The sequence below is a fragment of the Pyrus communis genome, chromosome 17, assembly GCF_041283825.1.
Source record: "Pyrus communis isolate YQ-2024b chromosome 17, ASM4128382v1, whole genome shotgun sequence".
NCBI lineage: Eukaryota > Viridiplantae > Streptophyta > Magnoliopsida > Rosales > Rosaceae > Pyrus > Pyrus communis.
Genome location: NC_142581.1, coordinates 27,925,173 through 27,990,000, shown reverse-complemented (window position 1 = coordinate 27,990,000; position 64,828 = coordinate 27,925,173). Strand labels below are relative to the sequence as shown.

The 64,828-nt window shown below is 39.8% G+C and overlaps 3 protein-coding genes, 2 long non-coding RNA genes and 1 pseudogene across 6 annotated transcripts in view; 1 reads left to right on the top strand and 5 right to left on the bottom strand.

The window, feature by feature from the left end:
• Nucleotides 1–977, bottom strand: part of LOC148689762 (uncharacterized) — a 1,477-nt gene extending 500 nt beyond the window's left edge. Inside the window, exons 1-2 of the long non-coding RNA XR_015958828.1 lie at nucleotides 654–977; nucleotides 479–552 (exon numbers count right to left, since the gene is read on the bottom strand). This is a non-coding gene — a long non-coding RNA (uncharacterized LOC148689762). The remainder of the gene's footprint in view (nucleotides 1–478; nucleotides 553–653) is intronic.
• Nucleotides 978–983: 6 nt separating this feature from the next.
• On the bottom strand, nucleotides 984–1,452 carry LOC148689761 (uncharacterized). The gene is made up of 3 exons (XR_015958827.1): nucleotides 1,307–1,452; nucleotides 1,134–1,211; nucleotides 984–1,023 (listed from the first exon to the last, which is right to left on the bottom strand). It is a non-coding gene; the product is annotated as an uncharacterized LOC148689761 (long non-coding RNA).
• An 8,957-nt stretch (nucleotides 1,453–10,409) lies between these two features.
• LOC137707810 (DEAD-box ATP-dependent RNA helicase 24) lies at nucleotides 10,410–15,391 on the bottom strand. Of its 2 annotated transcripts, XR_015958480.1 has the most exons (6): nucleotides 14,366–15,391; nucleotides 12,960–14,188; nucleotides 11,792–11,831; nucleotides 11,279–11,678; nucleotides 11,040–11,188; nucleotides 10,410–10,694 (listed from the first exon to the last, which is right to left on the bottom strand). XR_015958480.1 is itself a non-coding variant. In XM_088689253.1 (5 exons), exons 1-5 carry the CDS (start codon nucleotides 14,979–14,981, stop codon nucleotides 11,137–11,139), a joined length of 2,337 nt encoding a protein of 778 aa, XP_088545379.1. In that variant the 5' UTR covers nucleotides 14,982–15,344; the 3' UTR covers nucleotides 10,878–11,136. The 2 variants fall into 2 exon arrangements, 1 of the variants encoding a protein (XP_088545379.1); XM_088689253.1 differs by lacking the exon at nucleotides 10,410–10,694 and having other exon boundaries at nucleotides 10,878–11,188; nucleotides 14,366–15,344.
• Nucleotides 15,392–32,325: 16,934 nt separating this feature from the next.
• Nucleotides 32,326–37,883, top strand: LOC137707507 (uncharacterized). Its single transcript, XM_068446389.2, has 8 exons — nucleotides 32,326–32,748; nucleotides 33,249–33,656; nucleotides 34,375–34,746; nucleotides 35,268–35,480; nucleotides 35,967–36,344; nucleotides 36,526–36,769; nucleotides 36,853–37,000; nucleotides 37,228–37,883. Exons 1-8 carry the CDS (start codon nucleotides 32,733–32,735, stop codon nucleotides 37,603–37,605), a joined length of 2,157 nt encoding a protein of 718 aa, XP_068302490.2. The 5' UTR covers nucleotides 32,326–32,732; the 3' UTR covers nucleotides 37,606–37,883.
• Nucleotides 37,884–44,255: 6,372 nt separating this feature from the next.
• LOC137707679 (2-methylpropanoate--CoA ligase CCL4 pseudogene) lies at nucleotides 44,256–46,378 on the bottom strand (annotated as a pseudogene).
• Nucleotides 46,379–60,321: 13,943 nt separating this feature from the next.
• Nucleotides 60,322–62,284, bottom strand: LOC137707510 (2-methylpropanoate--CoA ligase CCL4-like). Its single transcript, XM_068446392.2, has one exon. The coding sequence runs from the start codon at nucleotides 62,105–62,107 to the stop codon at nucleotides 60,449–60,451; it is 1,659 nt and encodes a 552-aa protein (XP_068302493.2). The 5' UTR covers nucleotides 62,108–62,284; the 3' UTR covers nucleotides 60,322–60,448.
• Nucleotides 62,285–64,828: the final 2,544 nt, after the last annotated feature.

Genomic DNA, 64,828 nt, shown 5'->3' with positions numbered 1-64,828 from the left:
CCTAATGTGGTCTGTACGACAAGACTGGGTGTAATATATACGCTCTAGTGCTACGATCACGTGAAGACTGTGCGAATAATCGCGGGTCACCTACGAGTCGGAACCACCTAATGTAGTCTGTCCGACAAGGCTTGCACCTAACTTGGATCCAAGGCGAGCGTGTGGTGCTGGTGAACATCACGTGAAGGACTGTGCCCTGGCCCTGGGCGGGAGCACTAACACCGGGGGTGCAGATTATGAGCTCTCTAAACATCTCAAGCTACTACTGAATATAAACATGAATACCACTTACCTGGCACTTACCTGGGCCTCCTCAGCACCATGCAACAGTATGCATAATTATGGTAATGCACATATTAAAATATGATGTATATATGACAGGATATATAATTCATATTTCTTTTAAAATACGTTTTCTGGGAAATACGTCAAGCATACGTATATATATATATATACTGAAAAATAACTGCCCACTCACATATCACATCGACGTCTCGTAGGTCCCTGAGCCTCCCCTAGGTTGGTTACATTCTTCTTCTGTATAATTTTCACCTATACAAACAGTAACCAACTTGATGTTATTTAATGCACATACACCAAACATTCGTCCATAACTTTCTCATACGTTGATCAATTTGGGTGTATGAATATACCACGGTGATCTACACGACGTCACGAACGCGTGACAATTTTCAGAACTCAATTTGGAGCTGTCACGCGCCCCCACGCGCCCTGTTCACGCGCTGCCCACGCGCGCGTCTTCTTCCTCGCGTCGCCGGACTGGTTTCGCCGGAGATGGTGTTTTGCCGGAATTTCTGGGTAAATTTCAAAGTGTCATAACTTCTTCATTTCTTAACCATTTTCGACGTACTATATATCAAAATGAAGGTATTGACGAGACGAACACATCCATACCTGCCTCAACCCCTAACTCGCCGTGGATTCGCCGGAAAAAGCCCCGAAAGCTCCGGCCAACTTTGAACTTGTCATTCTCCTTGTTCTTACGTCCATTTTTCACATAATCTATACCAAAATGAAGCCCTAATCATAATCTACCACGTTGGACTAGTTTTAGGGCCTAAAAACAACGGAATCAAACTTTTCCAAAAATACGAAAATTCGGCCAAACTTACAGTTCGTGATCCCGATGTCCAAATCCTTCAAACGAAGCACTCCGAGCTTCCTTAGGACCTCACCAAGCTTCCTACAAGCTTCAAAATCCCAAAAAACATCAAGCTTTGCGTGTGCATGAACAGTGCACACGCACAGTGAAATTGAAATCCATGTTTTCCGAAGTGAAACTCACCTGAAATTGGTACCATCGTGTTCGTGTGGTCCTCAGGAGTACGATGGTGGTCTTAGATCCTTCGTTGGTATAGTTTTAGGGTGGTTTGTGGGTGGTCCGTGTGAGTTCGAAGGAGAGAGAGAGAACTTACAGAGAGAATGAGAGATTTGTGAGGGAGGAGAGAGAGACAAGATGCAGAAATGGGGGAGAGATTTGAGGGATGTGGGGTTCCTACCCAATCCCCAAATCATCAAGTTACAACATATTTTACGCCCCTTAGTCCCGTTTAAGGGCATTTTCATAACTTCACGTCCTCGGAATTAAAATTCCGGGACGGGTTGTGACAACCTTCCCTCCTTATAGAATTTCGTCCCCGAAATTCCAACAACCAACTTAATCATCTAAACTCAAACAATAGCTTCGGATAAATCTCTCTCACCCGATTCTCCTTCTCCCACGTAATTTCTTCCACTGAATGCTTTCTTCACAAATTCTTTACCAATTACACTGTCTTAATTCTCAATACATTCTTTTTCCAATCCAAAGTCGTCCTTGGTTCCTCAACCAGTCTAATCCGGATTAATTCTCAATAGTTGCACCAGAACTCCATGTGACGAATCTGCCACCTAGTGACAACGCATCGAAATATAATACACTATGCACCTTAGCCAATTCTGAAGACATCACCACTTGTATGCAACTTCATCGATTCCTTTAGTGGTCAAAAACGGTCTGATGTGTTTAAGACTTATTTTGTCTCCTTTCCAAATCTCACTATTTCTTTTCGTGATGAAATTTCTAAAAATGTTGAATCATGAAACACATCATGCTCTTACAATAACTCTGGAAGTAATTCAAGCAACTTCACTTACTCTTCGATGATCACATAAAGTCCGATGTACTTAGGACTTAATTTGCTTTCCTTTCCCAGCCGAATCATACTTTTCTAAAGCGAAAACTTCAAAATTATAAGATCATCTACGTTAAACACTCGATTAGTGACATGTTCAACTATTAATCTCTTTTGCCATTCCTGACTACTCTCAGGTTAAACTTAATCACCTGAATACTTTGAGAAGACTCATCTATAGTTTCAGGGCCTATCAAAACTCTTTCGTGATCGAATCTTCTCTATCCAGAAGTATTTCTTCCACAAATCAACAAAAATCGACACATTTCATGGTCCTTATGGCGTTACTTTGGAAACTGTGCAACTAACATACTTAAGAAACTCAGCAGTTCCGTAACCCAAATCTCTTCTCCATAAAACATATAAGTACTGTTGCACTGTGGTTGTTACTCAACACTGGAGTAAATGTACTAACTTGGTACATTGATCAACTATCACTTCAAGTTCAATCATAACCATCCTATTCTCGAACTCTGCAATCTTTCTTTTTCCCTTCTTTCTTTGCCTTGGTTAATTCTTAATTTTCTTTGTTAACCATTTGAGTCTTGAGTACGACCTTACTAAAAAGGCTTAACTTGAAAATTAGCAATTACAACTTCTTCTCAAACTTCCATTCTCAACTTTACTTCAGTTGATTTCCAATCCACAAGAAGACAATCTTGGCAAACGTGCCATACATTAATTCTTACCACCGTCTTTTCACCAAGTGCATCAGTTAGAACAATTTTACGATCACCCTGGTCGTACAATCATGTTCATTAAACAATTCAATCCACCTTCGCTGCCTTATATCAAAATCCTTCCAAGTAATGGATATTGGAGACTTTTTGGATTCGTAAAAATCTTGCATCCTTACCACAAATAATGTCTTCATAACTTCACAGCAAGAATGGTAATCATGACTTCTAAATCACCAGTAGGGTAATTCATTTCATGAGGTTCCTTTTGTCGTGAAACGTATGTAATCACCCTAACATTTGCATCAACATGCATCCAATACCATTCAAGAAACATTACTAAAAATTTATGATTACCACTATTCTCTGGGAATACTAAATTACGTGCATGAGTGAGGAAATGCTTCAGTTGTTGAATCCTTTGCTCACAATTTCCTTCCCACTCATACATAACCTCTTTTCTCAACAATCTCGTCAATGACAAAGCAATGACTGAAAAATCTTTCACGAACCGTCCATGATAGCTTGTTAAGCTAGGATAACTCCGAATCCCAATCACGATTCGTGGTTGTTCTAAATTCTCAATTTCTGCTACCTTTTATGAATTCACTTGAATACCTGAAGCAGATATAATATATCTCAAAAATGCTACTTGATTCATCCAACATTGGCATTTGCTAAACTTAGCATATAATCGACATTCCCTCGATCTTTGCAATACCGATTTAAGATGTTTAGCATACTTTGCTCTAGTCTTAACAATCTTTTCAATAGCAACAACAACAAATCGGTCTAGATATCATTGGAATACTTCATTCAACAAATTCATAAAGTAGTAGATGCATTCGTCACTCCGAATGGCATCACCAAAACTTGAAATGACCTTAACGAGTCCTGAAAGTTATCATAAGGGCATCCTCACCGATAATCTTCAACTAATAATATCCAGACCTCAAGTCAATCTTAGAAAATATACAACCACCTAGAAGCTGATCAAACAACCATCAATGTGAGGTAACGGATAACGGTTTTCAATTGTTACTCGATTCAACTGCTTATAATCAAAGCACAGCCTTAACGTCCATTTTCTTTCTCACCAATAAACTGGGGTTCCCCCAACATAATGTACTAGGTTGAATAAAAACCTTTATCAACCAATTTCCAATTCTCTTAGTTCAAAAGGCAACATTCTATAATATATGGTTTGTACCTGGAGACAAATCCATAGTGAACTCTACATCTTTAACTGGCGGCAATCCAGGTAAATTCTCAGGGAGAATGTCAGGTAAATGTTTGACTACTCCCACTTCTTCCACATTACTAGAAGTGACATCATTTAGTACCACATGAGATAAGTATCCTTGGCAGCCTTTTGATAATAATCTCTTTGCTCTCACAGCATAAATAACGGCCTGCCTCACTCCACTTTGCATACTTACAAAAGTAATCTCTAGTCATCCAAACCGATGGAAAATAACATATAACCAAGTCAACATTCAGCTATAAACATAGCTCATACTCTTTCATTCTAATCAACTCAGCCCTCGGCTGCATATATAACTCATAATTAACTCATTGTATCATGTATATCTTGCACACATTCAGTACCACCTCGCGTGGTCTGCAACTCATCACTGTATATAACATAATATGCTCTACTATTACTGAGCACTCTAAATAAGTACGATACTAACATAGGATAACCTATCGGTTTACTTGCTTAACGAATCCGCGAATAAGTTATTAATATTACGGTCTGCAGCCCGCAATACTGATAAATCATCGTTGTCTCGATAAGTAAGCAACAACTCTCGAGGGTGTAATATTACTATTTTGCCACTCATTGGAAAATACATACACACGTCTCAATTGCGTTTAAATACTACTTTCTAGGCAATAACATTAATAACGTAAAATTTCTACATTATTAACAAATAGACTCTAGCTAAGTCATTAAGAATAATTATCGTACCCCTAATCAAATCCAAATAATTCTGAGTATCTTGCAGTGATGTGTGGTTAACACATCCCTGGGCTTGTTGTTGTCTCCCACAACCTCTATTAGTGTAAATACTTCTTTCATGTACACCACGGCCTAACTGACCATAATTAATAGATCCAGGAACTTGCTGGATCGGCGCCAGTTGTGGCAAAGAAGACTGCTAGGGATTCTGTTGGTTTTGGACATAATTTGCAGTTCTATGTCCCATCTATCCACTTGTAAAGCGTCCAATGCTTTCTTGTCTACATTCTCAAAGGTGTCCATTATTGTACCTACAGCCCAAAGGTACATTTCCTTTACCAAAATCACCTTGTCTCTGAGATCTGGGATTACCAATACATCTATCACTTCGCCTCTGGTCAATGGCATTAAAACCTCAGTTGGAAGAATTAGCTTCACTTCTTTTGAAGTTCCGAATCTTTCTATATTCTTGATATGACGAATCATTAACTTTATCGTCCTCTTTTGATTCTCATTCTTTTATCATTCTTCTTTACTCTCGCTGAACATGATCTCAGAGTCCTTAAGGCTCAACAACATCTTGTATACTCCTGGTAAGAATTACAATGGATAGTGGTCACCCAAAATACCACTGCCTTATGCCACCCAGCCTAAAACAATATAACACTTCAATCAAAATAGCAGCAATATTCGAATGGGACGAGGCAAGTCTGAGAACTTTCTATAATACTCATTGATCGTCAGCTTTCCTTGTCTCACATTTGCAAATTCTTGCTTTCTACCATCATAAGATGCCAAAGGAAATAATTCTTTTCTTTAAACAAATCCTTAAACAATTCTCAATCGGCTGTTTCCTTTGGTGACAACGAATTATACTCCTGTTTCCACCAGGATACAAGTTCATAACTCAAACCAGGTAGTCGTCTCAACCCTTCTGTCAAAAGGAAGATTCCTTTGACTTGCATAATCTAAAACATCTTTTCCAATTGGTTAATCCATCACTTTGCTCCCTCAGGTTCATCATTTTTCCATAAGGTGATCCAAATTCAACTCATAATCCATCTTAAAATGTCCCCTTAGATAATATACTGAATCACCAAAATAATAGTTTCCCCTAACAGCTAAATCAGGGAGACTAAGTTCCTCTAACTACGTGGTTTGCTACGAGGCGGTGTAGTTCTGACAGAATTCACTAGAACTTCTCAAGATGTCCAAGATTGAAACTTAGGCTCTGATACCAACTTGACACACCCCGTCCCGAAGGAGGGCATGCTGGCCGTCACGTGAGAGTGACGTAACCATTTACACAGTACGGAAGCTTTAAAGATATACAACTTCTAAAATGAAACACCCGAAGGTGAGTCCTTATTTGGTCCATTCTGTCAGAACACCGTTGAATTTCCTCGTAGTCACCACACCTTTGCAATTCTTGAACCTGGAGGGGCGCAAAACAAAATTGAGTGGGTCAGCAAAACGAACGTATTTAAAACCTTCTTTTCTCTTTTGCATATACTAACCCCTCGCCGTAAAACAAGTATAGTTTCCCAGAAAATAACATATATACGTATGTACAAATATGCCAAACATGCTCCAAAATATGTCATTCATGCTTGAGAATATGCCATTCATGCTTGAGAATATGCAACATTAGAATCTCATAATAAATGTAAATGCTCAAGCATAATTCACATCAATAACATATAATCTGGCAGCCGGGAGTCACCTAACGTGACATGTACCGCTGCATATAGAGCTCCAATCTCAACTCAACATCTGAATCTGCACACGAGTCGGAACCACCTAATGTGGTCTGTACGACAAGACTGGGTGTAATATATACGCTCTAGTGCTACGATCACGTGAAGACTGTGCGAATAATCGCGGGTCACCTACGAGTCGGAACCACCTAATGTAGTCTGTCCGACAAGGCTTGCACCTAACTTGGATCCAAGGCGAGCGTGTGGTGCTGGTGAACATCACGTGAAGGACTGTGCCCTGGCCCTGGGCGGGAGCACTAACACCGGGGGTGCAGATTATGAGCTCTCTAAACATCTCAAGCTACTACTGAATATAAACATGAATACCACTTACCTGGCACTTACCTGGGCCTCCTCAGCACCATGCAACAGTATGCATAATTATGGTAATGCACATATTAAAATATGATGCATATATGACAGGATATATAATTCATATTTCTTTTAAAATACGTTTTCTGGGAAATACGTCAAGCATACGTATATATATATATACTGAAAAATAACTGCCCACTCACATATCACATCGACGTCTCGTAGGTCCCTGAGCCTCCCCTAGGTTAGTTACATTCTTCTTCTGTATAATTTTCACCTATACAAACAGTAACCAACTTGATGTTATTTAATGCACATACACCAAACATTCGTCCATAACTTTCTCATACGTTGCTCAATTTGGGTGTATGAATATACCACGGTGATCTACACGACGTCACGAACGCGTGACAATTTTCAGAACTCAATTTGGAGCTGTCACGCGCCCCCACGCGCCCTGTTCACGCGCTGCCCACGCGCGCGTCTTCTTCCTCGCGTCGCCGGACTGGTTTCGCCGGAGATGGTGTTTTGCCGGAATTTCTGGGTAAATTTCAAAGTGTCATAACTTCTTCATTTCTTAACCATTTTCGACGTACTATATATCAAAATGAAGGTATTGACGAGACGAACACATCCATACCTGCCTCAACCCCTAACTCGCCGTGGATTCGCCGGAAAAAGCCCCGAAAGCTCCGGCCAACTTTGAACTTGTCATTCTCCTTGTTCTTACGTCCATTTTTCACATAATCTATACCAAAATGAAGCCCTAATCATAATCTACCACGTTGGACTAGTTTTAGGGCCTAAAAACAACGGAATCAAACTTTTCCAAAAATACGAAAATTCGGCCAAACTTACAGTTCGTGATTCCGATGTCCAAATCCTTCAAACGAAGCACTCCGAGCTTCCTTAGGACCTCACCAAGCTTCCTACAAGCTTCAAAATCCCAAAAAACATCAAGCTTTGCGTGTGCATGAACAGTGCACACGCACAGTGAAATTGAAATCCATGTTTTCCGAAGTGAAACTCACCTGAAATTGGTACCATCGTGTTCGTGTGGTCCTCAGGAGTACGATGGTGGTCTTAGATCCTTCGTTGGTATAGTTTTAGGGTGGTTTGTGGGTGGTCCGTGTGAGTTCGAAGGAGAGAGAGAGAACTTACAGAGAGAATGAGAGATTTGTGAGGGAGGAGAGAGAGACAAGATGCAGAAATGGGGGAGAGATTTGAGGGATGTGGGGTTCCTACCCAATCCCCAAATCATCAAGTTACAACATATTTTACGCCCCTTAGTCCCGTTTAAGGGCATTTTCATAACTTCACGTCCTCGGAATTAAAATTTCGGGACGGGTTGTGACATCACCCATCCTCCTTAGTGTAGATAATATCGTTTGTTTAAAAAAAATCATTTGATAAGTATAATCACATTATTATCCACGTGCGAAAGACTTTTTTTTATAACCGGCATTACATGTCTCTTAAGATGTTTTGAACGTGTTTAAAATAAAGAAAATAATATTTAATAAACAGTTGATTGAATCACATTATTGCTAGTCCATTGTAAAGTTAAGCCCACCCCCCATTAATGTGGATAATATCGTTTTTAAAAATAAAAAAAACAATCATTTGATAACTAATTTAATCACATTATTATTATTATTATTATCCGTGTGTGAATAACCTTTTTTATAACTGGCATTACACGGCTCTTGAGATGTTTTGAACGTGTTTAAAAATAGAGAAATTAAATCACATTATTGCTAGCCTATTGTGAAATATTAATTAAAAAAACATAAAAAAGATTAATTATTTAAAAAAATACTGTTAAAATGTCGAAAATGCCCCTGCCTTATTTGATGAATTATTTTGGGATGCTTTTGAAGTTTTTTGTCTTGGGGGCATTTTTGTCCAAATATTTTTGTTGAGGCTTGGTGACACCAAAATCACTATTCACCTTGTCCATTCTCTTTATATATAGAGAGGATATAATTATAAAGTGATGAAACATTCAAAATACCATAAATTGCCCTTGAAAACTTCAAAATTTACAATTAAATTAAGTAAATTATATTTTACACCCTCAAGTTTAAGTGTAATTGTAATCTCATACAACATTTTTAAAGCATTTTAATCTTATACATAAACTTGTATTTTGTAGCAATTTCATACCTCCGTTAGTCAAACCGTTAATTTGACTTTTTTTTTTTTTTTTGTCAAATGTTAATTTGACTTTCGGGTCTAGGGTATTTTTTGGGGCAAGTGGCTTGACATGGAGTCAAATTACAAAGAAGGTTGGTCTAGAGGACTAGTTCCGCATGACACGGTGGTTGTATGGAATGGGTGGTGGTGATGGAGAAAGAAGGTGGAGATGCGGGTGGTGTGCTCGGGTGGGAGAAGAGGGGGTGGGCCCCTTTTTACTTTGTTTATTATTTAGTTTTGTATTTAAATTGTTTTTATAATTAATTATTTGTATATGACACATCGTTAAAATATGTGGTTAATGTATTTGTCATATCATCATTTAACAGTAGATTGACGGTTCGATTAACCGATATATGAAATTACAATAAAATACAAATTTGTGTATAAAATTAAAATATTTTAAAGATGTTTGAGGTTACAATTGCATTCAAATTTCACGGTGCAAATTGTAATTTACCCATGAAGTTAAATTGGTAGGTGTTTTATGATTGACAAATATATAAACAAAATGACTTAATTTTCTAATTTTTTTTTAAATTGTAAAATTCTAATTTAACATACAAGACCAATTATCGCACACATAAGTTTTGGCAAGCGGCTAGTAAAACAAGAAAAATAAAGTACAGTAAATGATAGGGAGTCAAACCTTACCGTTTATGATTTGGAAGATTCTTAGTAGCCACCAAGACACTCCTCCACACTTTCTTTATTGACGAAGTTGTTTCCCAGATGGATTAAGTCAAAGGGACGGTGAGGATAATATAGAATATGAGAAGAGTTTGACAGTTAGGGGAGAGTTTGACGATCAGCTCCCATGATGAAATTGAAAAAAGAGAAATGCCAGGGAAAATCTATAGCAAATTCAGTCCATTCAATCAGTGATATCATTTTTTGTACATAATGTTTGACACGCGTTTTTGCAATACTTACTTGGTTATGTATTCAAACGATCTGAAACCTTTATCGTTTATTCTTTTCTTAAAGACTATGTTTACCAAAAGATCATCTAAATCTGATCAATTTTTCATTAAAAATGAATATCTTAATGGTTTTGATTTATATAATTTTTACAAAGATGATTTATGAATGATATTCTAAAATACACTCAGTGAGTCCACGAAAGCGTGTGTTCAAAGGTCGGTTAAAAAAAAAAATGGTGCGGCAATATCTAGCCTTTATTAAACAATGACTCGCACCAAGATTGACCAATCTCCAAACTATCTTCTTTATTTCGTTTTTTTATTTTTATTATTTTTTTATTTTTTATCAATCTCCAAACTATCTAATCTTTCGACAATCCACGTTCAGAAAACAAGCATCCGCATTATTGTCAAGTGCAATGATTCAGAGAATACAAATCTGTAAAACATCCAACAAGGACTACAACCTTCAAAGCTAGTCTATAAAGAGGCCAATGCTCACAGCTCAGTGGTAAGGAAATACCAAAGAAAATGTCATACGGGAACGCATAATCTACATCATTACGCGAAGTAACGAGATTAACTCTAACAGGGGATGCATATTTTATGGCAACATGAATTTACAAAACAGAGAAAAGTAATATGGACTCAGATTCTTCCCACTCGATCTGCAACAGCATGAAAAAGAAAAGAAGGTATGAATAATCTTGCAGAGTTTAATTTTGAAACCAAATGCGATAAACAAAAGAACCACAGGTTTGCTATGAATCACTACACAAGATATAAACGAACGAGACATGTTGGTCAAGATATTTTAGATCATCCACTATTTGCGCAGCAAGTCAATCAAGTTTAGAAAATTATCTTCTATTTTTTGAAACTTAAAAAACATAGCGACAAAGAAAGTGACCAAATTTAATGATCTCGCGGTTGAAGCCAATTTCAACGTATGGAACGAAAGGTACAAGCATACATAATTAGGAACCCAACTAAAGATAAATAAGTAAACTTACCAAGATCAACAATGCTACAGGCATATCAGGACTTGATCTATAACAAAAACAAAACTTGTCATTCATGATGTCAGAGTGGTGTAGTTCAACTGTACAATTAACAGTCCCAACCGGAGCGCCTCCGCCTTTCTCTAGGTTTCTCTCTAGAACTGCAATAGACACAACAAATGAAACCCATCAGCACCAACAAATACATAAAAGGACATTAAAAATTCCAAATGGGCACCAGTTTTATCAACCTTTCAGAGGGTTTCTGACTTGAATTTTCTCCATTGTTCTGAGCACCATTTTTATTTATCACTGATGTAGGAGGAGCAGGAGTAATTGTACTGGTTGTCTGAGTTCTATATACATCCCCACCGATTGAACCACCGGATACAAATCCTCGTAATGCCGGTCTGTTGGGCACACTAGAGCTGTTACCTGAACCTTGACTTGGAGAGTTAGATGAAGCGGCAACAAATTTAGTCTTGAACTGAGACATCATTCCTGTCCTCTGAGGAGTTACTGCAGCAGATCGACTAGGAACAGTATTCGATGAAGAACTATTGGACTCCGTATAATATCCAATACCCAGACCAAAATCCACCCCACGCACACCTCGACCACCGCCACCCCTCCCCCTACCTTTCTTTCCACCTGCAGAATCCATATAATATCATCATTTGAAAATCTAGAAAAAGGCTAATTTAAAATGTAATTGCAAAAGAATCTTACGAAAATTGAAATTTTAATATGATATAAGTTTATACCTCCTTTTCTTGAATCGCATTTTGACCTGAATCTCCCATCCTGATAATAAACAAGGTAGATCCCATTAAAATAGAGCGTGTAAGATCTGAAATCTAACATCTCATGCTAACATCTAAAGCTATCAAACAAGAACCATAGTATTAAAAAGTAATGAAAGTTCCACAGACGAGATAGTTGCACCCTAAATAATTATTAAGATGCACATCCATGTAGGAGATGGAGATCAATTGAAGAGGAAGTATTGTAGAGTATTTATGATGGATATGAAACAAAGCTAGAAGTAGCAAGCAAGCATTAAAAATCACAAGACAGCAAAATGATGCATGAGTGGCTCTTGTAGTGTAAAACTTCTAAACTAATGCATGTGCAACCATCTATCATGATAACCTGTGCATTTATGTCTATGAAATACAATGGCGCAAGGGAAAATAAGTGACAGTTTACTAAGGGTCCATGTGGTAATGAAGATTTAGTACTAAAAATGCGATTTTTCTCTTGGTTCTTAAATGTAAATTGGTTGGCCTCAACCGACGTATTGGTAGCCCAGAATGCGAGCAAGTACTTTATAATACATAAAAAGCTAATAAGTCCCCAAACTGAGGAGCATCTTCAATTCATCTCTATGCTTCAATCCACAACCCAACAAGCCAATATACACCCCCAACAACCCCTTTTCTACGCAGAGCATGGTATGAAGTAAAGATGGGACTACTAAAGACTGTCTAATTACTCTCTCTCTAAACTAAGCACTTTTCCTGAAACTGACTATCATGACATTATGAAGTCAACGATCTCAAGATCCCTGTAACTCCAAGGACATACTGAAGCTTTCCAAAATAAGGCCTTGAAGACCAAATGGTCATCAAATCCATCTCTCTCGAAAGCGCACTCTAAATCAGAAGCAACCTATGCACTTATATAGTAGAGTGAACGTAACACAGTTTATTTGTGAGACAAACACCTGTAGGTGTAATTGTCCAGATTGCACTAAAAGAGCACATTTACCAGAGAACATATTAGTAACTTGTATTTGCATTAAATGCATTATAGGATTACAAACCTATGGTTACAACCACCGTCTCTAAAACAAAAAGGCATTAATTGCATGCATGCACAAACTTGCTATATAAATCACACAAAAAGTTGTCAAAAGTACTGCAAAATTACCTTCATCGCAAGGTCCATGAGCTCCGTGGAAACAATCTGACCTGCAGCAACCAAGCTATTAACCAACTCACCAGCAAAACGTGCCTCTTTCTGTGTAATAAGAGTGTATGCAGTGCCATCCTTATCACCAGCACGGCCTGTTCTACCAATTCGATGGACGTGCATGTCCATGTCTTTTGCAATATCAAAGTTCACAACTGACTTAATTGATTTGATGTCAAGACCACGAGCAGCAACGTCAGTTGCAACAAGAACATGGTAAATGCCAGATTTAAATTTTTGCAAAATATCCATCCGAGATGCCTGGTCCTTGTCACCATGCAGAGCTGTGACTTTAAAACCTTTCTGTGCAAGCTGTGACTCGATCTCATCCACTGCAGCTTTTTTTGAAGCAAATACCAAAACATCACCCTCATCAATCATTCCAGGTAACTTCTCAAGAAGCCAGGGCAGCTTCTCATCGTCAGAAGGAATTACATGAACAACCTGAGTGATATCCTCATTGGCCATTCCCACCTCACCCACTGTAACTCTTATTGGATCTGAGAGAATCTCCCTAGCCAATTTTTCAACTTTACGGGGCATTGTTGCAGAAAAGAGCAATGTCAGTCGGTCTGGCCGAATCTGACCAACAATAGACCTAATTTGAGGCTCAAACCCAAGGTCAAACATCCGATCAGCCTCATCAAGTACTAGGTAAGTTGCTCTAAGCATTGTCAGTGCCTTCATTTTAAGCATGTCGATCAATCTTCCAGGAGTAGCAACAACTATTTCACATCCTGCCTTAAGTTCTTTGAACTGATCAAGCTTAGACATTCCACCGTATACAGCACAGACACGTATCCCATGTGACTTTGCAAATTTTTTGGACTCTATGTATATTTGGTGTGCCAGCTCTCTAGTAGGAGCGCATATCACTCCAATGGGACCTTCTTCTTTTTGAAGTTCTGGCTGATCCATAATGTGGACAATCATTGGAAGGACAAAAGCGGCAGTCTTTCCAGAACCAGTTTTCGCAATACCAATTATATCTCTCCCGGAAAGAACTATGGGTAGAGCTGCGCATTGTATTGGTGTCGGCTTTTGGTAGTCTTGTTTTTTTATGGCAGCCATGAGTTGTGAAGAAAATCCACAATCTTCAAATGACTTAACTGGCCTGGGTACATCAAAACCCGACGCACGGATGGCCAAGCTCTTCTTGTACTCAAAAACATCTTCCTCACTCATCCCTAAACAAGGAAAATAAAACATCAATTAACTCTAGTCTTCCAATTCAAATTTCCCCTTGAGAGCTTCTGCCAGTCTATATTCCCTCCCAATCAAATTTAAATACTTTGCTACGCATTTCAATTAAATTCAACAAAAAAAAAAAAAAAATTGAATGGAAACAAAATTCTCGAATTTACCTGAAATCGACTCTTTCTCCTCATAAAAATCCTTATTAAACGGCTCGTAGTCGATTGAACTATGATCGAGAGCTGGAATCGGCTCGATCTTCCTCTTGTCCAGAACAATGGGATTATCATCTGAATCGTACTCCAACAACCCGGCATCAACGGCCTTGGCGGCCGCATATACCTCCTCATCGGAGTCATATCCGGCGTGTAAAGCATCCGATGCCAGCGTGAGCACCACGTCCTTCTTAGCCCTCAGAAAACTCTCCATATGATCCTCCTCCTCATCGTCCTTGTACTTCTCGGCCTTCGCTTTCGGCTTCGGCGGCGGAGCTGACCTCACCTCCTCGTGAATCCCCTCCATGAAAGCATCCAGAGGATCGACTTCCTCATCACCACCGCCACCGTTTCCGTGGTTGTTGTCGTCACTTCCGGGGTCCTTGGAACCATCGTTGTCGTCGTAATCGATGTTGTCGAGGTCGGCGTCATCGTAGTTGTCGTGGCTGTTTCCGCCGCGCGACGTTGGAGGGACGTAGAGCCGCTGAGGGGCTTGCTGGGGCCGCTCAAAGTCGAAAGAGGATTGCTTGTTCATGCCAAAGCCTTCGAATCCGAATTTTCTCTTCGACATTTTTGAAAATTGGTCAGCTTCTGTATCAGTGACAAAACCCCTAAATTGGATTTGGGAGAGAGAAAGAGATTGAAATTGATAAACCCTAACGTCTAGGGTTTGAAATTGATTGGGGGTTTGAGCTGTGAAGAGATAGAAAGAGGGAAAGAGGGTAAGAGAGCGGGTGTAACGAGAAGTAGTGAAGCGGAGGGAGGGAACGGCCGCGGATTATCTGTAAGATTTGGGAGAACCGGACCCGGCTGGCTAGTTCGGGTTCGAGTGCTGATTGGATCTCTTTTCTCTTTCGGTTCCTTTACATCGTTGGGCTTTCTTGGCCCGGCCCAATTTGTAGCAATCGGAAAATTGTAAACTTCGAATACCATCAATTTTTTTTTTTTTTTGCCATATCCTTTTTAATCCTGGTGTCCGACATGATAAGAGGTACTCATTCCTCTTTATATAAGTCCTAAGTGAGCCCCAAAAGTATATGGGCTCAAGTATTCCACCACTCTAACTTTTAATGCACAAAAAACGCATAGACACGACTTGCTAACTACTATATCATTGTTCAACCAACACGTGGGGATGAAGCGACATCTGTTTAGGCCTAATTGTATGATTTTTTGGACTAATATGTTTTTTACTCTAAAAATTACAAAACCTACGTGGCGCGCAGGCCGAGTAACTAATAAGTTAACTACGTCCTTCAGTTGAATGCGGGGCGTGCCAACTCGTCGGCCGAGCTTGGCCGAGGAGTAAAATTTGTTGATGTCGCGTTGAGCGCGTTGTTGACTTCTCTATCTTGCGATTACGACCGAGGAAGGAACACTTTCGGTCTCTGGGTTCTACAGCCTGAAGACAAGGTTGCTAATTATGCGGAGTTCACAAATTGTCGGAGCCCGATTCAGTCACTGTGATTATATTCGTAAGAGTATAAGCACGTCGAATCGAGACCAAACTATATGGGCACAGGTACTCAAACGTGATGTATGTCTTGATAGTAAATTTAGTTCGGGCGTCGGAATGCCGAACCCTGAAACTTACTTGCGAGTATCCAATCATAAAATAACTCGACGTCCAGTACGCCGAGCAATGCAATTCGTAACACCTAACTATGCCGAGAAGGCTAGCAAGGTGACCTCTGCCAACAAAGGTTTGAAAACCCTTCTCGGCCGAGACTTAGATAGATAACCGGTCGACCTCGACGCAGTGCTGTTTATCCAAACTGAAGGTGCTTCTCGGTCGGCTGATTCTGTGGCAGCAGTGCTGTTTATCCAAACTGAAGATGCTCGCCGGGTGCTTCCACAGTGCTGTTTATCCAAACTGAAGGTGTGTCGGCAGGAAAAGAAAAGGAAAAATCTCAAGGTGTTTGAGAGGTTTTGCGCAGGGCAATTGTATGTTGATTCTGAAGCCCTTTTTTGTTGCATGATTTCTTGTATTTATAGTAACCCATTCCTTGAAACCAATTCTGATTTAGATTGGGAGTCCTTGTCCCATTTCGACTCTAACTCGAACAAACCTACTCCCACTGGGATTCTGAATTTTCCTTCTTTTCGAGACTCCATTCCTTGCCGGTCGAAAATCCTGGTCGCACTAGGACTTCCTCGACTTTTTCTATTCATCCGGGCTACTTAGGATAGGATTTGGCCGACCCTGCCATCTGGCCCGGGATTTATTATTCGGCCCATAGTATTTGTCATCATCTTGGGGCGAGCACATCCTGCCGCTCGGCCCAATAATAGTATTTTGGGCCCAAACATTGCCCCCTCGCTTCTGAGGTCGCCGACTGTTAACTCTTGGTCGGGCCTCGGCCTTGAAGAAGCGAAAACGTTATTGCTTTTTTGGACTTTACTTCCTTAATGACCATTATTCCTGCATATTTATGAGACATGATTGCACTTTCCTCGTTGCCCCCAACGTATGGCCACGTGTCGATTCTCCGCCGTTCTTAAAAACTTTCAATCATGGCCCTCGAAACCGTGCACTAATTGAAACATCTTATCCTCATTAATGCCTTAAAACTGACGCCGCACACAATCGTGCGTCCTGGATTTTCGACTCCTCAATTCCATCTTCGCAGGTTCCCAAAATATCCGAAATGATTGGAACCTTTCTCGGTTAAATTTCCCCCGAAGTTGAACTAGTGCTTTTCGAATTCCAGACGTTTGGTCTTCACTCTGAAAAGCCTATAAATACCCACACTTCTGTCATTCGCATCTTACGCTTTCAGAAATTCCGAAATCTCAATTTTATCTTTCCTGTTCGTTCAACCAAAAATTTCCAGTTCCTCATTCTGCAATATCTTCCTCTTCCAAACCATCTCCTCTACTCTATACCAATGGCCTCCTTTATTTCGAAGTTTTCTGATGAGGTCAACAGGTGCAAAGATTTCATCGATCGGAGCATAATCAAAACACTACGCTTTGAGAATGACATGGCCACTACTCATCAGATCCTGGGCCCCCTCTTCAGAGATGTAGTGCCATCGTGCATCACCACTCTTCTCAAGGAGCAGTGCCTAACACCCCTGCTTCAAGGGTTTGACTGGTCGAAATGGTGTTTGGCTAGGCCTCAAGGAGCTTGGTCCTCGACCACCACAGCCTGGGCCGCCTGGGTGGACCGAATGAGATCATTCTTCGGGGAGGAGTGGAAAGCCCTTGGTATCTATGATGCCATCCTGCTCTCGACCATGGAGATTACCATGGATAAGGAGCTGCTTATGACGGCCTTGACTCTATGGTGTTCGGCCACCAACACCATGGTCCTTCCATTCGGCCCTCTCGGCCCTACAATCCTTGACATCACGGCCATTCTTGGAACACCACCATCCGGCCTCCCAATCGATGCCGCTCTCTCTGGATGCCCCTCCCTTCTTGACCTGAAGGCGCTTTTCGACGAGCGGGCCGTCGAAACGCTCAGCCGAGGCGATCAGGAGCCCTCGAGAGAAGAAGTTCATAAGCTTCACAAGAACTTCTTCAATTATAATACTCTCATCCTCCACTTTGTCGGTCGAGGCGAGGAGAGTCTCAGGAAGGGAGAACATGAAGCCTTCCTCTTCTACTGGTACAACAAATTTATTTGTTGTACCAGGTCGAACAAATGCTTGGTCGAGAATATGCCAGTGGCCCAGGCCCTGGCTAGTGGTCACTCTCTAGCGCTCAGCTAGGCCATTCTTGCCAACCTCTTTCGTTGCTTGGCCGAGACGACCATCAACAAGATTGACCCACACCAGAACGGGCCCCTCTGGGTCTTCCAACTCTGGCTGCAGGTCTATTTCTCCACTCTTCGGCCTGAGGTCCCTGCCTTCCAGCGCTCGGCCGCCCTTGGCCCCCAACTGGCCTCTCGACCGGCTCCTCCTCATCGGGCTAACGAGATCCTCAAGCACTTTTTTGGCCTCGACGTCCTTTCGGACAACGAGTTTCTGGTGTGCCGGCGCCAGGAGTACCCTGCCTCGATTAGGCTCCCGACGGTAGCTTGGACCGAGGCCGAGGATGCGGGCCTCCGTTAGTCTTGGGGGTCATTCGTACTGGCTCGCGACCTTCCCCTTGGTTGCGATGCCCGCCGAGCCAGTTGGGAGGTCTACCATCCCCACTTTATCGCCCGGCAACTTGGCTTGGCAAACGGGTCGTGTCTGTCGTGTTCGTGTCGTTTTCGTGTAACACCTGTTATCTTAACGGGTCGTGTCGTGTCACACCCGTTATCTTAACGGGTCCTTAACAGGTCGTGTCACTTTACCCAACGGGTAAAGTGACCCGACCCGTTATGACCCGTTATGACCCGTTAAGAAAAAAATATATTTTTTTAAAATTTGCACATACCACACATTGCGACATAAATATTACTTGAAAACATTAAAACATTTCTCGTTCAAGTACTATATCTACACTCGAAAATGAAAGCCTAATAAAAATAATAATACATACACTACTAATCTATTACAAATATTAAATGTGCAAGGATAAAGAGTTTTTGTTTTTAAGATTGACTAACACTTAGAGTTTATTTATACTTTTATTAAGTATAACATAAGATTTTGTGGTATCCACTTGTGTAAATATTTTAAATTGAAGATCGAATTCATTCAATGTATTCATATAGGGTCAAGGAGTGTAGTTATAAAAAATCATCAAAATCGGAGTTAAAATAACCGTTAAATCGTGATTTTTCGTTTATAACCGTTGAAAAGCTTTGTCCCGTTACTTGATCTCTGAATGTTTTTTTTTTTTTGTGATTTTTTGCTGATGTGATCTCCAAGCATATACAAACAATTTTGACGGTTTGGATCGTTGAAATTAGTTTTGGAGAATTCGTAAAACGATAGATTGACTAACACTTAGAGTTTATTTATACTTTTATTAAGTATAACATAAGATTTTGTGGTATCCACTTGTGTAAATATTTTAAATTGAAGATCGAATTCATTCATTGTATTCATATAGGGTCAAGGAGTGTAGTTATAAAAAATCATCAAAATCGGAGTTAAAATAACCGTTAAATCGTGATTTTTCGTTTATAACCGTTGAAAAGCTTTGTCCCGTTACTTGATCTCTGAATGTTTTTTTTTTGTGATTTTTTGCTGATGTGATCTCCAAGCATATACAAACAATTTTGACGGTTTGGATCGTTGAAATTAGTTTTGGAGAATTCGTAAAACGATAGATTGACTAACACTTAGAGTTTATTTATACTTTTATTAAGTATAACATAAGATTTTGTGGTATCCACTTGTGTAAATATTTTAAATTGAATATCGAATTCATTCCTTGTATTCATATAGGGTCAAAGAGTGTAGTTATAAAAAATCATCAAAATCGGAGTTAAAATAACCGTTAAATCGTGATTTTTCATTTATAACCGTTGAAAAGCTTTGTCCCGTTTACTTGATCTCTGAATGTTTTTTTTTTGTGATTTTTTGCTGATGTGATCTCCAAGCATATACAAACAATTTTGACGGTTTGGATCGTTGAAATTAGTTTTGGAGAATTCGTAAAACGATAGATTGACTAACACTTAGAGTTTATTTATACTTAGATTCACCACTTCTATTAATTTTCATTTTTCCCTCTCTTTTTTGTTTCCTTTTCAACTTTTTCTTATCATTTTCACTTTTCCCTCCAACATCTTTCCCTAATTGAATTCCCTCACTTTTTTGTTTTATTTTCAACTTTTCTTAACATTTTCATTTTCCCTACATTTTTTTTTCAAAAAAGGCGGCAAGTTGGCAAATGGCAATGGCAAGAAATTGATTATTGAAATTTGAGAATGGAAACAAATCACATCTGAGTCCTGACGAATCAAATTTCAATGGATGCAAAATCATGCAAATATGCAATGCATGATCATGCATATTAAATTATTAATTAATAATTATTATAGTTTTTATAAAATTTAATGTATATATATATATATATATATATAATTAGTATAGATAGACTTAATATTTTGGGGGTATAATTATTATAGTATATATAATTATTATAATTATTATAAATTTTATAGTTAATTTAATATATATATATTTATTATAATTTTTAGGGGTATAAAATTGTAAAATTAATGTATATAATTATTACAGTATTTTTTTAGGGTTATAAAATTATAAAAATAATATTCTGCTTATCGTGTATCGTGTTTACCCACGTGTATACCCGACCCAACCCGTTATCTTAACAGGTGCTTATCGGGTTACCCGATAAGACCCGATTCGTTATCGTGTCGACCCAAACACCTGTTAATTTCGTGTCGTGTCGTGTCGGGTTATCGGGTCGTGTCAGAAATTGCCAGGTCTAGCTACCTCCAAGGTTGTCCCGTACCCCTGCTCGTCTCCCGTTCCCTCCTGAGCTGGGGGCGTCTTTCTGGTTCTTCCGAGAGGGAGTGCCGGACGACGGAGCAAGAGTTCCAGGCTCGGTGCAAGAAGTTCCGTCTTCGGTCAACCGTTCCGGAATCCTTGGGCACCGACACTTTTGGAGACTGGTGGGATGAGTACACCGGCGACTTCTTCGGCGCTTCGACCGAGGACGTGGTGAGCAAAGTTTTCGACGATCGGCCCAGACCAGTGCCCTCGACCCAACCTACGGAGTCGGCCCAAGGTATATTGTCGACTAATTACTTTGCTATTTCAGAAAAAAGGAAAACTCACTTATCCTTGTTACTAATTACTTTGCTATTTCAGGGGGTCGCGGGTCGAGGAAGGTTGAAGTGGTCGCCGCGGTGGCGAGGGTGAAGAAGCTGGTGCCCATAAAGAGGACCATCGCCACCGAGCAGACGGTCCCTGCCAAACGCCCTCACTGAGAGGCCGAGCCGGGGGTTGATGCTCCTCGCCCTTCTAAACGCGTCAAGAAATTGGCGAAGAAGGGGGACCGGGAGATTCATGTCGTCCCTAGCGACACTACAGGGATGCCTGCTCCTGCTGGCTCTCCTTCTATGCCGGCTGCCCCGGCTTCTCTAAATCCGACTCCTCCAGCCGTTTCCCTTCCTGAGGCCACGGTCGATCCCATCGTTGCACCAGCTCCAGCTTCGGAGCCGGTCGTGGCGCCTGCAGTGGGGAAGTCGGCTGAACCTGTCGAAGCACCCTCGACTCCAACAGTCATTCTGGAGGTATAATTCTACTTCCACTCGTCTCTTTGGGTTTCTAGTCGTAATGCAACATTTTGTTCTTTTTGTTCAGGATGTCGAGAGCGAGAGCGACGAAGTCCCGCTGGAACGTCGTCGTCAACCAGTCAACTCTCCTCCCGTCCATCCTTCTCCGGTCGTCGAGGCGACCGTTCGACCGTGTCCTGCGGCGGATCGCGGCAAGAGACCTATGGCCGATCCTGAGGCCACGGCCGAAACGCCGATCCACCCGCAGGATGAAGACCCTCACATTCTTCCGCAGGAAGTCTCTTCGGCCTTTGTAAGTCTTATTTCTTTTGTGTTGATTTTTTCGTGACACATGTTTTTAAAAGACTATTAAATGTCAGGTGCCCGAACGTTCATTTCACCGGCAATTTTATGCGCCGAGGAGCGTTGTCTATATTTCTTGGCCACCGTCGTGGCCATCAAATGTAGATGACCTCCATCGGCCACGTGAATTGCGAAGCGGTCTAAGGTACTGGGCTCGGCCATTAAGTTCCCTGGGTTCGAGCAATGACCCAGAGGGCATGGCCAAAGTCTCCTCTCGGCAGGTCTAAAACAATCCCTTTTCTTTTATGCACTATATCACGATGTCTTACTTTCATTCACAAAACTTTCCTTTTATGTGCAGCCATCGTGGGAAGTGGAGCTTGATGCTCTTCTTTAGAGCACGATCGGTGAAGCCGGCTCTTCTGCCGCTCCTGCCGAACCAGCGGGAGCCATGCCCGAGGCCGAAGTCTTCGTGAAACTGCACGAAGTCCTGTCTCTTACTGCCTCCCAAGCTCTCCAATGTAAGGGCCTTAACTCCGTTGGAGAGTGTCTTAATAACCTTGCCAGCGGTGGTCACCTGAGCTGGAGGGTATCTCCTTCCTCACCGACCTCCTGGAGCGGACTCGGCAACACTTTCTCATCTTCGAGCGAGCCTTACAAGCCGAGGACGACTTGAAGGTGGCCAAGGTCGCACATAAGGTTGGCTGAGTAGAGATGGAGGCGATCAAAGCGAAGAAAGCAAAGCTGACCGAGTTTGATCGCCAGATTTCTGACCTACAGTGTCAAATTTCTGACCTTCAACGGCAAAGGTCGGCTGCTGCTTCCGAGCTTGAGAAGGACTTTGAGGCCAACAAGGCTCGGCTGATGGCTTTAGCTGCCGGCGCACGGCGTATCCAGCAGCTGCAGTGCAACAAAAAGACGCGGTAGGCTGAGATAATTTTGAGCGAAGCGAAGTAGCTGGAGCTAAAAGCTGCCCTCGAGACTTTCCTCCCCTCGACCCCTTAGGAAATTTGTATTTTTGTATCTGTTCTTTGTATTTATTTTTGCTATAAATACAATGGTTCTTTTGTTATGATCGGTCTTAATGGTTCTTATTCACACATTGGTCTTTTATTCTTGCATTTCCCATGTAATTGGATAGTACTTCTTTAAAAACTTTCCATTAATCGGCAATTTGTGAACTGAACCTGCCCAATCTCTGAGATGATATGCCCCCTTACCGAGGACTTTGTGAACGATGAATGGCCCTTCCCAATTCGGCGACCATTTACCAAATCGGGGGTCTTTAATCCCGACAGGCAACACAGTTTGCCACACCAATTCTCCTTCGCCGAACGTTTTTTGTCTTACACGCTGGTTATACGCTCGCTCGGCAATTTTCTTTTGTGCTATTAGTAAGTTACCCGCGTCGATCCGACTTTCTTCTAAGTCTTCTAATTCCTGTCGCATCGCTTGACTATATTCAACACTGAACAAATTACTCTGCTCGATCACTCGTAACGAGCTTATACTCAACTCGACCGGTAACATAGCGTCGTGTCCATAAGTTAACGCGTAAGGAGTGGTTCCAGTGGCCGACCGAGGTGAAGTTCGGTATGCCCACAATGCTTCATTTAACTTCAAATGCCACAACCCCGGTTTCTCTTTTACCATTTTTTCAAGGATGCCGATCAACACTTTATTGCTTGCCTCGGACTGCCCGTTTGCCTGTGGGTAGTATGGTGTAGATTGCTCGAGTCGGATATTCAAACTTGTCGCATATTCCTTAAACCTATCGGCCGTGAATATAGTACCATTATCAGTTATGATCGTTTCTGGCACGCCGAATCTGGTCATAATATTCTCCTCTACGAACTTGCATACCTCTTTGGCCGTTAATTCGGCGTATGATCTTGCCTCGACCCACTTAGTGAAATAGTCAGTTGCTACCATTATCCACGCGTGTTTCGCTGCCCCCGATGATGGCGTGATTTTGCCAATTAAGTCCATTGCCCAACCCCTGAACGGCCATGGTTTAGTGACCGAGTGTAGTAATTCGGCCTGGGCTCTCTGCACGGGTCCATGAATTTGGCATGGTACACATCTCCGTACATATTCAATGCAATCCTTTAATATATTGGGCTAAAAATAACCGTGTCGTCGGAGCAACCAGCGCATCTTTCGTCCGGACTGGTGTGCCCCACAAATTCCTTCATGTACCTCGACCATTACTTGGGCGGCCTCGTGTGGGCCGAGGCACAATAGTAGTAACCCGTCCTCGCCCTTGCGGTATAATTCATTTTGGTACGACACGTAATTCGGGGCGAGGACCTTCGTTCTTCGGTCGTGTTTCCCATTGGGGTTATCGAGGTACCATAACATCGTCTTTCTCCAATCATCTGGTTCTACCTTGACGGCACATACTTCTACGAGGTCTCCGCGTTCCAGTAGGGATGGGAGCGACATTACCCTTGTGCGTATTACGTGTGCGCGCTGGAGAGTTTGCCGATTGATCAAGGCTGGGTACGAGAGCAGACTTGTGGCTGCAATTCGGCCTAGCTTGCCCCCCATGAGTTGTGCTCCGGAGGCGATCTGGGCGAGTTCGTCGACGTCTGTGTTGTGGATACGTGAAATGTGTTCAAATGTGATCCATTCGAACGACTCGACCAGGTAGGTGGCAACCATGTGATAGGGCGCTAAAGTACAACTCATGCAACGAAACAGGTCGTTTAGTTGGTTAATCACAACTTCGGAATCACCGAGGACGAGAACGCGGGAGGCCCGTAAATCGTGTAAAATGTGGAGGCCGAAAATGAGGGCTTCATATTCGGCCTGATTATTGGTGCAGCTGAAATCCAACTTGAGAGAAAAATACCATCGGCAGTGGTCAGGCGATTGAATTGCAATTCCAACACCCGCCGAGGTCGAAGTACTGGAACCATCAAAATGCATAGTCCAATGGCTATCGCGTGTGGTGACTAAACCGATGTCGACGTCGCCTCCATCAGAACCATAAGGGGAAGGGTGTTGGGCCAAGAAATCGGCGAGAGCTTGCCCCTTGACGGCCTTTTGGGGTACATACTGAAGGCTGAACTCGGATAAAACGAGCGTCCATTTCCCGATTCGGCCTTCGACAATGGGCCGAGTGAGCATGTACTGAATTACGTCCGTTTGGGCGATGACCTGCGTTACTGATGGGAGCATGTAATGCCGAAGCTTGGAGGCGGCAAAAAACAAAGCTAAGCAAAGTTTTTCGACAGGGGAGTAATTGAGCTCTGGTGAATTCAGATTTCGGCTAAGATAAAAGATCGCTTGTTCACGCCCTCCATTGTTGTCTTGTGCGAGGAGACAACCAATGGATTCAGTGGCTGCCGAAATATATAATTTAAGGGGTTTGTTGCGACAAGGTGGAACTAGCACGAGTGGGGTGGAAAGGGCCACCTTGATTTGCGTAAATGCAGTTTGATGCTCTACGCGCCATTCAAATTTGTCGGTATCCTTAAGTTTCAGGAGCATAGAGAATGCCTTCATCTTACCCGCCGAATTGGCGATGAAACGACGGAGGAAATTTATCTGCCCGAGTAACGACTGGAGCTGTTTCTTTGTCGTCGGAGGTGGGGCGCTAATGATGGCGCGGGCTTTATTTTCATCGACTTCGATGTCGCGGTAGTGCACCAAAAATCCTAGGAAGTTACCGGCCGAAACACCGAAATCATACTTGGCCGGGTTCATTTTGAGGTTGTTTTTGCTCATGCGAAGGAACGCTTGCCGCAGATCGTCCAGGTGCGTTTGACGGCGTTTAGATTTTACGACCACATCATCGATGTAAACTTCGACGATTGTACCGATTAAGTCGTGGAATATCAGCTTCATGGCTCGTTGGTATGTGGCGCCGGCATTCTTGAGGCCGAATGGCATGACTACTCATTCGTAAGTACCAAGTGCCCCGGGGCAACAGAAAGCCGTCTTGTGGACGTCAGCTTCGGCAATGAAAATCTGGTTGTAACCAGCATGGCCGTCCATAAAAGATAGCAGTTCATGATTAGCTGCGGCATCAATTAATAAATCTGAGATTGGCATTGTATATTCGTCCTTGGGAGTAGCCAGATTTAGATTACGGAAATCGATGCAAATGCGAAGGGCACCGTTTTTCTTCAACACTGGGACGATATTGGCCAACCATTCGACGTACCGAGCGGTCCTAATAAAACCAACTTTTAGGAGCCGAACTAATTCTTCTTTGATGCCGAGTTGTACTTCGGTCGAAAATCGGCGAGGGGGTTGGCGAAAAGGCTTACACCCCTCCTTGATGCGTAGTTCATGCTCTACAAGGTTTCGGTCGAGGCCTGGCATTTCATGATAGCTCCACGCGAAGCAATCTTTAAATTCTTGGAGTAACTTACGGAGTTCGACCTTCATAGATGGTGGAAGTAACGCGCTAATAAACAATGTTCGAGGATCATCGGCCGTGCCTACGTTAACTACTTCTAATGGGTCCTTAACTTGAGGCCGATGGTCTTCGAGTTCGGCCAGCGCAGCCTGAACTTTATCGAAAGATAGAACGGGGCCGTTATCTGCTTCGGCCAAAAATTCGATTAAATTGATGCCGGAATATGGTTGCTTGGTAATGGCGTACCAATGGGCCAGTAGACGTTCCATTGTAGATGAAACCGCGGCCTGACGCCGTTCTTGCGTGGTGTGCTCAATCATCGGCATTGGTGACTAAATCTGCCAAGCCAAGTCTCGCCGAATCTTGTTGGACAATCTCGGCGCTGACCTCAATCACTTTCTGTACTGAAATTCTCGTCGGCCGGCCATCCTCGTTAAGGCCTTGGAGGGTGATGTAGCCGACGTGATCATCGTAATAGCGAGCCTGAATCATGTTGGTTTCAAATGGTTGGTTATCGGTTGGGTGGACTACGACCGATTTGCCGTCCCAAAAGATGAGGACTTGGTATAATGATGAAGGAATGCAACTGGTTTGGTGGATCCAGTCGCTGCCAAGTAATGCGTTATAGTCGGTCTTGGAATCAATTATAAAGAATGCCGTCATGTGTTGACGACCGGCAATGCTAACCTCCAACGGGAGCACTCCTTTGGTCTGTGACTTGTCACCAACGAAGCTGCTCATAGTGATCCCTGACAGAATGAGTTCATTATCAGAACGGCGTAAAGCCTTCATGACGGATATTGGCATAATGTTGACTGTGGCTCCACAGTCGACAAACACTTTAGAAATGGGAAATCCTTTGATGTGAGCCGTGACGTACAACGGCTTCAGGTGTTGGAGATTAACCGATGAGGAACGGGGGAATAGTTCGGCCAAAGCTGCCTTAAGGTTGTCTCTGCTTCGGGTGTCTCTGTCGTCGTCGTTTGCGACAAAATCTACTTGTGTTGCTTCCTCGGCAACCACGTCTCCGTCCAAGAAATTCGACTGGTGGGTATTTGGCTGGAATTTAGCTGGTAAGACGTGGACCATACTGATCTCCATATGTTCGAGGACCGAGGGACCCATTGGATCGTGGTCGTCGTCTTCTGCAGAACTAACCACAATAGCAGTCGGCGGAACATCCTCGATCAAATTTTTGAGTGCCTCGGTAAGAACCGGTATCTGAGACGTGTGAACTAAATCGAGTGTGGGTGGGCTATTTTCCTCGACTATGTTGACTGCCGAAGACTTACGTTGGTCCTTCGTTACACGGGCTCGTTCTTCATAAGCAATACGGGCGTTCCTCGTGTCTAGATATGTATCCAGTCGTGTTATCCGTTTTTCCTCATCGGCCGTGAGGTCGAAGAGCGATACAGCCGAGAAAACTTTGAAATGATAGCGCAAATGTTGAAGGTCTTCGAGCGAAAAGGGTAATTCGGCCGCGTCGATATCTGTATAAGGATCGACCTCAAAACCAATGACCCGAGCCTCCCGTATATGTTGGAACCTAGCCTTAATTGCTGGGTCGGAAGTTTTTTGGATAATTTGCTCGGCATCAGGGCAAGTTAGAGCTAAGTCGAGGGCTTCCTGACACGCCTTGGGTAGTCCGTATAAGTCATTGGCGGAGTTTTTCTTATGAAATTCTCGCATGTATTCCAGGGATTCACCGAGGAATGGAGGATGTAAGTTGCGCCGTATTTTGATAAACGGCTCGTGCGGTGGTAACGGAGAAAGTTTCCTTTCGGCCTCTTGCCTAAAGTGCTCTAGACGAGCTCTCGTTTCCCCAGGCCGGAGAAGGATCTTGATACGTTTCTCAGACTCCTCAATGGTGGTTTCGAAACCGGCAGCTGCTACTTTCTTCCCTTCGGCCAACTCGGTCATGATAGTCGGGGTTGGCCGTTCGCTGATGTTGTCCACGGCCTTTTTTGGTTGCCACTGGTTAGAAAGGCTGGCATGCGCTTGTCGCCGCGCCATGCAATCTATCCGTTGGCGGCGACGTTTTTGAGATTTAGACAGCGCCGTATACAAGCCAGTTGGAGAATTGTAACTGTACCAGCGTTGATCCGATGGCCTGGGTGGCTTGAAAGTTTTACGATTGGCTGGCGAGCCCGAACTGTTGGTATTGCGTTAGTAATAATCCTCATTATAGAAAGGTGCGTCGAAATCAAGACGCCGCCTGACCGAGGCCTGGTCTTTCGGCCGTAATTGTGGGCCGAGTCAATCAAACACTTGACGTCATGGACCGTTACCAAGTCTATTTGGTGATGTTACAGGGGCCGTGGGGGGGTGTTGAAGATGTCTTCTTCCCAGGTTCAACTGGTATTTTACAATGGTCACATAAAACCTTTGATCCATGAGTTTCGTCGGGACTTGACCTCGTCATAGGCTCATCGGCGGGTGGCCCCGATTGTTCCGTAGGTGGTGCATTTGAAAATAAATCAAGCTTTAGTCTTGTTCGACCATTCCGTTGATGGATATGCTGCACCGGGACGTATTCGGCCTTCTCTTTGTTTTTAGGAATATGAGCATCCACCATACCAATTGTTGTTGAAGGGAAGGGATTGACGTCGACCGCCATCTGCTTTTCCGGAAATTTCAACTTTCCTTTCTCAATCCAACTTTGAATTGTGTCTCGGAACACAACACAATTATTGGTTGCATGCTTATTAGAATTATGATACTTGCAGTATATCTTTCCCTTTAATTCATCGGCCTTAGGGATAGTATGTCCCGGCCGAAGCTTGATGATTTTTGCTGCCAATAATTGATCGAAAATTGCATCTGCTTTGGTGATATCGAAAGTGTATGCTTTCGATGACTTGCTCATTTCCTCGACGCCCGAACGGGCTTTGGTGTATTTGGAATTTACTTGAGCCAAAGCCTTGCAGACGTAGGGTTTGTCTATTACTATCTCGGCCGCATCCACACTAGCATACTGAGGGTCCTCACTTTCGGCCAATGCATAGCTAACCATGGGATTCTTATACAACGTCCCCCGAGATGATGACTTTGATATCTTTTCTTCTCGGAGCAGATAATCATATTGTTCAACGTGTTGAGCAAGTTCGTACATATCTCGAATATTTGCCCCCAGAAACTTCTTTTTGTACTCCACGTCTAATCCATTGAGGGCGATTCTGACGAATTCCACTTCGGGGAGTGGTACTCGGCACCAATTCCTGGCCGACTTAAACCTTGTTAGGTATTCCATCGGAGATTCGTCGGATGCTTGAGCCATCCTGGCCAACGATGATACGGACATCTCCATCCCTGGCCGATAGAATTGTTCATGGAACTTTTCGACTAACTCTTCCCAACTCTGCACGGAGTTGGGTGGAAGATTAATGTACCAGGCGAAAGCTGAGCCTGTCAGTGAAAAGTTAAACAGCCGTAATTTGTAGAAGTCACTATTGACGTCTCCACACTGTGCTGTGAACCGAGCCACATGTTCTAATGAGGATAAAGATGATTCCCCGGCGAAGAGGCTGAAATCAGGGATCTTAAATCCCCGTGGGTATTCAAACCTTTCTACATAAGCCGGGTATGGATGGATGAATTTTGGAAACTTCGGCCCTTTCTTCAGGGCCAAGTCAATCATTCTCTGGACTTCGGTCATGTTTACGGAAGCGGCTTCTTCTCCCTGGCTTGGTCCCTCGGATCTATTTCCTGGTCCACCTCTTCTTTCTAAGGTGATTGGTTGCGGCCGGGCGGACCCTCTCTCGGCTGGTATTGGCACATTCGTCGAAAGCTGCCGAGGTTGGCCGACCTGGCCATCTTCGAAGGCTTTACTAACCAATAGTTCAAGCATTCTGGTCTGTGTATTTTTGTTACTTCGTATTGCTTCTAGTAAATCATTCATCTTTTGACCAATCGACTGCTCGACCTGACGATATTGTTCATCCAGTCGTCTCCGAAGAAAGGTCCTAGTTGGTGGATCGGAACCTTCCCCACCATCGTCGTCGCAATCTTCCGCTATCCCTTCCACAAACATGCCCGCCGTTTGATTCGGGACCGCTGAGTTGTGAGGTTGTCCGCCGAGACATTTTATTTTCTCGGCGTGTTACACTTGTGGTCTCGGGCGGCGCAATAATGATCGGATTTTTTGTAGGGTGCAAATCCTGCCCAAGGCCTTGCACTGGTAAGTCAGTTGTCGACTTTCCCATGGTTGTTTTCTTCTTTGTAGACCGTGTTTCAACGGTCATGAACTCCGAAGGTTTAGCACAAAGGTCCCACTGGGCGTGCCAAAATGTTGACTCTAAAAATTACAAAACCTACGTGGCGCGCAGGCCGATTAACTAATAAGCTAACTACGTCATTCGATTGAATGCGGGGCGTGCCAACTCGTCGGCCGAGCTTGGCCGAGGAGTAAAATTTGTTGATGTCGCGTTGAGCGCGTTGTTGACTTCTCTATCTTGCGATTGCGATCGAGGAATGAACACTCTCGGTCTCTGGGTTCTACAGCCTGAAGACAAGGCTGCTAATTCTGCGGAGTTCACAGATCGTCGGAGCCCGATTCGGTCATTGTGATTATATTCGTAAGAGTATAAGCACGTCGAATCGAGACCAAACTATATAGGCACAGGTACTCAAACGTGATGTATGTCTTGATAGTAAATTTAGTTCGGCCGTCGGAATGCCGAACCCTGAAACTTACTTGCGAGTATCCAATCATAAAATAACTCGACGTCCAATACGCCGAGCAATGCAATTCGTAACACCTGACTATGCCGAGAAGGCTAGCAAGGTGACCTCTGCCAAAAAGGTTCGAAAACCCTTCTCGGCCGAGGCTTAGATAGATAACCGGTCGACCTCGACGCAGTGCTGTTTATTTAAACTGAAGGTGCTTCTCGGTCGGCTGATTCTGCGTCAGCAGTGCTGTTTATCCAAACTGAAGATGCTCGCCGGGTGCTTCCACAGTGCTGTTTATCCAAACTGAAGGTGTGTCGGCAGGAAAAGAAAAGGAAAAATCTCAAGGTGTTTGAGAGGTTTTGCGCAGGGCAATTGTATGTTGATTCTGAAGCCCTTTTCTGTTGCATGATTTCTTGTATTTATAGTACCCCATTCCTTGAAACCAATTCTAATTTGGATTGGGAGTCCTTGTCCCATTTCGACTCTAACTCGAACAAACCTACTCCCACTGGGATTCTGAATTTTCCTTCTTTTCGAGACTCCATTCCTTGCCGGTCGAGAATCCTGGTCGCACCAGGACTTCCTCGAATTTTTCTATTCATCCGGGCTACTTAGGATAGGATTTGGCCGACCCTACCATCTGGCCCGGGATTTATTATTCGGCCCATAGTATTTGTCATCATCTTGGGCCGAGCACATCCTGCCGCTCGGCCCAACAATAGTATTTTGGGCCCAAACACATGTACCAAACACCTTGCTCGGTTTTTAAGTCAATAGAAAACCATCCTAAGTGCTTGGTTTGACATCCTTTATGTCTCTTCATAAGCTTATGCCCTTGTTGATGACCAACATGTGGCATGGAACTAGTGTTAGAGTAAACCTGTCCCTAGGACTTAGTGCTATAAAGTTGTCAACCTCCCAACTTACCTCCTACTATTGTAAAATATTTTATGAAAATGTGCTTGGCCTTTTTGCTAATAGTCAAACCAGACTATTAAGCGGTCATCCACAGTGCTAGAGTTGTCTCCCTAGCTTTGTTGGACTTGGCTCTTTCTTTCTTTTTTTATTTGGATCATCTTTTAGCCTTTATTGTGCCTTTCTAGGACTTGTACTATTTTAGGAGTCAAAAAAATCCCTACGTTAACAAAATTTAGTTTATTTACCAAAAAAAACATAATTTAGTTTACAACATTAGTTAATTTATTGTAACCTTTGCGTGTTTGTATACATTTTTATAATTTCTTGAATTTCATCTCACCAAGCACAAAAACGCCCCTTCATTGGCGCGTACTGCCGCCACACAATATCCCAACCAACTGATTGCTGCCGAGAGGAGACAACCCAACGTCCTTTCTTACCGTTAATTTGTTCGTTTTACCTTTTCCGTTAACAGTCGGCGCACGTTAGCCACGAAAAAAAGCCCGTGCGCGTCCCCATACCCAAAAAATATATAAAAAATTAAAATTAAAAAAGAGAAAGCAAAAGGCTTGAGCGGCACTGATAACAGAGTGAACCCAACGACTCCTCCAACAGCTAACCCCTCTCTCTCTCTCTTCCCTTTCTCTCTCCTCTCTCTCTCTCTCTCTCGCTCTCTCTCTCTCTCATATGAACTCAGCTCGCTCCGTCCCAACGATTCAACTCGGCGATGGCGATTACGACTGCTCCGAGTTCGCTATTCCGAGTTCGTATCTTCACGACGACTTCTCCGCCGTTGGATCATCCTCGCTTGGGCTCTGTTAGGAATTGTTTCAGCTTCTAGTGTTGCTTTGTGTTCAAGTTTGTGCTCGGTAACGGTGTGATCTCGCTTTTGGTTTCAGATCTGAATCGTTTCCGAGTAATCGACGGCGTCGGTGATGTCTGAGCTCACAGGTTCTATCCCAGCCGCTAATTCTATTTCTTTTAGGTTATTTTCGATAATCTCCGTGATTAGGTCAGTTGCTGAAGTGAGGACTCAGTTGAATATTTGATTAGTTGAAGCTTAATTGTGTCTATTTAATTATTTAATTGTCGTTTGTTTTTTTCGAGTTTTCCATTACATTTTAGTGAGTAAGCTTTTGGGCTTGCTGCTAGTAGTAGAAGGCGAAGAGGGTATTCTTAAAGAGTAATTTTTGTAACCTTTTGTTTGGATGTCGAGAAAAGTAACAAAAACGAGGCAAAATAATTCGTGTGTGTTTTGCCCCTTCTTAGAAAAGACATTCAATTAGGGCTCAGTTAGTGAGGAATTTTTTTAATTTCTTCGTTCATTCGGTATAATTTGCGTTAGCCAATTAGCCCAAAATTGGTAACAAGTTTAGAGCTTTTTGTATTCTGCGAACGTGAGTTGTTTTTTATAGGTGTATTAGAACTCTAATTTGGAATTAACAATGCAGGAATATTGAGCAAGGTGCAATGGTTGTTGATGAATCAGTTGCTTGTGTTTTGTTATGTGATATCCATCACTGAAGCGAGTGAACACTATGATCTACTCAAGGGACCATCAGTATCTCCATCGAGTGCACCTTTGGCTGCAACAGTGTCCCACTCCCACAGACGCTGGCAAAAACATTTCTTGCCACGTGCTGCACCGGTTGCTCTATCTCCCGCTCACCCTCCTTTTTATGGTCCCTTGATAACTGCTGGTCATCCCCCTACAGCTTCTCGATTGTCAAAGCCGTCAATGAAGAGGGATGGCTTGGCACCTCCCCTTGCTGGCTTTAAGAATATCGCCCCAACACAGTCGAGTGCTGGTACAATTCCTTCTGGTTTAGCACAGCCCCCGCTCACTCCTTCCGTTTCCAGTAAGTTACACTCTGGACTGTATTCTTATAGCCCCTTTTATTTATTTGCAAATTCAATCATTTCAATGACTACTTTACCATGAAAGAAGTAAGATAATCATTAATATGCTTAGATTTTTGCCCTTCTACGTATATGTTTTACGTGCGTGTGTGTTATGTACATGTGTGTGGAGTAGATTGTTGCAAGTGTTTTGGAGTGGTGTGGAATCTAGCCAAGAAACTATGACAGTGTCTCTCTTTGTTGACTGCGAACTTATTTGGTATGGGGGAGAAGAAGAAGGCTATTACACTTTGATGATGTGGAATTTTGGCTTCTATTTCAATTATTTGGATAGAATGGAGCAAAATGACATTTGAAAAGAGGATGAACGATGTGGTTACGTTTTGGAGAGTCAAATATTAAGTCTCTCTTTAAGCCTTTTTAAGCAATTTAGGGAGATTTCTTTTGATACACATCTTAATTGGGTGGGAGTCTTGATTTGGTGTTTTTTTTTTTTTTCTTTTTTTTTTTTTTGGTTTGTTAGGCACTGGTTGTTGTGCTTCCTTGATGGATTTCTTATCCATCTTTCACTGTATTATGTACTTTCTTTTTTTCCTAAAATTCTATGTATGTTTTGAAGTTATTTACTTGTAATGAAGCAGTAGAAGTCTTAATTTCATATTAAAGTATAATGTAATTGTGCTGAAACTGACAGAGGTGTTTTTTCATTCCTTCCAGACTGTTGCAAACCAGACATGGTACTGAGACGGGGAAGTCAGGGTTGCCAATGTGCTTATCCCATAAAGCTTGACATTCTCCTCCTAAATGTTTCACAAAATCCTAACTGGAATCTTTTTCTTGAAGAACTAGCTTCCGAGCTTCATTTGCAAGTTTCTCAAATAGAGCTGATTAACTTTTATGTACTCGGATTATCAAGATTAAATATTTCAATGGATATTACTCCTAGTTTAGGACTCGGTTTCTCTGCAAGCGATGCGTCTGCAATAAACTCTTCTCTTGTCATGCACAAGGTTAAATTGAACCCTGCATTAGTGGGCGATTACAAACTCCTCAATATAACTTGGTTTAAGCCTCCGCCTCCTTCTCATGGTAATTCTGCCATGTTACCCGAATATTTTAGAATCTTCTATACTTTTTTATGGCTGCACTATGATGTCAATCTTTATGGTGATATGACTGCAATATTTTACATTCTAAATAGTTATATCGTTGTTCTTTTAATTGATAGTAACAGTTTTGAAATAGGTAATTTTGTGCCATCTGCATCAAGTTAACTGTTTGTTTGCTTTTACCATACAGTATATTGTGTGTGTGTTAGCGTGCGTGTCTGTATAGCAATAGTTTATTGCACTATCAAAGATGTGTGTGCGCGCTCACTGCATGTGTGGTGTGCACCATGTGCATGTGTACGGTGAGCGCCATGTACGTGTGTGCGGTGTGTGCATCTGTGTGTGCGTCTGTGTTGTTCAAACTGTGAAAGGGTAGAGCAATAATTTATTTCACTACTAATGATGTTGAATGCTTTATTTTAATAGTCGGCTTACTTGCTTCAAGGAAGTTAACTCGCTTGTATGAATATTAACATGCTCTTCTTTCTTTTCTTTTGTAAGCTCCTGTTATTGCTGCATCACCAGTGGAAGCCCCAGCAAATCCATCCCCGACTGGTACATCCTTAAGTGCTTCAGATAAAGGGAGGCATTCAAATTGGAATCTCATTATTGGTATTGGCGTTGGCATACTGTTCATTGCCATTATATCTGTGCTCATACTTTGTTTGTGCACATTCCGTCGAGAGAAGACTAAAGCTTCTCCTATAGAAACAGGTATGTGTTTCAATTGTCAGATTTGTACATTTTCTTGTTTTTTTTTTTAGGTCCCAATATTTGCCCATAATTTTCGGTATTATCCTGTTCTTAACACTTTCAGAGTATGCAGTCACGATGATATTTTCACCACTATAATATTCTTGTAAATTCTTGCTACATAAAATTAAAAGTTAATGTAAATTATACCTTATTTGTGCGAGTATGTCTGTAAATAAATTTAGTTAAAGCTTTTAAATTAGTTGTGTTTTCTATTATCTAAATCCAGGTAACCAGCTGAAGAAAAAAATATTAGGGTCTTATGAAAAAATGTTGCTTGAAACACCAAGAACAGAAACCTGAAATAGATTTTTACTGATTTTTTTTTTTTTTTTTTTTTTGAAATAAACTTGAATTTGTCTGTTCTGCATGATATAGTACCGGGTTCCTTTTGAAGTTGTTTATTTCATGCCTTTTTTCCTCCTTTTTCCTCTTGGCATTTTTCAGCCCCTGAAAAGCAGATGACTGTTGATACAGTACCAGCAGTAGGACCTTTACCTCACCCAAGCAGCATTCGATTTCTGGCATATGAAGAACTTAAACAAGCAACAAACAACTTTGAACCTGCAAGCATACTCGGAGAGGGTGGTTTTGGCAAGGTGTTCAAGGGTGTCTTAAGTGATGGTACAGCTGTAGCAATTAAAAGACTTACCAATGGAGGGCAACAGGGCGATAAGGAGTTCTTGGTTGAGGTTGAAATGCTGAGCAGGCTGCACCATCGTAATCTGGTGAAACTTGTGGGTTACTATAGCAGTCGTGACTCTTCACAAAACTTACTTTGCTATGAGCTTGTACCAAATGGAAGCTTGGAGGCCTGGCTCCATGGTAATTTCTCGGATCACGTATTGCCATGTGCCATTTAAAGTTTACTGTTTCTTTTAAATTGATGCATTTAATTGTTTAGTTTTGGGAGTAGCAGGTCAAAATGGAAACATTTTACATCTTAATCATACCTTTTCTTTCCCCATATGCATTACTGATACCTCTCACTCACTCCCCATCTCAGGTCCACTGGGAGTAAATTGTCCTTTGGATTGGGACACCCGAATGAAAATTGCACTTGATGCTGCCAGAGGACTTGCTTACCTGCATGAGGACTCACAACCTTGTGTCATCCACAGAGATTTTAAAGCATCTAATATATTGCTTGAGAACAACTTTCATGCTAAAGTTGCTGATTTTGGCCTGGCTAAACAGGCGCCTGAAGGCAGAGCAAACTATCTTTCAACTCGTGTGATGGGAACATTCGGGTTGGTTTTGATTTCTCCCCTCCTTAACCTCGTCGTTTCCACCATTTAGATTGCACTAAGATGTAAACTATCTGATTTTACAGGTATGTGGCTCCAGAGTACGCCATGACTGGACACCTACTTGTTAAAAGTGATGTTTACAGTTATGGGGTTGTCCTTCTTGAGTTACTCACTGGAAGAAAGCCTGTAGATATGTCACAGCCAGCCGGACAGGAGAATCTTGTCTCTTGGGTTAGTATTATTCATACATTGCTCCCCTCATTCTAATGTTTCAAAATGACCATTTATCTTGATCGGATTTAACGTAACACGCATACTATTCTTTAGGGAAAAGAAAAAGCAGAAAAAATAAGCGATAAATTTGTAACCTTTTTCTCATGTGCAAAATGATACTCAATTGGTATTTTAACATTATAATGTCGGAATGGAAAGTGAGATGTGTGGGTTTTCTGTTCCAGTCAAGGCCAATTCTTAGAGACAAGGATAGGCTGGATGAGCTCGCTGATCCAAGTCTTGAAGGAAAGTACCCAACGGAAGATTTTGTACGAGTTTGCACGATTGCAGCGGCTTGTGTTGCTCCTGAGGCAAGCCAACGCCCTACGATGGGTGAAGTGGTACAATCACTGAAGATGGTGCAACGAATCACAGAATATCAGGATTCCATGTTAACCTCTTCCACTACCCGACCCAATAACAGGCAGTCTTCAACTACCTACGAATCCGATGTGTCATCTTCAATGTTCTCTTCTGGTCCTTACTCTGGTCTAAGTGGCTTTGATAATGACAACGGCTCTCGAGCAGCAGTGTTCTCTGAAGATCTTCACGAAGGACGATGATTACTTAACAGAAGTCTACGTGCTGTTCAAAGTACCCTATACTTTCCGGTATAGCAGCTTAGGAGCAGTCCCCTGTTGATTTTTTATGGGTCAGGTGGTGTAATTGTGATTTTTGTTGGGGGGAAGGGGGGAGTGTCTTTTTATAGTCCCTTGTGTGTGGGGAAACCGCTGTCCAATATTCCTCTGGGCAGCGGTTCCCAGCACGATGGATGAAATTTTGTATATTCCTTGTAAGCTTGTTTCATGAAATTGGGGTTAAAAAGTTTCGTGTTTATTTATTTTCCTCGTCTTTCAAATTCATGTTCTCTCATGCACTCGTTCAAAACTACCCCTATGCAGCAACACCCACTTGCCACATTTTCTATATCACATCTTTATAGAAGAAGGCTGATCAACACTAATGAGTCACATATCTATTGAAGAGGTAGTATAAATATGGTAAGAGTAACATTCCTCTTATTAATTAAAGTTTGACGTTTTAATCCATTAAATTAAAGAACTAAAAATGATACGTTTACCATATATTTGTATCATCATTACAACATAAATGAAACTCACATGTGTTGGTGTGCCCTTTTATACCACCTCTCCAATAAAAATAGGATCTATTTGGAGTTGTAAAAATTATTATCACTATATAAATTTCTTAAATTCTATTAAATTAATAAAAGCCCAGTTTACATTTTTAGGTAGGGGTGGGCACGGTGCGGTTCGGTACGGTTCCACCCCTAAATTGGAACCGAAACCGAAATATATTAACGGTTCGATTTGGTACGGTTCCACTTAAATTTATTACTAGAACATTACGGTTCGGTCTACACCGGTTCCGATTCGGTTCTTGCCGGTTTACGGTTCCTAATAATAAATTATTTGAACACCAAATCATTATGCATTCAAATACATCTTCTAAAACTGATTACATAAAGTTGCATGCAACACATTTTTTAATGCAAATGTCTTTGTTAGTGGCACCAAGTCAACAAAAAGAGACAACTAAAGTACATATGCACTAGTCAATCAGTCAACAAACAAAAAAATGATGAAGCAAATTGCAGGTTTTCAAACTTCAGAGAGCAAGCAAGAAGCAGCAGCTCCTGTACACAATTTTTCAACCTATTTTTCAACCTATTTTTCAACCTATTATACCATGACATGTGTGTGTATATATAATTTATTTATTTATTATTAATAAAACGGTTCGGTTCGGTTCGGCCGGTTCTTGGTCATTCGAAACCGGAACCGGAACCGGTTTGAACGGTTCGGTTCGGTTTTTCACTCAAAGTTGACTTTTCCGGTCAACACGGTTTTTTTCGGTTTTTTTTCTTGCGGTTTTGCGGTTTGGCGGTTTTTATGCCCACCCTTATTTTTAGGTAGTTATATGAAGCTAATTTTGGGTATACTATTTTAGATCCTATGTTTTGATTGGAAGATCGATCAATATAAAAGTATATCACTTAAAATTTGAGAAAGTATTTAAAAATATATAATGAAAATAGCTTCAAATTTTTGTATTTTAATAAAAAAATCACGTACTAACTTTATTTAATGATAAAGATAAAAGAATAATTAAAAAAAAAAATCCATCTTGCACTGGCCCGCGTACCCACCCCCCACCCCCACCCCCTCCTCCTCCTCTCACACTCCACTTTTTTCTCCCACCTTTTTCTCCCATTGTTAGCTACCCATCGTCAGCTACATTAATAGATTTATTTATTTTTTTTTTTTTTTGCTTAAAATAAGAAAAATACTTCAAATTGAATTACATTCTCTAGTTTTATTTTTGTGGTGTTGTTTCCCAATAGTAGTTATGATGACGAGAAACATTTCAATGTGCCCGGGTGGTACACTCTATATAAGTTATGAGATTCGAGTGTTAAAAAATTAATAACATAAAAACTAAAAATTTTCACCACTTACATAATAACACATGATATATCATTTGTGTTACGGGCACAAGGGAAAATTTCTCCAAGATGACACCTAAGCTCTAGTTTTATTTTTGTGGTGTTGTTTCCCAATAGTAGTTATGATGACGAGAAACATTTCAATGTGCCCGGGTGGTACACTATATAAGTTATGAGATTCGAGTGTTAAAAAATTAATAACATAAAAACTAAAAATTTTCACCACTTACATAATAACACATGATATATCATTTGTGTTACGGGCACAAGGAAAAATTTCTCCAAGATGACACCTAAGCTCAAGAAATTGGATGGAGAGCTACATTTATTATTGTACGTATGTAAAAAAATGTGACGAAATTTTAATTTGGTAATACAACTTTTTAAATATAATTACTGAGAACATAATCTTCTCAAGGTTTTGATCTAAATAATCACTTATGGGTTCACAGTTTTCGGCGCAAATGGGTGCTTTTACATGACCAAAAAGGGTCTAAGTTTAAAACCTTATGAAACTGAATCAAGAATTAATCACTATTTATAAAACTTCACCAATAAGTAGACACTATTCATGAAACTAAACTAATAAGTAAACACTAATTATGAAATTGGACCAGTAAGTAGACATTATTTATGAAACGAAAACAAAAATTAGGCATTATTTCCAAAACTAAACTAATAGGTGGAAACTATTTATGAAACTAGATTATACACTATTTGTGAAACTGGAGTAAGAACTAGACAATATTTATGAAACATAACCAAGAATTATGCACTATTTATGAAAGTGAACCAATAACTAGATACTATTTATGAAACCAGACCAAGAAATAGACACTATTTATAAAATAGTACCAATTACAATACATTATTTATGAAATTGGATCCAATAACTAGGCAATATTTTATGAAACATGAACAAGAACTAGACACTATTTATGAAAGTGAACAAAAAAACTAGGCTCCATTTATGAATTTGGACCAATAAATCCATTCATTTTCATAAATAGTGCAGTTTTGTAAATAATATTCAGTTTCATAAATAGTATTAAGTTTCATAAACAGTGTCTCGTCAGGTTTTTTTTTTTTTTTTTTTTTTTTTTTTAATTGTATCATTTTCATTAAAATTTAATTTGTTTTGTCCTTTTTATTAAAATTTAAGGAGTTTTCATTAAAATTTAATTCTTTTTCATTAAATAAGTTATAAGATCATTTTTTGTTAAAATAAACTTAGCCGAAACCCATTTTCATACAACTTTCCTTTTTTAACTCCTTAAAGATTTGAGATTGGATAGTGACTGCAAATAAGAAATATACTTCAAATGAAATAGTCATGACTGTCATGCTTGACCACGACTAAGCAAGCCAAAATCTAATCGAAGTGATCGCCGCTCACCAAGGAGAGTACTAAACACGCCGTCTATATATTATTATATAAGTAGATAAATATTTTATAAAAAAAAAAACTTATATCTACATATAACATACTACCTTGTATTATTTTTCAAAAAATTCACAATCGATGCCGGGTCAAGGAATATTTTTCTTTTTCCAATCAAGATGGCGACCAATTCAAACTTAAATTATATATAAATTTATTTGAGAATAAGATTCAACTTTAAAACCTATAAAATTATAAGATTACAGTCACATATGACAAACCACAAGGTATACGACAATTTCTGTCACCAACACTACTTGCATGTAATTTTGCTAATATCATAAGCATATAGTCCAACGATGTCCGGCAACGTCACGTAGTTCATCAAGCCATACACCTGCACAATAAATTAACCGCCGAAATTTACAATCTTTTGAATTATCATAAAATCTTTGCAAATTTTAGTCAATGTTGTTCAACATATGCAAAACTCGGCCGACAATTGCAATTTTTTTACTCTCCTCTCTTTTTTCTCTTTGTTGTGTAGTTTCTCTTACATCCTATTCGTCGTCAGCGACGCCGGCGGCGGCGGAGGAGAAAATAAGGAAGACAGCGCAATCCCTCTGGCAATCTCCCTCAGCAAAAACTTCTGAATCTTTCCGGTGGAAGTCTTGGGAAGCTCGTCCTTAAACACCACCGTTTTGGGCACCATGAAGTGGGGCAGCTTCTTCCGGCAAAACTCCAGGATCTCCTTCTCAGTCGGCTTTGGAGTGACGTCACTCTTCAAGCTCACGAACGCGCACGGCGTCTCCCCCCAAAACTCGTCGGGCCTTGCCACGACCGCCGCCTCGTTGACAGCTGGGTTCGCTTATAGCACTGACTCGACCTCCACGCTGCTCATGTTCTCACCCCCGCTTATATAATAAGATCCTTGGATGATTGGATCTGTCCTTGATTTCCAAATAACAGGCAGTCTTCAACTACCTACGAATCCGATATGTCATCTTCAATGTTCTCTTCTGGTCCTTACTCTGGTCTAAGTGCCTTTGATAATGACAACGTCTCTCGAGCAGCGGTGTTCTCTGAGGATCTCACGAAGGACGATGATTACTTTCCGGTATAGCAACTTAGGAGCAGTCCCCTGTTGATGATTTGAGTATGGGTTAGGTGTTTTAATTGTGATTTTTGTCGAGGGGAAAAGGCAAGTTGTGTTTTTATAGTCCCTTGTGTGGGGGAACCGTCGTTCAAAATTCCTTTAGGCAGCGGCTCCCAGCACGGTGGATGAAATTTTGTATATTCCTTGTAAGCTTGTCTCATAAAATTGGGTTCAAAGAGTTTGTGTTTATTTTATTTTCTCGAGAAATTTTTTATTGTGACGAGAACACAAGTGGTACATCACGTATTTTTATGTAAGTGATGGAAAATTTTACTTTTTAAGTTATTAACTTTTTAACACACATATCCCACCAGTTATATAGTGACACGTGGTATACCACCTCGTGTGCCGGTTACACTGAAGAATTTCTCTATTTCCTCGTCTTTCAAATCCAGGTTCTCTCAGAGAAAAATTTCCACGATCCGGGCTTATTAGCTAACATGGAGTTCCACCAACCTTGAATTGACACCTATACACAGTTTAACAACAACCCACTGTTTAAAGATAAATAAAAATATATATATATATAGGGGTTTGGACCCACTCCTTCCTATCTCCCTTCCTCGGGAAACTGAAAGGCTTTTTATGAATCCAATGGCCAACCTTCTCTCTTCCTCAGCGGCCAGCCTTCTCTCTTGCTCTCCCTTCGCCGTCTCCATGCACATCGACAACCAAGCAATCTCTGATGAAACCATCCAAGATTTTTGCATTTACATTATTTAAAATTATAACTCAACAATTAATTTCAAAATTATGCCTTCTGTTTTAAAATCATATTTCAGTTGGGAAAAACTATAGAAGATGAAGATGGTCTCAAATTCATATTTTAGTTGGGTGATAAAGACTGGAGTTTTGTGTGGGTGTTCATAGTGGTGGGCTTGATGTGGTTGTTGGGTGGAGGGCATCAACATCGAGTGGGTGATCTTGGTGGTGGCAATAGTGGACGTTCGAATGCAGGTGGTGGTGACGCTTTGGTTAGAGATTGCTTGGTTGTGCATAGAGATGGCGATGGAGAGGGAAGAGAGAAGGCCACTGCTGTAGTGATGAAAATGCCTTTTTCTGAAGAAGGGAAAGAGGAAGAAGAAACTAGTGGGGCCCAAACCCCAATATGTTTTATTTTTAATTCTTAAACGGCGTGTTTTGTAAAAAATATTTACAGGTGTCAAGTCATTATGGGTAGAATTCAAGTCAGCTAATGAGCCTGAACAGTGAAAAAATTTCTCGTTCTCTCATGCACTCGTTCAAAACTACCCCTATGTGGCAACGCCTCTCACACGGTCTTATTACTATTATTAATTAAAAAATGCAACTCTTATCATATTCTCTATATCGCATTTATACCACTTTTCTAATAAAGGTATGGTGGACTAACACATATGGGTCATATATCTATTAGGGAGGTGGTACGGTTGTGGTATGAAAAATATGTAAGAGTATCATTTTTATAGAAATGAGACCCATATTAGAGAGGTAGTACAAATGTAATATAGAAAATGTGGTAGTTGTATCATTCTTGTTATTAATTGAAGTTTGACGTTTTAATCCACTAAATTAAAAACTAAAAATGTTACTCTTACCACATATTTGTATCATTTTTTAAATAGAAATGAGACCCACATGTATTGGTGTGCCTTACCTATATTAGAGAGATGTACATGTATGTTCTAAATGTAGCATTACTCTTAAAAGAACAAAAATGCTACTCTTACCGAACATTAATATCATCTCTTTAATAGAAATGAAACCCATTGGAGTTTTAAAAATTGTTATCACTATATAAATTCCTTAAATCCTATTAAATTAATAAAAACTTTGCATGACGAATGCGCCAGTTTTGAGTAGTCTATTTTAAATCCTACGTTTCGGTTGGAAGATCGATCAATATATATATATACAAAAATTGAGAAAGTATTTTTATATCTCGTTAAAGAATTGAGATTGGAGAGTGATTGCAAATAAGAAATATACTTCAATTGAAATAGTCATGACTACTCAATTGGCTTGACCACGACTATATAGACCAAGCAAGCCAAAGTCTAATCAAAGTGATCGCCGGTCACTAAGTAGAGTACGAAACATGTGATCTTACGTCATATTTTATTATACGAAATGAGAAATTTTGAAAAACAATGTTTTATCTATTTATAACTACATATGACGCATTACACCGTATTATCTTTTAAAAATTTCACAATCGATGCCGGGTCAAGGAACATTTTTCTTTCTCCAATCAAGATGGTGAACAATATCAAACTTGAATTTTATATAAGTTTATTTGAGAATAAGATTCAACTTTAAAACCTATAAAATTATAAGATTACAGTCGCATATGACAAACCGCAAGTTATACGACAATTTCTGTCACCAACACTACTTGCATGTAATTTTGCTAATATCATAAGCATATAGTCCAACGTTGTCCGGCAACATCACGTAGTTCATCAAGCCATACACCTGCACAATAAATTAACCGCCGAAATTTAGAATCTTTTGAATTATCATAAAATCTTTGCAAATTTTAGTCAACGTTATTCAACATATGCAAAACTCGGCCGACTTGCAATTTTTTTACTCTCCCCTCTCTTTTTTCTCTTTGTTGTGTAGTTTCTCTTACATCCTATTGGTCGTCAGCGACGCCGGCGGCGGCGGAGGAGAAGACAAGGAAGACAACGCAATCCCTCTGGCAATCTCCCTCAGCAAAAACTTCTGAATCTTTCCGGTGGAAGTCTTGGGAAGCTCGTCCTTAAACACCACCGTTTTGGGCACCATGAAGTGCGGCAGCTTCTTCCGGCAAAACTCCATGATCTCCTTCTCCGTCGGCTTTGGAGTGACGTCACTCTTCAAGCTCACGAACGCGCACGGCGTCTCCCCCCAAAACTCGTCGGGCCTCGCAACGACCGCCGCCTCGTTGACAGCTGGGTTCGCGTACAGCACTGACTCGACCTCCACGCTGCTCATGTTCTCACCCCCGCTTATGATAATGTCCTTGGATCTGTCCTTGATTTCCAAATAGCCATCGGGATGCATTACACCCACGTCACCGGTATAAAACCAGCCGTCTTTCATACAATTGGCAGTTCCCGATGGGTCCTTCAAATACCCGAGCATCACGCACCCGCCTCTCAGAACTATCTCCCCGACTCCAGACCCGTCTCGCTTCACTCCCAAACCCGAATCCGGATTCACCGCGTCCGCCTCCGTCATCCCGATCGTCATCACTCCCTGCCTCGCTTTCAGCCTCGCCTGCTCCATCGCCGGGAGTTTGTTCCACTCCGGCTTCCACGCGCAAGACAGCACGACCCCCGCTGTCTCCGTCATCCCGAAGCCGTGACCCACCACGAACCCGATCGACTCGGCCCGGAGCAAAACGCTCGAAGGAGGCGGAGCCCCACCGGTGAGAATGTTAACTGGGTTTCGGAGTGGGTCGGATCTTCTGGTGTTGACGAGCATGTTGAGGACGACAGGGGCGGCGCACATGTGGGTGACGCCGTGGGCTTCGATTAAGTCGTAGATTTTTGGGCCGTCGAATTTGCGGACGCAAATGTTGGTGCCGCCGACGGCGGCCATGGCCCAGGGGAAGCACCACCCGTTTGCGTGGAACATCGGTAGGGTCCACAGATAGACGCAATTTTTAGGCACGGACCAGTCCACCAGGGAACTCAAGGCCACGATGTAAATTGCTCTGTGGCAATGCACGACCCCCTTCGGAGAGGACGTCGTTCCGGACGTGTAGTTTAAAACGATAGGGTCCCACTCGGAAACGGGCCGGACCCACTTAAACAGTGGATCTCCCTTTCCCACTAGATTCTCGTACGTGTCTATGAAATGATCGATGATTGGGATCGACTCGTCGTCCGGATGATCAGTGATGAGAACGAGTTGTGGACGAGGGAGCTGAGGTGGGAAGAGGGAGAGGGCTTCCAGGACCAGAGAGGCAAGGAGGTGGTCGACGAAGACGAGTTTTGATTCGCTGTGGCGGAGGATGACGGAAACGGTGCGGGCATCGAGACGGGTGTTGATGTTGTTAAGGATGGCTCCCGCCATGGGGACGGCAAAGTGGACCTCGTACAAGGCGGGGGTATTGGGGCAGATTATAGAGACGACTTGAGAACGTTTGATGCCTAGGTGGGATGAGAGGGAGGAGGCCAGCTGGAGACATCGGCGGTGGGTTTGGGACCACGTGTAGGTGGTGGTGCTATAGACGACGGAGGGGCAGTCGCCATAGACGACAGCTGCCCTTTCTAGCAGGGTGAGGGGAGTGAGAGGGCAGAGATTTGCAGGATTTGGTTTAAGCTGCTCCATTTCTAGTTTAACGTAACTGACAATGAGAGAGAGAGATTGTGTGGGTGCGTGAGAGTGGTGTTGGTTATATACTTATATATATAGAGATAACGTAAGCTTGTTGGTATTGCATGGTGTTGGACAAGTGGACCGTGTTGTGATTATGTGAACTGTGAAGAATTGCGATAAAAAACACGAGAGATTTTACAAATATGTCTTTATATAAGTAGACGGATATTTGAAAAAGATTTTTTTTTTCCTTTTTTTACAAATATGTCTTAATATACTGCATACTGTTTTGTGTTCTGACGCATTGAAAAATAAAAATTGGTGTACAGTTTTAAATAGTTGAGAGTATAAGATTTGAAGCAATGTTTCATCTTCAGTGATCACCTATTCAGTTCAGTAACATCATATTAGTAAAAGGAGAAAAAAAATATTGAATTAACGTGAGAAGAAATTATTGGAGCCTTTACGACGCAGAGATGCAAATTTGAGATATAAGTTTATTTATAAATCATTTTACAATTTTAAAAGATGCAAAAGTAAATTTGTAAGTAAGAGGTCTAATGATATTCATGTGAAAGGTTTTAAACTCGATTCTTGCCAAATAAATTTGCCATTATGAGATTAAATCCACCACTCCACCTCTTACTGTAAACAATATCGTTTGTTCAAAAAAAAAAAAAAAAATTATAATCGGAGAGATGTAAATTTGAAATCTCATTTATTTTTTGGGGTATACTATCCACACACCCTATTTTACTTCTTAAACATCTCTTGTTAATTTTCATCTGTTGATATTCTTTAATTCATTCGATCCGACAGTCGAAAATTAATAGGGTGTGTGAAAAGTAAAATGAGGTGTGTGAATATCACACCCTTTATGACTTATGTCTTTATTTTATATATATTTATAGCTCTTCCGTTATAATTTTTCAACCAACAAAAAAAATATAAAATGTATATTGCAAAGTATTTTGTATTATTCATTGAAGATGCTCTTATTTGCAGTTGACGAATACAATGATGACTATTTTCGAGTTTCAGAAAGCACTCTTGTAATAGTTTTGATAGTCTTTTTCATCCAAAGTATACGCTTGAAATCAATAGTCTATCATTCATTATTTATATAGAAAAATACATAGCCAACAAATCAATACGATCCAACTTAATGCCCTGTAGGCCATTTCCCCGTTATATCAGAAGCCCACGTACTCTTAAACCCCTCCCCCTCCCAACACAACAAGATCATTTTCGGATTTTTTTGTGAGGATTCTGAAAATTCGTATATAATGTCCATTTATCGTACATTATGCGGTTAGTTTTTATCAAGTATTGTGTGTATTTAATTTTAAATAAAAATTTTTAAAATAATTTCTGACCGCATGATGTACGATGAACAGACATGATTCACGAATCTTCGAAACCTACACAAAAAGGATTCGGATTCCTCCCCCTCTTATCTGCCATTAGCAAATGATTCCTGTTATCTGAGAAGATACAATCTAGAAAGCATATTCCTGCGATGTATACAACCGCAGCCTGTACGAATCTTCAATGTACTCTACTCTGTACAAGCAAAAAAGCCCGCGCAATGCGGCAGGTTTTTAAACTTTAGTAAATGTGTGGAACTTGTAAAAAATTATTTACCTTCATATAAAATTCTATTTACATCCCTATATATATATATATATATTTTTTTTTTTTTTGGTGAACTCCCTATGTTCTATAAAGAACAAATGATACGTAAAAATTATCTTATTAATATCCACGTAGTTATAATACACATAAAATATTTTGTTTTCTATGTCTCAACTTTTCACATTGTTATTCAGTACTTCACACTCGTCTTTCTTCTTGCTATCAAAGAGACGTTTTTCTTGTACCATGCATAGAATTGATCATTGATTGGGTTACAATCTCAACTTGAGAAAAGCATTCTATAATCTGAAAAAACATAGTTAAGAGAAGAAAGAAGCTCATTACTTTGCTTCCACAAATCTCACATCTCCTCACAAGATTTTGAGTGAATTGAATCAAAATTTTATATAGAATCTCTACAAATAAATTAAACTCTATAAACACTGAATTAAAATTTGAATGATAAGAGAAATTCAAAAACAGAGAATTCAGCGACCCATCATCAGCGACGATCCACGAGCACGAGGTTGAGGAAGGGTTTGAGTTCCTCCGGCGACGATCCACGACAGCGTCGCTCCAGAACTCGACCCATCTCGGATTCTTGTCTTTGTCATTTCATCATTTGGATTTTTGTTCTCCTTTACAAAATTCTTGGATTTTCTTTTACCATTTTACTGAATGGGGTTTTGGGGTTTGGGTTTGATCAGTTTCATATATTGATTGCTATACATACATCTGCTGCATAAGGAGAGGGAGAGAGACGATAGAGATATAACGTCGGTCTGAACGGGAGGTTTGTCGACTAGCCAAACAAGCCAAACTCGGTAACCCGTTGGCGGTGGGTGTCCTCTGAATTGGCGGTCACGTGACTAAAACACGTGGAGTGGTAACTTCCCTTTGTACACCGGTACCTCCCTCCCTCTTCACTAACCCGCATTGTATTATTGTTAATACTAGCTTTTTTTGCATGCGCGCTCTGTTAGACGAAGTCAGCGTGTAGATATTTCATCACAATTTGAGGAGTTTGACTCAGTTCAAACTCCTTAACCTTTCAGCCATTCCTAGTTTGTAGGACTTGTTCTTTTTTTTTTTTTTTTTTTTTTTTTTTTTTTTTTTTTTAATCTCTGTTGTAAGCTAAAGCTGCTCATAAAATCTTCTTGGTTTCTGTTTGTAATTTGATTTTCAAAAGTTCCATGTATCTAGGCTTTTCAAAACCAAGCTGTAATCGTGAAAGTACTATAAATACATGCATCCTATTATTGATTGGGTATACAATGAAGTGAAACACCAAGTTAGGAAGTTTTACATGGTATCAGAGCCCTACTATCTAACGACAACAATCCTTGTTTTTTTTTTTTTTTTTTTTTTTGGCTCTGATGCTTAAATGGCTGGAAACAATGTTAACTCTTCATCCTCCAATACTACCCCCTCCCAATAATTCGTTCCACATTCTCCATTGTTGTCAACATTAAACTTGACAGGACCTACTACCCACTGTGGTTGGCCCAAATTCTTCCAATTCTCAAGAGTAGAGATCCGATGGGCCATGTCGATGGTACCTTGGTGTCTCATCCAAAGAACCTTCCTGGTAACAACCGTGAATCTTGCGTACACTGCTTGGGTCCAACATGATCAAATGATCCTCAGTTGGATAAATGGATCCTTGACTGCTTCTGTATTGTCTGTTGTGGCAAGCAAAAGGACTGCTCAAGCCACCTGGGAAACTCTCAAGCAAAGGTACGCTTTTACTTCACAAAATAGAATTTTGTTTTTGAGAAACAAATTGCTGCAGACAAAGAAATGTGATCTTACCATGACGGATTACCTGGATCACATTAATGCGATTGCTAACAAACTCACCCTAGCTAGGCAACCAATGAGTGATGATGAACTGGTGTATATTGTGTTGAATAATCTGGACCTGCCTTCGAAATGACCGTCAGTGATTCTCAAGCTTGTGATTCACCAATCACTTACCCAACTCTTGAGGCGCTACTGTTAACCACTGAGCGTAGAATGGCTGAGCACACTACTCCTTTGGTGGAATACGCGCTTGTCAATGCATTTGTTACTTCTCGAGGTTGAGGTGGTGGCCGCACTCAAGGGACTGGAAAAGGTGCTCTCCATCTTATTGTGGACTTCCTTTCAACCAACGTGGAAACAATCCTCGTAACAGCATCAACCCTCACAGTATGCCATGTAATGGAAAGAGGGTTAGTTCCAATGAAGAGAGAATTGTTTGCCAAATTTGTGGCAAACCAAGTCATCCAGCCCTTGATTGTTATCAAAGAATGACTATTGCCTTTGAAGGAAGAATTCTAGCCAAAAGACTCACAACAATGTCGTATTCTCCTATCACTCTCAACAAACAACAGAATGGTACTTGGTTATTAAATACAATTGCCAATGCTCACATCATTCCTAAAATTCAAAACTTGGTCAATCCTAAAAAGTACAATGGTAATGACACTATTGGAGGTGTAGGTAATGACTATGGCATCTCTATCTCTCATTCTGGTTTGAATCAACTACATACTAAAGATTGCTCATTTGACTTGCACAACTGCCTCACAAAACATTATATATGCCCATAGGTTTACTTTAGATAACCATTGTTATCTACTAATTTTTCCATATTTTTTTCTTCTTAAGGACCTCAAGACCCGAAAGATGCTTTTTCAAGGGAGATGTGAGAATGGGTTATACCCATTTCCAAGTGGCAGTGGACAGACAACTCAAGTATCCAATTTCAGCCTTTGTAGGGATTTGGTGTTTAGTGAAAAAATGGCATTCTCGGCTTGGTCACCCTACCAATTCAATAATTAAGTTTTTAATTTCAAATAAATTGGTACCCATTCATGGTACCTCGGATGTAAGCTTTTGCGAGTCATGTCCCTTAGGAAAGAGTACTAAATTACCTTTCAAGGTGTCTGAGTCAGTTTCTCAGTTTCCTTTGCAACTTTTGCATTTTGATGTGTGGTGTTCTCCAATTATTTATAACGAAGGCTTTCATTATTATGTGTTGCTTGTGGATGATTTTTCTCGATACTCTTGGATTTTTCCATGAAAATCAATAGTGAAGTATTTGAAATCTTTGTAAAATTTAAGGCCAATGTTGAAAATATGTTTAATTTGCAAATTAAAACCCTTCAGTGTGATGAAGGTGGAGAATATAAAAGCCATGCATTCCAAAACTTTCTCACTGTCAATCTAAGTACGCATTAGATTTACTATCTCGTACCAAGTTTACTGAAGCAAAGCCAATTTCTACCTCAGTTCCCTCTAGACAAAAACTTAGTGTGTATGTGGGAGAACCATATGACAAATAGTGCATTGTAGTGTTGTTGGTGCACTACAATGCCTCACAATTTCTCGCACATATTTGTCATATGTTGTTAATCAAGTGTGCCAGTTTATGCATGCTCCCAAAAATACTCACTGGATGGCAGCAAAATGGATCCTACGTTACTTGAAGGCCACGCATAATCATGGTCCTTTGTATAAACCAGGTATTGCACAATTTAGTGCCTTTTTTTATGCGGATTATGCAAGGGATCCTGATACTCGTCATTCCGCTAGTGGTTTTTGTATTTATTTGGGTTCAAATCTTGTGTCTTGGAGTTCAAAGAAGTAGAAAACAGTTTCTTGGTCTAGTGCTGAAGCCGAACAGGCAATTGGCGTACATTGCCACTGAGTTATCATGACTCCGGTCCTTATTCAAGGATCTGCATTAACATCTTGTTCGTCCTCAAATTTGGTGTGATAATTGTTGAAAGAAGTGTTCGTCCTCAAATTTGGTGTGATAATTGTTAAAAGAAGTCATCAGTGGTCAAGGTTCTAGTTGCATATGCAACATCAGTTTCAAGGTACAAGTTGCATTGCAACTTCATCTACTCACATGTGAGTTGCAGCTGCCACTGTGAATTCACGTGTCATTTGGTGAATGAGATAAAGCTGCATCTGCAACTCCATACCTCTCATACTGTGTTGCAGCTATTCCATGCATCTTTCTCCATAGTTTTGGTTTTCATATTTTACCTAGAAACTTGTATCTAGTTTAGTTGGTTTAACTAGTGGCCCATCTCAGTGGCTTGCAGCTGTCTTTTGTCTATAGCTGTTAGTCTTGCTCGGTCTCTATATAGAGCCCTCTCTTGTAATTGTTACTGATGAATGAGTACAAACGATCACTTTGAACTAGAAATCAACAATAATGTATCTTCAATAGCTCTAGCTTCTAATCCAGTATTTCATTCACGAACCAAACACTTGGAAGTTGATTATCACTATGTCAGGGATAAGGTGGTTCATAGTGAATTATATTTGTCCATACGACCAGCTTGCTGATTTGTTTAACAAGGGGCTATCTTTGTCTCAGTTCAAGTTACGCATGTCCAAGCTTCCAGTTGTTCCCAAACCTGTCAGCATATGGGGGGCGGTTAGATGAAGTCAGCGTGCATATATTTCACCACAATTTGAGGAACTCAATTCAAACTCCTTGTCCTTTCAGCCATTCCTAGTTTATAGGACTTGTTTTTTTTTTTTTTTTAATCTCTATTGCAAGCTAAAGCTACGCATATAATCTTATTGGTTTCTATTTGTAATACCAATTTGATTTTCAAAAGTTTCTTGTATCTAAGGTTTCCAAACCCAAGCTATAATCGTGAAAGTATTATAAATACATGCATCCCATTATTGATTGGGTATGCAATGGAAGTGAAACATTGAGTTAGTAAGTTTTACATGCCCATGCGTATGCAAAAGAGTTGTGCGCTAAAAGTTGGTACTAGTAGAAATGTCAATATGCAAATTTATAAAAATATCGACGGATATATCAAATATCGATACTGATATCAGTTGCTTTCGATGGAATGATGAAAATTTAAAATGAAAAAGGATTGTTAAAACATTGGTCTGGACAGAATATAAGAGTTTCTACAATATTTAACATATGTGTCAGAAATGTCAACAATATATGTTGATTTTAGCCTGAACTTGAAAGTTTTCCTGTATGAGGTGAAGTTTAGACTTTATTCCTCATTTACATATCTTTCTCAAATTCTTTTGAAAAGTGCGTAGGGAGAAATTTTAAACACTGATCGTGGCTTACACATTTTAATATATTTATTTGAGTGGATTACTTCATCCTTTTGTTCATTATTTTCTTGCTTTATGAGACAAACTAAAAACAGAAAAGAAAGGCGACCATCCTGTCACGTAATACATGCAGACATATAAACTTATAGAAGTTGAGCGAGAATATTTATGGCCTAATTAAGACATTGTTCAGGGAAAGTCCAGTGGGACAAACTCCTAAAGAAGAAAAAATGTAGGGTAAAGTACAAAAAACTACCTTAATTATTGGGGTCACGACATTTTCATACATCATCTTTTAAAATTGACAATGTCATATCGCATCTTACGAATTTGTGACAATGTCATACCTCCATCAATTTTTTTGTTAGTTTTTCTGTTAAATGCTGACGTGGCAAGAGACGGGGACCATTTTCTATTAAAAAATTATTAAAAACTTAAAAAAAAAATTAATATTTTTTAAATATTAAAATAATAAATTAAAGTAAAATTTAAAAAAAAAAAAAAAGGTAAAGTACAAAAAATACCTCAACTATTAGGGTCACGACAGTTTCATACCTCATCTTTTAAAATTAACAATGTCATACCGCATCTTATGAATTTGTGACAATATCATACCTCCGTCAATTTTTCTGTTAAGTGCTAACGTGGCTTGATTCGGGACATAACTTTTTATTAAAAAATTATTAAAAACTAAAAAATAATTATTTAATATTTTTAAAATATTAAAATAATAATAAAAAGCAGAGAGAAAAGAAAAAAAACCATCAGTTCGTCCCTCCCCTCCCCCCTCCCCCCTCCTCTCTCTTCTCCCCATCTTCATTTTCTTCCCCCCCCCCACCTGCAAACCCAAAAAAATAAAAAAAATAAAAAATTTTTGAAAACCCAACAACCCCCCTGTGGAAGAATAAGAAGGAGAAGGAGGAGGAGGAGGAAGAAGAAGAAGAGGAAAAAAAGGAGGAAGGCAAAAAAAAAATAAAAATTCCCCCCTGTCGGCGCAGAAGAAGAAAAAGGGAGAAGGAGGAAGAAGAAAAAGAGGAAGAAAAGGAGGAGGAAGAAGAAGAAGAGGAAGGAAAAATAAAAAAAAAATTTGAAAACCCATCAACACCCCTTTGCGGAAGAAGAAGGAGAAGGAGAAGGTGAAGGTGAAGGAGGAAGAAGAAGAAGAAGAGGAAAAAAAAGGAGGAAGGAAATTTTTTTTTTTTTTTTTTTAAACCATCAACTCCCATGCGGAAGAAAAAGAAGAAGAAGAAGAAGAGGAAAAAAACAAGGAAAAAAAAAATTTTGAAAACCCATCAAACCCCAAATCCACCACTTTCATCTATTCAACACATCCTCTTCCGCACCCATCCTCCACCTTCTCTGCTCACCCATCTACCCACCGACGGGATTTGGGTTGCAAGAGGGAGAAGAGCGTGGGTGTGGGGAAATTGAGTGTGGGTGTGGGAGGAAGACAAATTGGATTTTTTTTTTTTTTTGTTAGGATTTGCAGGTGGGGGAAGAAGATGAAGATGGGAAGAGGAGGGAGGAGGGGGAAGGGGAGGGATGAAATGAGGGTTTTTTTTTTTTTTTTTTTTTTTTTTTTTTTTTGCTTTTTATTATTATTTTAATATTTAAAAAATATTAAATAATTGTTTTTTGTTTTTAATAATTTTTTAATAGAAAATAGGTCCCGAATGTCAGCACTTAACAGAAAAACTAACATAAAAATTGACGGAGGTATGACATTGTCACAAATTCGTAAGATGTGGTATGACATTGTCAATTTTAAAAGATGATGTATGAAACTGTCGTGACTCCAATAGTTGTGGTAGTTTTTTGTACTTTACTTTTTTTTTTTAATTTTACTTTTATTTATTATTTTAATATTTAAAATATTTTTTTTAGTTTTTAATAATATTTTATTAATTTTTTAATAGAAAATGGTCCCCGTCTCTTGCCACGTCAGCATTTAACAGAAAAACTAACAGGAAATTTGACGGAGGTATGACATTGTCACAAATTCGTAAGATGCGGTATGACATTGTCAATTTTAAAAGATGAGGTATGAACTGTCGTGACCCCAATAATTAAGGTAGTTTTTTGTACTTTACCCATAATTTTTTTTGTTTTGTTCAAATTGAAGGTTTATGAATAAGAGTTGTATGTTTTAGTCCTACACCTTTTTCGTGGGAATTAGTATGGATATTTTTTCTTCATGAATGACCTTCAACTTAGACAACATATAAAAATTGTCATCGATTTATTCCATCAAACTGCTTTCAATATATAATAGTCATATTCAAGCTAATACTCTCTACCAAACAAGACCCCTGCGTACTAATTAAAGCCAAATCATGTATATACACACATATGTAAATCTGTTTATATGCATGTCGAGTCGGTGAGTTTTCGAGCTGTTTTGTATCTAAATTAAAATTATCTCAAAACAGCTCAACAGATTTGAAAGGCAAAAAAATATATTAATTTTCCTCATATATATATATATGTATGTATGTATGTATGTATGTATGCATACTTAATTTCCCTTTCAACATAAATGCAAATCGATTAAGAGGCTAGATTATGTGTGTAGTGCGTGTACGTATAGACGAAGACGTTTTGAATACGATCTAATAATGCATGTATGTATATGAACCAACTGTGTTTGATGTAAAATATTAACATTTGAATATTTAGAGAATTGAAAGCTTAACTACTATTAATACACGTGTTTGATTGATGTTATCGAATGAAAACATTACTTGAAGTCGGTGATATTTAAGTTTTTAACGGCATGTGATGATATATAGGTAATGCTAGAGAGATAAAATTTGTATATAATATTTTGTAAACTATATAACATTTAAGTTGATGATTAGATATTATTTAAGCATTGATAAACATGCTTATTCTTATTAGCGACATATCATTTTGTTTACAAATTTTATTTACATATTTAATATCACTATCATTACTCTACGTGTATATTCACTTTTCACAGCACGCGCCTGGAATCCGCAAATATTGCTTTCCTTTGCCAAACTAATCGATGAAGTTGTAACTTTTGTTTATCTTTAATGACATGCATGGCCCATGAGTCCTCTCACTCCCTACTTCAAATATTTCATTCGCGTCTTTTGAAGATTACTTGAATCTGTAAAACTGTATGGCTGTATTTCTGTGACGAACTGTATGGCTACACACACACACACAAGTCCTTTATGCAAAAGAATTTCCTTTTTTTTTCAAAAAATAAGGATTAAGTACGGGACTCACTCCATTTCGAATTTTAACGATTCGAACCGTCTATTTTGTAAGTTTCGTTTTATAAATCATCCTTACAAAAATTCAATTCAATCTGAAATCATTTGCCTATTTAATTATCAAGATAAAATTTTATTGTTTCTTATATAATAAAGTATTCGTTAATTTATTTGAACTCAATTAGATGTCTTAAACATTTTCAATTTGGCTAATACTTTATAAGGATGATCTATGAGGTGCAACTTGAAAAATATACGGTTCAAATCGTTAAAGTTTGATGTGGTATGAACTCTACAACTAATCTTCATTTTTATAAATAAAATAAAAAATAGAGATCCCTTCCCTTAAAAGTTTTCCTACATATATATATATATATATATATAGACACTTGTGTGATGGACTTTCTAAGTTGTAAAGAATTGAGACCAAGTTAGTAAGAAAAGAATTATAAAATGTCAGATACAGAGGATTAAAAAAGCAATTTATGATCATTATAAAAGCATGTGAGACTCATTTACAAATGACTACTTGCAAGCACTGGATTTGCATTTCTAGTCGTCTTATCACATTTTGTTGTTTGTTTGTTTGTTTATTTTTTTTTATTTTTTACTAAATTGGCCTCAACGACTCACGAAGATTTGAAAGTCTCCCATCCAAACATGGTTTAAATATTGGGTAAAGTATAAAAAACTATCTCAATTATTGGGGTCATGACATTTTCATACTTCATTTTTTTAAAATTGACAATGTCATACCGCTTCTTACGAATTTGTGATAATGTCATACCTCCGTCAATTTTTCTGTTAGTTTTTCTGTTAAATGCTGACGTGGCAAGAGACGGGGACCACTTTCTATTAACAAATTATTAAAAACTAAAAAAAAAAAAAAAAAAAAAAGGTAAAGTACAAAAAACTACCTCAACTATTAGGGTCACGACAGTTTCATACCTCATCTTTTAAAATTGACAATGTCATACCGTATCTTACGAATTTGTAACAATGTCATACCTCTGTCAATTTTTCTGTTCAGTGCTGACGTGGCTTGATTCGGGACATACTTTCTATTAAAAAATTATTAAAAACTAAAAAACAATTATTTAATATTTTTTAAAATATTAAAATAATAATAAAAAGCAGAGGAAAAAAAAAACCATCAGTTCGTCCCTCCCCTCCCCCTCTCCCCTCCCCCTCTCCCTCCCCCCTCCTCTCTCTTCTCCCCATCTTCATTTTCTTCCCCCGACCTGCAAACCCAAAAAAATAAAAAATAAATAAAAAAATTTTGAAAACCCAACAACCCCCCTGTGGAAGAACAAGAAGGAGAAGGAGGAGGAGGAGGAAGAAGAAGAAGAGGAAAAAAAGGAGGAAGGCAAAAAAAAAAAAAAAAATTCCCCCCCCTGTCGGCACGGAAGAAGAAGAAGGGAGAAGGAGAAGGAGGAAGAAGAAGAAGAGGAAGAAAAGGAGGAGGAAGAAGAAGAAGAAGAGGAAGAAAAAATAAAAAAAAAAATTGAAAACCCATCAACACCCCCTTGCGGAAGAAGAAGAAGGAGAAGGAGAAGGTGAAGGAGGAAGAAGAAGAAGAAGAGGAAAAAAAGGAGGAAGGAATTATTTTTTATTTTATTTTTTTAAACCATCAACTCTCATGCGGAAGAAGAAGAAGAAGAAGAAGAAGAGGAAAAAAAACAAGGAAAAATTTTTTTTTTTGAAAACCCATCAAACCCCAAATCCATCACTTTCATCCATTCTCCACATCCTCTTCCGCACTCATCCTCCATCTTCTCTGCTCACCCATCTTCCTGCCGACGGGATTTGGATTTTTTTTTTTTTTTTTTTTTTTGGGTCGCAAGAGGGAGAAGGGTGTGGGTGTGGGTGTGGGAGGAAGACAAATTGGATTTTTTTTTTTTTTTTTTTTTTTTTTGTTGGGATTTGCAGGTGGGGGAAGAAGATGAAGATGGGGAGAGGAGGGAGGAGGGGGGAGGGGAGGGATGAAATGACGGGTTTTTTTTTTTTTTTTTTTTTTTTTCTGCTTTTTATTATTATTTTAATATTTAAAAAATAGTAAATAATTGTTTTTTGTCTTTAATAATTTTTTAATAGAAAATAGGTCCCGAATCAAGCCACGTCAGCACTTAACAGAAAAACTAACATAAAAATTGACGGAGGTATGACATTGTCACAAATTCGTAAGATGCGGTATGACATTGTTAATTTTAAAAGATGATGTATGAAATTGTCGTGACTCCAATAGTTGAGGTAATTTTTTGTACTTTACCTTTTTTTTTTTAAATTTTACTTTTATTTATTATTTTAATATTTAAAATATATTAAATATTTTTTTTTAGTTTTTAATAATATTTTATTAATTTTTTAATAGAAAGTGGTACCCGTCTCTTACCACGTCAGCATTTAACAGAAAAACTAACAAAAAAAATTGACGGAGGTATGACATTGTCACAAATTCGTAAGATGCGGTATGACATTGTTAATTTTAAAAGATGAGGTATGAAACTGTCGTGACCCCAATAATTGAGGTATTTTTTTGTACTTTACCCAAAAATGTATGTTAACAGTTAGAACAATATGTTTAAGTAGAGACGTTAACACTTAGAACAATATATTTTAGAGACGCAATTCTAAACTTATATCGTAAGAGTTAATATATTGCATCCTTTTGCCCCTTCTATAAAAAAAAAAGAAAAAAAAGAATAAAAAAAAAAAAAAAAGTGTTTGAAATTTGTGGAAATCAAATTTTCTGCATCCAAAATGAGTGTGACCTCTTTGTGACTTCAATGATTATTTGACACGTATGAAAGTTTATAACAGTAAAATTAAGAAAATTTAAATTTATAAACACGTGTCAACCAATACTTGAGACACAAATAAACCACTCATTTTAGATACAGAAGATTTGATCACCGAAAGAAGCCCTTATGGCTTAATATTATCGACAAAACGACCCAAAGCAACAGGAAAACTCTAAAGATTATTTAAAATTCCAGATTAAGGAGACTGAAATGCTATTTATTCCGAAATGGTCGTTTTTGAAAAGTGCGTAGGGAGAACGATGATGAAGTGGGGTGAGAGACGAATTGCAAATCTGGGTATCTGCCAATAAAACTGCAAGTCTGCGCTTTGCCTTCCCCTATTTTCGCCAACTTCTCCTCAACCTAGATCTCAATACTTTTATTTTCAATTTTTAAGTTGAGAAATTTAAATTGGATGTAGAAAGAGATTACAATTATTTAATAAAATTTTCCTTTTAAGTTTTAATTAGTGTTAAAATTATCTTAGACAATTATTTAATAATCTAATCATCTATAACCAATTTAGTCTTCCTAACATTGCTCATTATCTTAACAAGTTGTCTAGTTCCTCTTTTTGTATTTGTTTTTATGATAAAATTACCCTTGTGAATTTGTTTTTATTATTTTCAGTTAGTTTTGATTCTTTTTTATTCAGAGATTTTTTAGTCCTATTAGTTTTGGTGAACATTGTAACCTCAAAGTTAGGTTCTCACTCTCTAATAATAAAATAAGTGTGTGGATAATACATCATTTAATTCATACACATCATTTTAATTTGCGATCGTTAAATCAATTGGATTAAAAAAAAATTAAATAATAAAATTTGTAAAAAGTGTGTAAGAAGTAATACAAAATGGATAGATAACACATCTATAATAAAATTATTCTCATCTCTCTTTAGCTTTTTTTTTTTTTTTTTTCTTTTTCCTTCCTAATATTATATTGAATCAGATTGGATCAGATTGGATCGCCCACTTTCTCCACTACTCCCATCTTTCGTGGGAAAACTAAAATCACTAGAATATCGCTGTTTCACGTTTTATTTTTTTATACACTGTTTGAAAATAGAGTTACGGTGACATAAACGACAAAGAATTTTTGGGTGCATAATATTTTAACTATATTATTCAAAACCACATACATAATGACGCCATGAAATGAGTAAGCTATTGGAATGGAAATGAACGCATCTTCGTAAATCAGACGCCATCGCTTTTTTCCTCTTAAGGAATTTTTTATTGTAATTGAAATATGAGTAATACAATACGAGTTTTAATCGTATTGAAAAATATTTCTCCCTGCTATGCATTAATTAATTAATTAATTAAATAATATAAAAATTACATTCGACTCGGCCTCGACGAACCCAAACCCTTCGCCATCTCTCTCAGCACAAACTTCTGAATCTTCCCGGTCGATGTCTTGGGAAGCTCGTCCGTAAACACCACCGTTTTTGGCACCATGTATTTCGGCAGCTTCTTCCTGCAATACTCCATGATCTCCTTCTCCGTCGGCTTCGGCCTCACCTCACTCTTCAAGCTCACGAATGCGCACGGCGTCTCCCCCCAAAACTCGTCCGGCCTCGCCACCACCGCCGCCTCGTTGACCGCCGGGTTCGTATACAGCACCGACTCCACCTCCACACTGCTCAGATTCTCGCCCCCGCTTATAATAACGTCCTTGGATCTGTCCTTAATTTCCAGATAGCCGTCGGGATGCATCACGCCCACGTCACCCGTGTAAAACCACCCGTCTTTCATGCACTTGGCCGTTCCCGATTGGTCTTTCAAATACCCTAGCATCACGCACCCGCCTCTCAAAACGACTTCGCCGAGCGACGTGCCGTCGCGTTTTACTCTGAGTCCCGAGTCCGGGTTTACCACGTCCATTCGGGTCAGGCCGACCGTCCTCACTCCCTGCCTCGACTTCAGCCTCGCTCTCTCAGTCGCCGGCAACAAATTCCACTTCCTCTTCCACGCGCACGACACCACCAGCCCCGCCGTTTCGGTCAGCCCATACCCGTGACTCACCACGAAACCCAGGGACTCGGTCCGGAACAGAACCGGAGCCGGCGGCGGAGCTCCGGCGGTCAGGATGTGAACCGGGTACTCGAGCTTTTCGGTTCCGGGCGGGACGTTTGTGAGCATGTTCAGCACCACCGGCGCACCGCACATGTGGGTAACTCGGTATCGTTTGATCATGGAATAGATTATTTGGGCGTCGAACTTACGGACGCAGATGTTGGTCCCACCGACGGCTGCCATTCCGTACGGGTAGCTCCACCCGTTAGCGTGGAACATCGGTAGGGTCCACAGGTACACCGGCTGTTTGGGTACACCCCAGTCGATCAGGGAATCGACGGCGATGATGAAGACCCCTCTGTGGCAGTGAACGACTCCCTTGGGAGACGATGTGGTCCCCGAAGTGTAATTCAGCGTCATCGGAACCCACTCGTCCGACGGCGAGACCCACTCGAACCCCTCGTCGCCCCTGTCCACGAGGTCGTCGTACGTGCAAAGGAAGTCATCGAGTGGTGCTGCTCGTGACGGCGCGCCGGAATCTCCGGCGATGAGGACGAGTCGAGGGGAGGGGGTGTTTGGTGGGAAGAGAGAGATGGCTTCGAGGATTAGGGATCGCAATTCGTAGTCGACGAAGACGAGTTTTGACTCGCTGTGGCGCAGGAGTACGGAGACGGTGCGGCTGTCCAGGCGGGTGTTGATGTTGTTGAGGATGGCGCCGGACATGGGCACGGCGAAGTGAAGCTCGTACATGGCTGGGATGTTTGGGGAGAGAACGGACACCACGTTGCCTGTCTTCATACCAAGGGATGATATAGAGGAAGCCACGCGGAGACATCGACGGTGGGTCTGTGTCCAAGTGTAGGTGGTGTCTCCGTATATTACGGACGGGCAGTCGCCGTAGACGGTGGCTGCTCTTTCCAGAAAGCCCAAGGGTGTTAGAGGGGATGAGTTTGCTGACGTGGGCTTCAGATCTTCCATTATTTTTCTCTGGAGTTCACAGATGGTCTGAGCTAGCTGTGTTGTTCAGTTCAATCATGGAGTGTTTTATTTAACGAGATCCTCGCCCCATCCTTCCTTCAAAAATTATTCTCAATTTTTTTTTATTTAAAATTGAATATAAATCATATTTGATAAAAATTGACCGTACAATATACAATAAATCAATAAACAGATGTAAATTGAGGATTCTCGAATTCCCTCGATGCTCTGTCTATTTAATATATCTAGACCGATCTAGATGAGGCTGACGACAAAAATATTAGCGCAAAAAAAAAAAAAAAAAAAAAAAATGCTCATGTGACTTTGATTTCGTCAAAGACATTTCACAAATAATATAGCTCTTTTGATGGATTTTTTTTTGGGGTCAAAAGCTCCTTCGATGGATAGATACAAATTAAGGTAATGCTTGTATTTTCTCATTTGGGAATAAACTCATATATTTATAAATGACGTATCTTTGACGGTACAGATTTTACAATTAGAATCGTTTAATTTTTTTAATTTTTATTTAAAGATCATCTATACAAAAATCACTTCTTTCAAAGATAATTTAGTGATTTAAATGTATACCAAGTAACATATTTATAATGAATTGTTTATTTATTTGATGCATTTGAATGGTTAAACGATCTTCAAGTCAAATAATTTTTTATATGATTGATCTTCAAATGAATATTAAATAATTGAATGGTTTCAATCGTCAATTTTATTCAGTTAAGATACGTTATTCGCAATTGAAAAATATGTGCTTCCCCTACGTAGGAGGATTTAAGTATTACCCAAATTCAAATAGTTTACTTATATATTATCGAAAAATGTAAAAAAGAGTTCTATTATAGTTTGGAAAATGTGAATTTGAAAGCTCATTTATTTTTCTCTCTTTAGAGTGATGTTACATGTATCAAATTTGTGCACACATAATGTGGCACATTATACACCATAATTTTTTTTTCTTCACAATGTTAGGGTTCTTTAAACCACATGGACTCATTTACTCTATTAAATATAAAAGGATTAATCCCACTAAGTGGATTTTTTTTATTCATTTGAATAACCTAAATCTAATAGAGAAAAATCAGAAAGAACTCTTTTTACTACATGTAAACATATAAAGCTTTCAACCCTTGTAGAAAAATACTCTGTACACGCAGAGGTTGTCAACTTGCACACTTCAAATCCCAAACCTAACCCCAAACCCCACCACCTGTTTTTGTGCCTTCACCACTCAGGCCGTCGCCTTCAGCCGCTCACCTCGCGTTGCTCAATTCAATTTTTCTTCTAACATTTTTATAGTGACTTCCGAGATTTGAATCTTGGATCGGCACACCACTGCGTGCTACATCATTTAATGTACAATTTAGTATACCTAATATTATTCGTCTTTAAATTGGCATGTCGACCTTCTAATGTTCACTTGGTTTCGTCTAAAGTCATTTAACATCTTAGAGCATTTTTAATGAAGAAATGCAAAATATATAAAGGTTAAATTTGTGAAAGTATCGAAAACGGCACGCTGTAAAAACTCACAAGTCCCCTAAAGTAATTCAAAAATGAAGCAAGCCCGAAAAAAAAAGTGGGTGAAGTGAATTGGATGGTGTGCTTGGGAGGAGAGGATGAGTATTGCACATTCCAAACCAAATCATGCCCGTAAAGAAGCAAATCAAGTCACCAACAGATGGGCCAAAATAGGAATTAGCCGATAACGAAGGACCATATATGGTACAAGGAACCTCATGATTCATGAAGTTGATTGATGTCTTGTTATTGTTATTAGAAAATTTAAAATAAATAAAATGTGGACACTCTTTTTCTCTTTTAATCGTGAAAAGAGTTTGCTGCTTTTATAAAAAAGCATAGAAAGATAATTCATCGGTATAAAATAATTCGACGTAACAATATGCTATCCACACGCATAGTTTACTTCTCACACATTCTCTTAAATTTTCACCATCCGAATCGATAAATTGAAGAAAGATCAATGACAAAAAATTAAGAAATATGGGTAAAAATGAGTGTGTGAATTAGGTTTGGCAAATTGGTCGTGTGTTATCATGTTTGTGTCGTTTTCATGTCATACCCATTATTTTAATGTGTTCTTAACATGTACCCCAATAACGACCCGATTTATTAACAGGTCGTGTCGTTCCTTGTCGGGTTAACACGTCATGCAATAAATTGTCATGTCTAATGTCAAACGATATCTTATCGGGTTCTTAACATATGACTTGATAACAAGCTGACACATTAACAGGCTACCCGATAACGACCCGAATCATTAACAGGTAGAATTAAATCTTGTTATTTTCATGTTGTTTCGTGTTAAGTTAATGAGCCGTATAAGAAATTGTCAGACTTAGTGTGGATGGCACTAATGGCATAAGAAAGTATTTATCTTCAATAAGAAGGCCACGTCATAATTTCACATCTCACCTCTCAATCCTTGTTGTACAGATAAGGAGGGGCCAAATAATTTACTACCATGCAAATAGGAAAAGGACAGTCCATGCCTTGAGAAAAACTTGGACGCAATCGTTGAGTTTTAAATTGCTTGAATTCGATCAATGGTTGGATAAGAACAGCAACATTGTTTATCTTTTACTCCCATTAGCTAAACATCATTTTCTATTTTTTTTGTTTTGTTTTTTTTGGAGGTGGGATCCAAAAGGATCGCCAACAAGGAACTTTTATTAAAACAACCAC

Bases quoted from the DNA above. Each gene is read 5' to 3' on its own strand.
- LOC137707810 (XM_088689253.1), bottom strand. From the start codon at position 14,981: ATGTCGAAGAGAAAATTCGGATTCGAAGGCTTTGGCATGAACAAGCAA. The intron at 11,832-12,959 runs GTAATTTTGCAG...GTTTATTATCAG, and splicing joins TCATGGACCTTGCGATGAAG to GATGGGAGATTCAGGTCAAA. The intron at 11,679-11,791 runs GTATAAACTTAT...TGGATTCTGCAG, and splicing joins ATGCGATTCAAGAAAAGGAG to GTGGAAAGAAAGGTAGGGGG.
- LOC137707507 (XM_068446389.2), top strand. The intron at 34,747-35,267 runs GTAATTCTGCCA...TTCTTTTGTAAG, and splicing joins GCCTCCGCCTCCTTCTCATG to CTCCTGTTATTGCTGCATCA. The intron at 37,001-37,227 runs GTTAGTATTATT...TTTCTGTTCCAG, and splicing joins AGGAGAATCTTGTCTCTTGG to TCAAGGCCAATTCTTAGAGA.
- LOC137707510 (XM_068446392.2), bottom strand. From the start codon at position 62,107: ATGGAAGATCTGAAGCCCACGTCAGCAAACTCATCCCCTCTAACACCC.